This window comes from Scleropages formosus, chromosome 16 (assembly GCF_900964775.1).
Source record: "Scleropages formosus chromosome 16, fSclFor1.1, whole genome shotgun sequence".
Lineage (NCBI taxonomy): Eukaryota > Metazoa > Chordata > Actinopteri > Osteoglossiformes > Osteoglossidae > Scleropages > Scleropages formosus.
In genome coordinates, this window is record NC_041821.1 from 5,258,630 (window position 1) to 5,330,247 (window position 71,618).

General features: G+C 45.9%; 3 protein-coding genes across 5 annotated transcripts in view; 1 reads left to right on the forward strand and 2 right to left on the reverse strand.

Annotated features, from left to right (window-relative positions):
- Positions 1 to 620: 620 nt before the first annotated feature.
- Positions 621 to 33,837, reverse strand: tbck (TBC1 domain containing kinase). 2 transcript variants are annotated; one of them, XM_029259050.1, is made up of 26 exons: positions 33,684 to 33,837; positions 32,948 to 33,163; positions 31,256 to 31,328; positions 29,860 to 29,974; positions 29,698 to 29,771; positions 29,086 to 29,227; positions 28,840 to 28,900; positions 28,654 to 28,715; positions 28,217 to 28,278; positions 27,971 to 28,119; positions 27,733 to 27,871; positions 27,149 to 27,248; positions 26,581 to 26,630; positions 26,023 to 26,152; positions 25,836 to 25,934; positions 25,673 to 25,735; positions 25,459 to 25,585; positions 25,130 to 25,180; positions 24,708 to 24,791; positions 23,273 to 23,358; positions 20,568 to 20,604; positions 19,218 to 19,379; positions 14,488 to 14,663; positions 9,560 to 9,735; positions 6,751 to 6,910; positions 621 to 981 (listed from the first exon to the last, which is right to left on the reverse strand). In XM_029259050.1, the coding sequence occupies exons 2-26, from the start codon at positions 33,138 to 33,140 to the stop codon at positions 871 to 873; spliced, it is 2,682 nt and encodes an 893-aa protein (XP_029114883.1). In that variant the 5' UTR covers positions 33,141 to 33,163; positions 33,684 to 33,837; the 3' UTR covers positions 621 to 870. The 2 variants fall into 2 exon arrangements, with proteins under 2 accessions (XP_029114883.1, XP_029114884.1); XM_029259051.1 differs by lacking the exons at positions 31,256 to 31,328; positions 32,948 to 33,163; positions 33,684 to 33,837 and adding an exon at positions 30,415 to 30,434.
- A 506-nt stretch (positions 33,838 to 34,343) lies between these two features.
- On the forward strand, positions 34,344 to 42,938 carry aimp1a (aminoacyl tRNA synthetase complex interacting multifunctional protein 1a). Of its 2 annotated transcripts, XM_029258803.1 has the most exons (9): positions 34,372 to 34,420; positions 36,635 to 36,841; positions 37,434 to 37,567; positions 38,273 to 38,386; positions 38,645 to 38,818; positions 39,983 to 40,191; positions 40,837 to 41,005; positions 42,365 to 42,504; positions 42,615 to 42,938. In XM_029258803.1, exons 3-9 carry the CDS (start codon positions 37,459 to 37,461, stop codon positions 42,639 to 42,641), a joined length of 942 nt encoding a protein of 313 aa, XP_029114636.1. In that variant the 5' UTR covers positions 34,372 to 34,420; positions 36,635 to 36,841; positions 37,434 to 37,458; the 3' UTR covers positions 42,642 to 42,938. The 2 variants fall into 2 exon arrangements, with proteins under 2 accessions (XP_029114635.1, XP_029114636.1); XM_029258802.1 differs by lacking the exon at positions 36,635 to 36,841 and having other exon boundaries at positions 34,344 to 34,420.
- A 27,384-nt stretch (positions 42,939 to 70,322) lies between these two features.
- LOC108924372 (dickkopf-related protein 2-like) overlaps positions 70,323 to 71,618 on the reverse strand; it is a 14,792-nt gene continuing 13,496 nt past the window's right edge. The window contains exon 4 of the mRNA XM_029258791.1: positions 70,323 to 70,595. Within this exon, the coding sequence (XP_029114624.1) occupies positions 70,345 to 70,595 (251 nt within the window). The 3' untranslated portion in view covers positions 70,323 to 70,344. The remainder of the gene's footprint in view (positions 70,596 to 71,618) is intronic.

Genomic DNA, 71,618 nt, shown 5'->3' on the forward strand with positions numbered 1-71,618 from the left:
TTCATGTTATGAACAGCTTTCATAGAAACACTGAGGAACTGAAGATTTATTTGGAAGACACACACACACACACACACACACACACACACACACACACACACACACACACACACACACACACACACACACACACACTGGCTGAAGCCACTTGTCCCAAGCAGGGTCACAGCCTAACCCAGCAGCACAGGGTGTAGGCTGGAGGGGGAGGGGACACACTCAGGGTGGGATGCCAGCCCGTCACGAGGCACCCCAAGCGGGACTTGAACCCCGGACCTGCCAGAGAGCAGATTGCAGTCAAACCCGCTGTGCCGCCACGCCCCCCCTATTTATTTGGAAGATCATTAACAAAATACCTGATCAAGGGACAAACAGATTTAACAACACAAGAATAACCAAGAAAAATAATCTTAGCAGTTTTATTTACGTAATGAGAAAGTTATCTGCAACACAACTTTTTTTTTTTTTTTTTTTTTAAATATCTACAGAACTGGCCTTTGTCCTAAACAGGGAAGGACAAAAAAAAATTAACACTTAAAATTGCCACAATACTAAATCTCTGAGCATTTTCCACATGAATTATGTCATAAAATGTCAGTGAAAATTATTTTACTTGAAACTAATATAGACTTGTGGACTATGAAAGAGAAGGGATTTAGTAAATGTTCCTAAAGTTGTCAACCACTGATTGATAAATCAACAGTCGGAAGTTATGAAATTGTACAAAAAACTGAAGTTACTTAAATCAAGTCAATGTAAAAATAAAACAAAGATGCTTCACTTTTTTCCCCTGATAACTGATCTTCAGAAACAACAGCTATTTGTCTGAAATGCCTGTTCTTGGAAAAACATGAGCGGAAGATGATTGACAGCTTATATTTGCGGGGATGGCACAGTCAGCAAGCCGGTGAACTTCATCTTGTTGATGCCTCCATCCAGGATGCAGACGCGCGGGTAGTTGACCTTCACCAGGTGGGCTGCGAACTGCGGGAGATTGGAAACCAAACGCAGCAAAGATCCTGTTAACAGGGCGCACTTTCGGATCTACGGAAAAACCGCTCGATGCAGTTGTCATGATGCTTCCAGCTCCAAAATTATAACAACGATGGTAACAAACTGCTCTAAGTGTGTGTGCCCTGAAATGGACTGGCGTCCCGCCCAGGGTGTACTCTGCCTCACGCCCTGTGCTTCTGGGACAGACTCAGGACCTCGGTGACACTGCATTGGACTAGCAGTCTTAGATAATGAACAGATGGATGGCTTTAAGTTGGCGTTTGCTGGTGGTTGTGGGTCATCTGCCTCTATGGAGGCTGGGGAATGCCTTACGAGTTCCAGTTCTTGCCGGAAGACACTAGAGCAGGGCTCTGCCGGGATCTGAACCGGCAGCCTTCAGGTTACAAGGCCACCCTTAATCGCTGCTCTTCAGATGGAAGGAGATGAACGATCAGCGGAGAGGACGGATGACACCGCCCACCCTTTCTCCTTTCCCTGGAATGTGTCCAGTTTAGGAACGTAGCTTCACCCTCCTCTTCACAACGCCCAGCAGACCACAGTCCCTCACTGACACAGCGCTCCCAAGTTTCAGCAAACTGCATTCTGGGTAAAGAAAGGCTTTTTCGATACACTTTTTCTAAATATATTATACAGAGTTAAGCCCAAGAGTGCAGCTCTGCTGATGAGCGTTCACACCCGGGTTCAAGGAAAGGTAACACCGACAGAACGAGTACGTTACGATTCCTGCCGTCACCACAGCCCCAGGCGGTCATTAACTTTTAAAATGCATTAATTTTAGTCATCTTTACAATTTTTGTACCGAATCCCTTTGAAATGGTCAGGCCCAACTGTAGTCACTTCATATGAATAATTCATAACAGCAATGACATTTTAAAGTCCCAGCACATTTAAATAAAATATGAGGAAATAGAACCAAGTGGTATAGTTCCCTCTCTCGTATCAACAATGAGAATTACACCTTTCTAAATTTCCGTTTTCACCTGAATCTTCACCTCTTCTGTGTTTCTAAATGTCGCATGATGAAAAACCGTTAGGGAAACCTGCTCGTTGTCCCTGAGTGGTTACAAATTTAGCCAATGAAGCTTCCAATTTGATGAGGAGACCACTTTGTTGGGTCACGTATCGGTTTGTCCAGGTTTAACAGCCATTTGTGAAATCGGTTTGAAATTTCAATTTCTGAAATTGGTTAATAAAATGGACCTTGGAGGAAGGTACCTTCTTTAAGGTGCTTTAGTACAGGTAGTCCTTGACTTGCAACTCATGTGACTAATGATGGCTGTCCCATCAAGCTTATCATCTTTTTTTTTTTTTTTTTTTATAGACCTGATGTTTGATTGTAATTTCTAACAACGACCGGTCCGTTGGATTGCTGCACTGCTGCAAGGCACCATATTTCGTATTGTCTGGGTCTCAGACACTGGTAAGGTGTCTAGCAGCAACTGATTCTTATTCGTTTATTTATTCCACTTAAATAAATGTACATGTAAATAAATAATTTACCAGATGCTCTTCTCCAAAGTGACTTCCAATGAACTCTATGTAGTGTAATCAGCCCACACACCTTATTTACCAAGATGACTTGCACTGCTAGATACACTACTTACATTGGGTCACTCATCCATATATCAGTGGAACACTCTCCCTGTCACTCACATACTAGGGGGGAACCTGAACAGCATGTCTTTGGACTGTGGGGGAAAACCAGAGCACCCACAGGAACCCCACACAGACATGGGGAGAACATGCAAACTCCACATAGACTGAGCGGTGAACTGACGCCACGTCCTCTCACACCACTAAGGCACTGTGACACAGCAGCGCTACTCGCTGTGCCACCCATTTATTTATTTTTATTATTTATTCTGTTCCAAGGTACTTTTTACTCAAAAATGTCAAGCAAGCAAAATGTGAGTATACTGGTGGTGCAGAAAAGAAAAAGCAAAATAATTAGAAATGAAAATAACAGTGCAGCTTTAAAATAAATTCTATATATTTTTATAATAATAATTCTATATTAGTTTTCTATGAAATTAATGATGTATGAAATTAGTGAAAACTAGCAAAAAAAATAAAAGCCCAATTATACAACGTATCATTCATATGTTCTTTTGTATCTTTATGGTACATCACACAGTATAAAACGGTTTGCAACTTATGACGTGGTCAACTTACAATGACGTAGTTGGAATGGAACCCCATCCTGTACCTAGGACCACCTGTACACTAAAGGTGAGTAAAGGTGTAAAAAGGTAACTTGTAGGTAAATGTAGACAAACTGGAACGCCCAACTTGCAGTAGTGGGCCTCAACCCCAGAACCAGGACCTGTTGGGTCCATAATAATACAGGACTGCTCCACCTGAAAGACTCTCCAGAGACTGCAAGTACAAATCCAGATAGCAAGTCTTAAAAGGAGGGGGGGGGGGGGGACCTGAAGCTACAGTAAGACTTCAGTAATTGTTGCTGTGTTAGTTCCAAGCTCATTCAAGGTTCATTCCCATCCTGTCCAACATCCAGCGGCTGACATCTGCTGCTGATGATGAACCCTAAGGGGACTACAAAACACACACCGAGGAGTTTATGGTGGATCTCAACCCAGGTTTGAGAGAGAAATATGACCACTGCCAAACATACTCACTGTGAGTCACAGAGTGCTGGGCTGTAATCATCTAACAAGCTCCCCTTCTCACACATTTGAGATGAGTTCCAGCAAAGAGCCTGTGTAAACATTCATCAGCAACAAGCTGGTTTGTCTAACCATAAGTCTGCTCTCAGAGCATCTCATGCCACGGAGGGCATCATGTCCTGCTATGCTGTGAGGGGATAATTTATCACCCGTGGACCCAACGTAGTAGAAACGACACTGCATAAATCCAACCTGATCTGAGAGCTCCCCACATCCCGACGCTTGAAAAATACATGGGGATCAAACAGAATCTCATGCACCGCAGCAGGAATTGCTGTGTAAATATTTCATTAAAATATTTACACAGTAACGCTCTTGCAACCTCAGATCTACACGGGGAAAAAAAGGGATCTCTCTGCCGAGCCTCGACTCAGATTACTGCCTGAGCAATCATGCGAATGAAAGGTGGTCAGGATGGGAATCTGAACAGCTCCACAGCTTTGAGAAATACCTCCAGTGGGAGAGCTTATGCAGTAAAGAAGTAGACAAAGAATAGTCTGGTTCCCTAGCGCAGTGGTGGTGCTGCTGGTGGTGGGACTGGGGCAAATGGGCTGGACCAAGTTAGATACTAACAGGCAACACCTTTCTGTAGGGAGGTGCTCTGTGAGAAGGAGAATCCATCAGGTGAGCTCCCAAACCCTGGCTTCACTCTACCTACCACCCAGAGACTCTAATTTGTGGAGGACCCATCTTCCCCTAGAGGTTCTCTCTTAGTTCTGCACTTTGGTCCAATTCCATTCTGCTACTGCTACTTCCTCATCATCTCAATATAGGTACTTTTCTGGCATTTCTAGTGATATCCATCTCTATCTAGCCATCCATCAGTAACTGTTTCTCCAGTGCAAGGTCATAATGATCCAGAATCTATGACTCAACATATGACCTGGATGGAACTCCATGCAATTACAATTTACTACACACTCAACACAGAGTTCACATGAAACTCATCTCTGGAATGAGTGAGGAAACCAGAGTACCTGGAGGAAACCCACAGGAACAGGGGGAGAACACATGAACTCCACACAGACTGCAGCGGATTTAAATCCACATCCAGAAGCAGAACCCAGGAACAGTCAGGCACCAGCACTACCTGCTACACCACCAGGCCACTCTACATATTAATGCATAAGCAACAGCAGCAAAGATAAATAAATTAAAAAGATAACATGTCATCAGTTGCATAAATACAAGTGGTGAATATTAGCAACTGAAGCAGTCAAATCCCAAGAGTGGTTTTCAACAGTGTGAAAACCATGAGGACAAGCAGGAGACAATGGGTCTCAAACAGGTGCCATCCTGGTCGATGAGGGCGATTGGCATAGAAAGGACCCTTTAGGTCACATGGCTCCCTGAAGAGGAGAAACTCGCTCTCGCCAACCCAAGGTGGGCGACTGTAATGGACAGACAGCTTTGGGCAGCAAGCAAGCTGCCTGGGAGCGTTACCATAGCGATCCATCTCCGCGACAACCTTGACGGCCCCTCATCACTCATGCGTTGAGCGGACCGCCAGGTAGCCTGGACAGCCTGCCGAAGGCACCTGGACGCTGTCTGATTGCCGAATATATTACAAGCCTGCGGGAGCAAGACAAGCTGTGGGGAGCATGTAGAACCCCAAGCCATTGCGTTCATTGAACACCGTTGCTCCGCGGTGGACCCGTCTCCTAAGAGGAGAGACAACTTCCAGAAGGAAGCGACACATGCCACAGGATTTGGCTGGACTGACAGGAGAGCAGCTGCCTTTCAAGACACGGCCTATCGATCCAACCTTAGCAGAGATTCATTTTTTGCTCTGCTGTTCCCGTGGTGGTGAAGATGCAGCCCAGCAGGGGAGGGGAAGCTCAGCTAAACGATACTTGGGAGACATTATTTTTATTATATGTTTATTCCTTATGAAACTGCTGTTTGACACAGCTTCAGAACCAAACTGATTATGACTGGGAACATCCATAAACACAAATTTACACCAAAAGACTTTTACAGCAGAGCTCAGTTATTATTCTTCAGTTCGCTGGGATATAATTTTCTCGGTATCCTTTCACATTTTATTTCAAACGCTGCCAAGTACATAACTAAGAAGGTCGACCGTCCGACAGCATCAGAGTGCTTTTTGCTAATTTTCTGAAAAATGCAAATAGGTGTCACAATGTGTCGGCTTTGTTGAAGAAAATAAGAATTATATTAAATTATAAATGCAGTTAAATGTTTTTAAAACCACTGACTATTAAATGGGGGGAAGTTCAAGTGCAAAGAACACTGAGCACAGGAAAACTGTACACACACACACACACACACACACACACACACACACACACACACACACACAGTTTCCCTCCAAAAGAGTGCAGCGGTCGTGTGCAGATTTTCATCTCTCCCGACACCTTCGGCTCCTCGATGCTTCAACAACCATTTTACCATTTCTGGAGAAGTTGAGCAATTGAGCACAATTTCTGCAGTACAGCGAAAGTTTCCCGGCCACATGAGACCAGGCGAGGCAACGAACGGCTTGGGTATTCCCCCCCCCCGAGACTGTCGCGCAACTCTCTGAATCTGAGCGCTCTGTCGTTTAATCTCACGTCTTCCTCTGACTTTGAGTCTCACGTCGGAGCTCTTGAACAGCGAAGCCAGGAACCGCCAGCAGCCCCGCAACCTGAAGGAATCTCCCTTTTCTGGAGCACCATGTGATGAAATGCACAGCAATCCAATTCCCAAAGCTGCTCAATGCGGGGGGTCTGGAGACAGTCCTAGGAAGGACAAGGTATGAAGTGGGGCTCGAACCCCGACTCATCTAAACCCTGGATGTATGACTGCAACCCCCTGAGCTGCAGAGATGTCCGACTGTACAATGATCAAAGTTTAATGTTTTAACGGACCAGAGCAGACTAGTGACCAACACATTCAAATGGACAAAGGCACGAGCTGTGCAGGACAGCTTCAACACCAATAATACAGAATCGCAAAACGGTAAAAAACATAGAACAGCAGCTTTCTGTGTCCTGCAGCATCACTGTATATGCACATGGCTCAGCCTGGCGGAAGGTGGGTGCCGTGGTCTTACCGTGGCGGCCCTCATCACGGCGTGGCTCACGATCACGATGACACGGCCACGAAAACTCTGCAGCGTGCTGGTGGCTGGACACTGGACCAGTTCGCCGTCCGGCCCGAAGGCTGTGCTGTACGGGATGTTGATGCTGCCGGGGATGTGGCCGCGACTGAAGCTGGGGACTCTGGGTCAAGGCCAACAAGGAAGGACTCCACTCCCCAGAAGGCAGCATTCGGGACCCGTTGGGATGTCACATCACACGACAACATGCTTATGCGATTCACGCACCTGAGAAACCCAAGTGACCGATGGCAACCTGGTCCCCTTGTTTGCGTGTCGTTCCTGTGTCCAAATTAAAACAAAGTTCACAGTTTTACTTCACTTCCTTGCGCATTCGCTTCTGGTTCTTGGCTGCGTTTCACCCCTGTCCCCTTGACAATATTTAAAGTTCATTTTGGCGGCCACTGCTAGCACAGACGGTCAGCAACAATCAGCCACATGCTTTATGCTTTCATTAGCCCGAGCCAATACCCTCGTAAAAATGTTTGCGCTCCAAGCTTCAACAAGCTGCAAAAAATACAACCGCATCTTAACATTTATGGGTCAAAACTAGTGCCTGCGATTACTATATTGCCCTTGACCGTAATTTTCACCCCCCCGGCTGCGCTGATTACTATTTACAAAGCAATACAGTTCTTTGTGCATTAAAACTCAGGCTATCGGTTTCTCCATAAACCCGAGGGGCCCGCTCCGTCGGCCCTGCTCCCCGGGGCCTCTCTTGTACAAGTTCATGAACTTTAAGAAGCTTCGTTCATTACTAAAAGAACCCAAGGACTAGTGTTCAGTGGGGGGGGCGGCATTAGCACCTGCAAAGCCAGGAATAACCCTGGGGTTTGACGTACGGCACACCTCAGCAGCTGCTTAACAATCCATCTCCCAATTAAACCGAACCAGGAACACGCAGCCCATGCGGCCAACTTCTTTTTTTAATGCCCCATTCCGTGTATAAATCCAGGCTTTTCTTCTGCACTTTACAGGCTCCAAGCTCCACCAGCTCTGAATTCTTCATCGCCAGGCAAACAAAGCGTAAAAAGTGCTAATGAGAAATGGCGCAGCCGTGTCCATCATGTTGCCAGTAAAAATGCCTTGAATCGTTCTCCACCCTCTGGGGACCACGGCTGAACCCTTACAGCGCTCCCTTTCTTTCAAAGCCATGTACCTCTTGCTGTCTGTTACCGACGAACCGCAGACAGCTGCAGGACCTGAACTAAACCGGCAAAATACAACCCAGAATGTGGCCAGTGTAACTGTACGAGCTCCACTAGAGAAGTAGGGTTCGAATGGTACTGGTTGGGCTCCTCTATTTTTATACTGGCTCTGGGTGAAGATAGATTTAAGATACTTCTAGAACCAGCTGTGTCTCACTTGGTTACAATCACATTACCCATATTCACCAGTCACAGCAGAACTTGCATTACGGTAAATCTAGAATAACTGAAATTGTAAATACTTCTAGAAATAGCATCTGCTAAGTGAATAAATGTAAATGTAAATAAAATGACTAAAACTAAACTAATTATTCAGATCATTAGAACAACATTAGTCAACACATTTCCAGGAGCTGTCAGCACCATCACAATTTTTAGACTTAAGTCAGAACTAGCACATGCAATGCACATGTAAGAGCAACAAGTACATTTATACCTGAAAAACAAGATCCGTCTGTCCATCCATCACTATATCAGAAGACCACTTCAGTACAGAGATTCTCACCTCAGCATCTCGTCGTCCGATTCTCTGAGAGAATCTGGTTTAAAAAAGTGATGAAATTATTGCTATAAACCAGCTCCCCTTCAGGTCTTTGACCATGATTTCTGAACTTTCAAATGCATTTCATATTGTAGTTAAAGAGTTTATTTAAACAAACTCATACCATCACTCCTCCCTAAAAATGAGACTTGCCCAAGAAGCTGCAATTCTGTTGAGGTTATTAAATTTTTGTTGGTTTCTTTTTGAAATTGTGCACCACAGTGGATTTAAGGGCTATTGAACGTGGCACTTTCAAATCAAGCAGCACATCAAAAGCGCCCGCTGGAGAGCTTACTCCGAAAAGGGCCGGCCCGCGTGACCCTCCTCCTTGCTGATGGGAATTCATTAGAAATCTCAACCCTCCACTCCAGTGGCCAATTACACAGCCCTGGTAGGTGGCTTACTTCTCGTATCATAAGGAACGGGATGAAAAAATCTGGATTGGACTAAAGCATACGCTACAACTTTGTAAACTGTGTTTTCTCAGTTTCATAAGTAGCTACTGTGGTTTTATTAATATTATTAATCAGCGTTACTTGATGGCGCAGTGGGTTGGACCGGGTCCTGCTCTCCAGTGGGTCTGGGGTTCGAGCCCCGCTTGGGGTGCCTTGCGACGGACTGGCGTCCCGTCCTGAGTGTGTCCCCTCCCCCACCAGCCTTACGCCCTGAGTTGCCGGGTTAGGCTCCGGTTCCCCGCGACCCCGTGTGGGACAAGCGGTTCAGAGAATGTGTGTGTGTGTACTTGATTATCAGTCTTCTGGCTCATTTCCATTATACACTGAGTAAAACCCAACATACCCTAACAGAATCCTGATATGATTCTGGACACACGATGTGCATTTTCGTACCCAACTTGCGCCACACGTGCAACACTAAAATCCAATCAAAAACATCAAACTGAACCATCGGCCTGGGCTCCCTGGAGACCCAGAGGATGAATTGATGAAGCAGTGCACACAGGTCACCGTGGTAGACAGGATCACTCAGAAAATACTCCTCTACAAGAAAAGGATACTCCTCGCTACTGCGGATGTCCACAGCCAGGATCTTGGGCTTGCTGGACTTGGTCTTCTTGGTAGGGGCCTTGCAGTGTCCAGACCCTGACAACTCACAGAGGTCAATGAGGTCTTCTGCGGAGATGCGAGGGGATGACTCAGCCTTCAGCTCACTTAGCTTGAGGGGTTCACGGGACTGGGGGGGGGGGGGGGGGGACAGGTGTAGAGGAGAAGGAACCATCATTCATCTCTACAGAAAGAGCACAACCAGAGAATGCTGTAGGACCAGGACTTCATTAATTCCTTGCGGTTGTACTTCACAGCAAGGATCCAGAAGGCAGCACAAAGTTGGATGGAAGACCTCCAGGCTGGAGAAACAGGACCACCACCATTATGTTCATTACCACCCCTCCCAGAAAGCTCACAGTTTGGACACCAGAGTTCTCCTCAACGCTCGATTCACAGCAGACAGAGATTAATGCCTTTTTCTGCACTTGAGAGGAGGTCTGTCCTCAACCACCATGGTTCACTTCACCACAATGGGGTCCCATGTTAGGGATTAAAATGAAGACCACCATGCAAGCTGGTATTTGAGGGCACTGCCATAACCCTAACCTCAAGGCAAAACTTAACCATCTTTCAGAATTCAGAACTAAAACGGTCAAAGTGTGGAAAAAAAATAGCGTGATTTACATTTTTTGGTTACAGTTATTATACTGAAACACAATGAAAATCTAAAAATAATCTGAAAATCTAAGAATTACCCTCTTGATCTCTGGTAGCTTTAAGGTTTGGAAACAGGCCAGAAGTTATCCTGGTCTCATTCCATACCCATGGAATCAGCACCTCCACAGCTTTTATAAGTGTCTGTCAGGGCAAACAGCCCCAGGCTGAGGCCCGCTGAACTTATGATGGATAATTCGAACCCCTGCTTTTAAATCCATCCACACGAGCAGGACTTCAGCGGCGGAGTGAGAAGCTGGTGCTCAGCGGCTCGGCGGAAATGGGTAAATACATCACGGTGCTCAACGATTGCAGCTTTACAGGCCTCGTCATGCATGGCTGGGGACACGGGGACGGAACCAGTACAGTTCACCTGGAGGAGACAGACGAAATTTGCCTTTCTTTATGCCTTTAAGCCTAAGAATTATTATTCATCTGCTCTAGTTCGCTTCTACGGAGGAGAAACCCACTTTAGATTCAAGTATCAACTGCAGTATCGTAGACTTGTTCTGGGTAAATAAGCTCTCAGCACGCAAATAAAATAAGAAATGTCTTGGATTTAACAGTGTTTTGGAAGGGTCGGATTTGAAAAATGTGAAATACCGGGGTAGCACTGGTGCCTCACAGCGCTTGGACTGCGGGTTCAAATGTATATTTGAATCTGGCTCAATCTGTGCACAGTTTCCGCATTCTCCATATATTTGGGAGAAATTCCTCTGGGCGCTCCGGTTTCCCCCCCCACACTCCAAAGACATGTGTTTCAAATGAACTGGTGACACCGATTTGCCCTTTGACTGTGTGAGTGAAGCTGGTATCCTGTCCGGTGCATGTCCTGTCTCACACCCAATCTTTCTGGATAGGCTCTGGCTCACTGCAACCCTGCACTGGACAAGTGGTTATTGACGACAGATGGATGTATTGCTGGATATTCGAAAAATGACCACAAATGTCTGTAAAGGAGGATGATTCTGGTTGTGATACCAAAGGATGTCCTGGGATGAACTTGTGGTCCACCAATCTGTACTTTATGATGAACCAGAGTCCACTGCCACCCACAGGACTGCTGGGGTCAGGCCTGGACCTTCACTGACGGGTTACCCAAAATTCAAAGGTCAGCCACCTAAAGCCAAAAACAGGCTCCAGCATGCAGGTCATATGAGCATCGCAAGGGCAATGATGACTAAAGGAAACACCCCTTAGGGTTAATAAATTCCACCTAAAGGAGCACTGTACGTTCCGGGTTATTAAACGGCACGAGGTCCGAAACCCCCTTCTAGCAAAAGTCCTCTTCTGAGACAATGTTCTCCTTCCAGCGGTAATTAGAATTAGGCAAATTATTCTAATTCCTATTCTAAATCTATTAGAGCCGCTCTGTGCCATGTACTTGTTACATAATGAGGAGTTTGAAGGTAAGCTATAAACAGCAAGAGGGGAATTATTATTCCGAACAAGAGCCTGGATTAACAGAGATAAGGGAAGCTAATTTAATCAACGACTGCGGGGGAAGTCGAGAAGAAGCATGAACGACTCCAACAGCTGGAACTATATCATCGCCCAAATTAACATGCTAATTAACGTTGTGCTTTACAACCGTAAATGCTTACCGTTACCATATGGATTGCCAGAGTGACCTTGAAACAGTACGGTCAGGACTGAACGGCTTAGTGCGACCATAAACACTCGGCGACGTCGTAAATCTCCCCGAAAGCGGGAACGGCAACAACAAAGCTCACCAAATCCCTCAGAATGTCAGAGGAAAACCCCGCGGAGAATTCATAAATAATAAAAACTCCAATTTGTGCCCCGAACGCCTCATTTACTGTAACAAGCTCTTGAGCCGCACCAGGTTAACTCCTACAGGGCTGGATTTAAGCAGACAAACTAAGCCCGTTGTTGAACTGATTTACCCTGTCAACAGGTCTTCCCCCTCGAAAAACACCCTTTCAGTGGGACTCTGAGCATAATCTGTCCTTACAATAATGGCCCATGATGTCTGACCCCGAGTGTGCGTGGAGTTCGGCCTCGATGCTACAAACTGTACGGTTTTCTTTTGGAGGGGGAAAAAAATCCCAGTTGTGTGTTTCAGACGTACCAAACCCCAAAGAAATATGTGTCAGGTGTGTATGTAAGTAACCCTTCAGCAACTAACTGAATTCAGCACATAACTGGCTGCGGGTCAGGGATTCAAACTGGGGACCTTTGACTGCAAATCATGGTGTGACCTGGACTTGGACTGTCCCTCTACATCGCTTTGTCAAAAAGCATCTGCTACACGAGTAAACATAAATACCACCAAACACACACACGCACCTCTGCGGTTTGTCTTCAATCTACTAGTTAACCTACCTTGTCATCAACCTTAAAGACTGACAGCAGTGATCATACTAACCATACATCAATAACATTTGTTTATGAATATGATTTGACCTTGCAGTACTACTAATCAAGGTACTTAGAAGGTACTTTTAAAGAACTGATGCAGTAAAAAAGGAACCCTGCTGTGGAGAAATCATTGTAAGCAGCTTGGTACGCAACCACAATGGTGTACGTCACCTTGAAAATGGGTACAAGCCAAATAAAAATGAATAAGACCACTGACGAAAGTTAAGCAGCTGAAAGCTATTGTGAAAACCTATTGATTTGATCTATTATCTGCAATAAAATGACTGAATGTCCACACTGATTACAGCGACTCCCTCTCCTTCTCCCTGCTTACCATCTTTCAGCTGTGATCATGCCTCCAGTCTCCAGCTGTACATTTTGCACGATGGCACAGCGGGTAGAGATGGTGTCTCACGGCTCCTGGACTGCAGGTTCAGATTGGGCTCAGTCTGGATGTTCAGTTTGAATGTTCTCTCCGTGAGAAGACAACGACTATGGTAAACCACTTCCGTACCTTCCCTTACCTCGTAAACCACGAGAGTCGGCAGGCCTTACCATCACACTTATTGCTGGAATGTTCTTCGAGCGGCTGGAGCAGTACTGACAGGGATGAACTGCTTCTACACTTCTTGTGTTTATTTTATACTGTACAATTAACGCAACAACTATCCTGCAGTTTTTGCCGTCTGTTCCAGGACCCGAACGCCCGAGCGCTAACCGTTTGGCAGCGAGACCAGGCGTGTGATGAATGCGCGGCGCCCCACACAAAGCGTGTCATTATGGAGGGCAGGAATGTTCTCCTCGCCCGGGCGGAATTTCAGAGATAGCGCGGCACCAGAGGCAGAGATGACAGAGAGTTTCTGGGGGAGTAACATTAGCTTCCTGGCATGAGCCCAGCGAGACGGAGTGTCTGCCACCACGTGCACCCCCTATCCCCCCCGCAGATAACGCCAAAACAAAAGGCGCAAGGAGAAGCTTGTGGTCGGTACCAAACCAAGAAGCACGCGCCGTGATCTGCAGGGCGCCAGGAGACAGACATGTCAACGGTGCTTCGCGCGAATCCCCCCCCCCCCCGTTAATTTTCAGGAGCCTCTGGGCTCCGGTTCCTGCCGAGTTTCCATTCGGTGTCAACGTTGAAGCAGAGTGCACTGCGTCTGCGACGTCAGGTAGCTGGGCCCATTAAAACGCTCTCCCGAGCTTCTCTTTGATCTCGCATGTTTGCCCATGTCGGTGCATTTCATTTCCAATATTTCATTTATTCAGATGACTCCAGGTGTCATTAGGCACCATTTTGCTTTACAAAGCAATCATTCACCCCGCTTAGCTCAGCTCCCACCACCCTGATTAGTTTCCATTTTCCACCGGCTGAAAGGTGGCCGTTTGCCGAGATTTCCAGTCAGACGCCATCTTTTGCGCTAATCAGCCAGAGAGCCCGCGAGTGGTGCACCCCATCAGCTCCTGACTCGGAGCGGGTGTCCAATGACGGCTGGCTAAGCCGCCGCTCTGATTACAGCCATGATTGCGCGTTCCGAGCGATTGCGGCAAAGTGCCGAGAGGCACCCGCTCACTTCCTGCCCTCTGCTCCAAAGCATATCCTCTCCATCCAAGCCTGGCAGAATAAATGCATATACAGCAAAAGTAAACATCTGTATAAAAGAAAACTATAGGCAGGGAAATTAAAGAAATCTTCCTGCAACAGTGACCCAACAGGACAGGCTTTGGCAGGCCATTACCTCCTCAATGTTCATTTACCACAGTAATGAGGACACCGTACTGATGCTGGCTGCTTGTTGCACTTTCTGCTCTCGCATTCCCAATAAGAGTGACCATCAGGATAACTCACCAGGTCAGTCTTGGGCAGGTCCTGGTAGTCGGACGAGTAGTAGGAGGGCGTCTTGCCAAAGCCATTGTTGTCTCCTGCGACCTTGGGTGGCTGAGCATGCTGCCTGTAGGTGGCGCTCTTCGGGGTCCAGCAGAACAGGTTGATGGATTCCCTCACACACCGCTCAATGTCAATCTCTGTGGAGATAAGGTTGGGAAGGGGTAAATTCCCGAGGCGGCAGAGGAATCGAGATTGATGTATAACACCAGAGCCCAGTACCACTCCCCTACACCAGCTCCAAACACTGGATAAACAAAGAGCAGCACAAGGGACGGGTCTGCTGCGTTCCTGATGTGAGATTTCATTCCCACCACAAAAGAATGAATTCCGACCGTAACTTAACCGCAAACGACACGGAGCTTTTCTAAGTGCTACACGTAAAACAGGGATTAGGAAAGGATTCGGGGGATTAGCGGAGGATTTCACCATTTAGCGACTCTTCTCCCGTTTCCCGGCTAAACGGCAAGCCATCCTAATGAGGTGCTCAGCCTGACCAACTCGCGCCCAAATACAATCAAATATCACCGCTTTCAAAGGGCCGCCGCTCGACAGACACCGTTCACGAGCCGTTTCCGAGAGGGACCCTCACTTAGGCTATGGTCAGGCCGCGGTCAGCAGATTCAGTCAATGAAAATAATGCTCTCTGATACCTTCATTGCTGAACATGAGCTTGGGAACCATTAGCGGGTGAGGAAAAAATAAATTTTTAAAAAAAAAAAAAAATGAATGGCTGGGAATTTCACGTTCCACGACTCGTTTTGGACGAATGCTTTGTCAAACTGGATTAGCGTGATCGATTACAGAGGGTGGCGGGGGGACGATGTCAAGTTCATTTGCACGGGATGGAATCTCGTTACGTTTGCCATTAAAGGCACAGTAGATGAGATCAGATGAGAAGAGCTCAGAAGTGTGTTGAAAAATGGAAACGACGTATGCCGTCGCTGTACGGTTCAGTAAAACAGTGTAAAACTGAAGAACCTACAGAAGTGCGTGCGAGAGTGAAAGAGAGCCTGCGTAAGGTAAACCATTGCTGCACTCTTACTGCTACAGCTTTGTTTAATAAACACACAAACGTATACACAACTAAGAAATCATGCATCTACAAGCGAGGAACACGGCCAGCGAAAGGAAGGAATGCGAACCCAGGTACGAGGACATCAGTCTGCCCTCTGCTGCTACCCCTGTCACACAACAGTGAGGGTTTAGGAAACAGGTGGGTGCCACAAATCACCCCATGCTTAATGTTCCCCCAACACCCCCTGAACCCGCTACAGCAGTCACGTCAGTGGCCCACGGGCCCCAGGTCAGCAGCTCGGACCGCGAGGCTAATCTCCGGCGAAGAGCTGGGGCCTTCCACCTGCTCGCCTATAATCCCTGCTCGACAGCACGGCATTACACTGGAGAAAGTGTGTACCGGGAGCATCTAGCGAAGGGTCTCCGTTATTTATGGCCTGTTATGAAAACGTCAAAGAGTGGAGACGTCTTTAACCGTAGCAGGACATGCAGGATACTGAATGAACTTTTTAAATAAACTATTGTTAATGTAAAAGCAGTACAGTGGCACAGCAGGTAGCGCTGGTGCCTCACAGCTCCTTGACAGTGGGTTAGGACATGGGCTTGAATCCGGCTCAGTCTGTGTGGAGTTTGCATGTTCTCCCTGTTTGTGTGGATTCCGAGAAATGGTGACTAACTTACCTGTATAGTATATATATATATATATATATATATATATATATATATATATATATATATATGTGTGTGTGTGTGTGTGTGTGTGTGTGTGTGTCCTGCAATGGACTGGAACCTTGTCCAGAGTGTACCCTGCCTCTCGCCCTGTGCTTCCAGGATAGGTTCTGGACCACCCTGACCCTAAAGGGAAAAGAGGTTATTGCTAATGGATGACTGGATGGATCAATATTTCAGTTTTACACCTTTTACCGGTGGAGTGCAGATCTAGCCACCAACTGTATGGTACAAGAGTAAGACCACAAAAATTCAGCTACATGCAGTTAACTGCTGTCTGCCCATTTATGCTGCCGCAGCAGGGCCGCACGGGAAGCCTCAGCGAGGAGAACAGAGACGCTCGGAAACGAAGGAAGCTCACGGTAGCTGGAGCAAAGCCCATGAGTCATGAGCGTTGGTCTTAAAAAGAATTTTTAAAAAAAAAAAAAAAAAAAAAAAAAAAAAAGTTTCTGAATCCCCGGCTCAGCGCAGGAAAAGCTGACAGGTATAAATCAGAGCGAAGGGCCGTGATTGAATGAGCCATCAGGCAGAGCCGCTGAGCCATGCATGCTGATGTCTCCCTCCCTCTCTCCCAAACTCCCTCCATTCAATCGATCCCTCTTGCTCCTTTACCTTCCCTCTCTTTGCACCCCCCCTGCCCCCCACAGACAGACTTCCACTGCTCTGGGCTGAAAAGTCATTTCATTCCAACTTTCCCTCCTCTTTTCCTCCTCCTTCTCCGTGGATGTTCACAGCCCTGGGCCTGTTTCTAACACAGCAGTACAAACCTCTCTCTCTCTCTCACACACACACACACACACACACACACACACACACACACACACACACACACACACACACACACACAAAAGTGATGTTTGGGAACTGCTCAAAGGCTGCCTGGAAGGGGCTCTGCAGCCCACTGAGTTCATGGCTCTGCACTCTCACCCCCAGCTACTCCAACACACACCTCACACTTGCCCAGTTCCAGGAAACACACTCCACAGTGCCAGCTGAATCCTCACGAAGATGTATGCATTCACAACAGTACCTAGAAGGTGCAGGAGGTGAACGCAGCACTCTTAAATTAAGGGTCATATACTGAAAAGACAGAAGATGAGCTTAACTTTGTGTAAGAATCCAGTTAATAGCTCCAGTGCTCAGAATCCCCTCATTTACATATGACACTACAGCAAAGATTACTTACCAAAAGTTATTTTTCGTAACAGATTTTTATTAGTGTACCCATATACTGCAGAAGAATATACACTGTATATATACACACACACACACAACTCAGAGATCAAATAAAAGGAAATAACAAAGCACAATATCTAACACTAAGTTAGATCAGATATACAATAATACACAGGGAAAGATATTCAACCCCTCGTGCCAAAAACCAAGGGGGCTAGACAAACCAACCATGCCACAATATACCATCCCTCCCAAAACCAACCAATTCCCTTCACAAAAAATATCATGGGCAAACACCATCCTCCTTGCCGGGAGCCACCGCGTGCACTTCGTTGGGGTTGTCAAGTGGGCACCTTCCTTCATTGATGTTTCATTGAATTGAGCCCACTACACCTCCAGAAGGCTCAAAAGGTGTATGCTGAATAAAAATTAACAATAAAAAAAAGTTGTGATGGACTGGTGTCTGGTCCGGAGTGTAACCCCCAGCCTTGCCAGGCTAGGCTCCAGGCCAGCAGAACCCTGACCAGGGCAAGCACTTAGCAAAAGAGTGAGTGAGAACAAAAAAAAAAAAGTAATTTATTTATTGAAAAAAAAAAATTACTCACATATTTTAAGTGCTGGAAAGGCATAACAGAAGACTTTTGCCTTAGCCAAGTTTATTCTCAGAAAGCTGTTTCTGGAAGGCATCTACATTTACTTGATTAGCAGACGCTTTTATCCAAAGCAACTTCCAATGAACTCTGTGTACTGTTACTATCAGCCCATATACCCTATTCACCGTGGTGACTTACACTGCTAGATACACTACTTACACTGGGTCACTCATCCATACATCAGTGGAACACACACAGTCCCTCTGGCTGTCACTCACACACTATGGGGAACCTGAACAGCATGTTTTTGGAATGTGGGAGGAAACCGGGGGGGGGGGGGGGAGAAATCGAACCCACGTCCTCTCGCACCACCCAGGCGCTGAGAGACAGCAGCGCTACTCACTGTGCCACCCCTTTAAACAGAGTATGCCAACAGAATGAAAACACTAACAATAAAAAAATACAAAAAAATGAGAGCTCAGTTGCAGAGGTCATTCTGTCAGTCCATTAAGGATGACGTCATTTCCTGTCGTATGATCTCATAATTGTATGTGTGTCATTGCTGCACAATGAAGATAAGCCAACGATGGCATCCAGCCAAACACTCTTGTGTGTGTGCTCTCCCATCTTTGCTATCGTTTAAAATAGGGGGTATTCCATTTAAAGCTAAACAGTACTAAATTTGTATGAAACTCGAGTTATATTACAAGTATCCAGTTACATACAGGGGCTGCAAGTGGAGTAACGATTGAGAACTGGGTTGCAATCCCTGCTGCTGGTGGAGTAGCTGTGATCAAGATACTTACCCTGACTGGTAAAAACTTCCCTGCTGCATAAATGAGTAAAGCAGTGTCAACCGTTTCACATACAAACTTAACATTAAAGGTCACTTTGGAGAAAAAAAAAAAAAAAAAAGCCAGCTAAATGTATAAAAAGTAACTTTTCAGAAGCAGACAAGTTTACTGGATATTGACAGCATAAACAAACTCCCACATCCACCTCCCGCTGGAAGAGATTTATTTACAACCTCTTCACTGAAGCTGTTAAAGACACTAATTTTGCCGCCACTTAAATCTACAGTTTAGCACCTAATCACCAGCAGAGCTGCAAACTGTTAAGAGACTTCTGGGATTCTGCTGAACGTGGTGTGTGTGCTGCGACTGGAGGTGGCGCCCCCACCTGGCAGGTCAGAGAAGAGCAGTATGCACTCGTTGAAGCCATTGGCCAGCAGGCGGTCGCGCAGCTGCTGCAGGATGGCCACGCCGATGCAGAATGGGAAGGATGAGTTGCCCAGCAGCAGCGTGTCCCACAGGTGGAAGATCTTGTGGAGCGGGAACACGTCTGTCGAGGACGAGGGCACAGGGTGAAGGGAGCTGTGAGGGCGTCTGTGTGTGTGTGCGCATGAATATACCTGTACAAGTCCGTGCGTGAGAGTCTTTGTGTGTGAGTGTGACAGACTCATCTCACTGCACTTAGTACATTTTAATATGTATCAGGGAGTCACTCATAACACACACAAAGCAGAGCACATTAATGCCTGGCAGGTAACACCCCTGGGTCAGCCAAGGTCACACTGGAGGTCACCAGGATTGTTAAACCCCTCTGGTGCTTTTATTTTTTATATATATGTGTGTGTGTAGACATATATACTGTATGTGTGTGTGAATATACACACACACACACACACACACACACACACACACACACACACACCATATACACATTATACATAGACACACATATACATACAATGAGCATCACACTACGTCTGCAACACTTGTCCACTGACTTTGTTTAGTGCTTGTGCTGCTGTGTAGAAGTACACAATCAAGTCACAACTACGGGATACAATTATTACCCACAACTCTTAGCGGGGAAAAAAGAAAAGGAAAATATTTTGTTTTCAACTTAAACCTGAGAGGTGATCCTTGGAAAAAGGTAGCTGATACACAAGCTTCTAATGCCTTAATGAAATTATGCAATCTAAAGCGATGCAAAGTAAATGTTTTATTGCCTAAAAAAAATAAATATATATGCCGATGCTACATTTTATAATGTAACACAAATACACGGGATCAATAAATGCAGACAGTTTCCTGGTTACTCCAGTCACCTTGTGATCTGAAGGTTCAGATGTTGGGCTGAATCCCCCCTTCTCAGCACTATTTACCTCAAATGGATAGAGTAAAAGCTGTCCAGCTGTATAAATGGGCAAATTATTGTAATGCTGCTTATATAATATAGTTTACTATTGTCAATTTTATTCAGACAAATAGGGAAATTCATAAACAACGAAAGGAAAATTACTGTAATAGGCAATAAATTAACCATATTGCCCCAGAAGTAGTTAACTGTGTTGGGACTTAAAGCGCTAATGTCCACTGGGGTAAACCAAAATAGTATGAGTATAATGTGCTTTATCTACTTCATAGCTCATGTAAGTAAATATGCAACCCAGAAGTCCCCCAGTAGCCCTTGACTACCGTTAATGCAGCCAATAAAACATGATAGAGTAATAAGCGATCTTACGTGTAAACATGGTCAGGAACCACGGAATGGCATAAAGCTGCAGGAGACAGGAAAAAAGGACACAAGAGTGAGCGAGAGCATGGATGTGCTGTGTCGCATGTTACCAGCGGCGCTAAGAACACGTCACGTCCAGCAGACAAACCCAAAACCTCTGTTTGTTTCCTTATATCTCAGTACCTTGTCCTGACATCTGCTTTTAAAAGCAGATCACATCCTGTGAACATCCCACAGCTCCTGTCATTCAACATCCCATCACCATGAAAACAAAAACAGGGTCTCATTACATCCCACTGACACCTCCTAATCTATACAATTAGCCATTGCTTTTCTGTACCAGTTAGTTCAGTGTCTCTCCAATCATCACAGTATTTGAAAAATTAAAAACAAGAAAAGAAGACAATTATTGAAGATGGTAATTAAAGACGGAGGCTTGAACAGAGACACACAGATACGCACACACGCGCACACACACGGACATCCAGGGATGTTGGTCTGACAGTCGCAACCCAAGAGAATCCATGGGCTCACGTGTCAGGACCAACAAGGATCCAACAGCCAATATGCTGGAGCTCACAGTGGACCGCGGACAGCTCTGTTACTGTGGCATCAGGGGAGCTCGCAGGCGCCTGAGAACTAGGAGAGAGACGGAGCAGTGATGGGAAATGGGCAGCTCAGACGCCTTCCATCTCTCTCCATAATATCCTCAGGAGGACAAATTCAACTATGATCGTCGGATTTATTAAAACATCGGATCGACAAGTGCGTGCATGCATCTTAGTTAGGTCTCTGATAAAAGGCATCCAAGGTCGTTGTCACCGTTGACTACAGGGGCCAAGCTAATGGGCTAGGACCAGGTATCTCTGTTCAAAACAGAGTTAATTCACATCAGATTCAATCTGGTCAGCTGATTTCATTTTGAGAGGAAGGTGAATGAGAAGAAATTACAACAGAAATAAGACCAAACCCCATCTAAAGCTCCAAAGCCTGCCGTTTAAAAAAGAAAATGCTTTTTAATCCTTAGGGTGTGATGTTCCTGGAAGTGGATGAACGGTCAGTGGAGTGAGATGTTCACCACTTTAAAGGCTCTGTAGTTTCCATGGAGTCTCTTCTCATAATGTAAATTTTGGTGTCTCATCTGAAGTTTCATATCACTGTAATCACACTGGCCAAATAAGTGCAGAATATATACAAGAAGGGCATGTGCAGATAGTGGCTGCTGGTGTGCCAGGACAAGGTATTCCACTCATACAGTAAATATTTGGGAGGAGAAGAGAAGGGAAAGAAGAGAAAAAAACTGCTTGGCCTTACATTTCTGAGTAATTACCTACATTTTGTTTATTGCTATACAGATGACCTGTGTTTACCCTCCAAGCCAACAGAAAAGTGAAAACAGAATCAGTGCGCAAGACCAAACTAATTCAACTCAGTTTTTACAGCTTGTGTCTGGTGTTGCTGAGTGTCGGCGATCAATAAGATGAGGGGTGTCATGCATGTTTATGGGATGAAATCGGTCAACAATCAGCTCTGAATAGGAGAGTTTGTAGAGACAAATGTTTCAGTAACTTTAAGCTTGTTTTGATTTTCATGTAGTTTGTAGTTAATAAAAATAGTAAACTCTTACAACTTATTTATCATAGCTATATCACAGATTTTTACAGAACCGGACCTGTAAATAGACTGAGGAACATTTGTCTCATTTAAATTTTATTCATTGTGAGTTAGTGATAAATGTGATTTTTCAATTTATGAAGAAATTGCATTACGATATGACTTTAGGTCCCAGCTGTGTTTGTAACATGAAAAACTTTTAGAAGAACTTTTAAACTAAATTTAACAGTTTTGAAAAAACTGTAACATCTAAATAACAGTATGGACAAGGAATTTGTTGGCTGGATCTCCTGACAGCTGAACTAGAAACTGTTGCTTCTTAAATGAAGAACTGAAGCTGAAAAGCAGTCACCTTGGTGAATAAGGTGTGTGGGCTGATAACACTACAGAGTACCCAGTGGAAGTCGCTTTGGAGAAACGCGTCTGCTAAATAAATAAACGTAAATGTAAATCACAGTTCTTAACCTAAAATACACTAATGCCAAACAGGTCAAACAGCAAACTGAAAAAAAAAAAAGCAGTTCAGCAACAAAATAATAAAAACAGCTGTAGGGTGCAGTTTGGGAGTCAGAAAACCTTCAGCGAAAGTCTTGGAAAGAACCGGAATGCTTTGATCTTAGAGTCGGTAGACACCACCTAATGATACCAGAGCGATGAAGACCTGGGATCCTATCCAGGGATGCTGTGGTTTCTCATTAGCGCCACCGTCAAAAGCCCGAACAATGAACACTGAAGAGGCCTTTTGCTGCAGCTTCTTTACATTCGATGGCTGACAGCTGGGCTTTGAGAGTGGTTTCATTCTCCCGTGTCCGAAAAACTGGACCTCAGCAGGCAGACACTATGCACTGTCTGCCTGCTCTCCCCTCCACCTCACACTGACCCACACAATCCCGTCAAAATAGCCCAGGGACGCAGGGCCCGAGACTGACGACCACGGCTGCTTCTGACAAAGTCGGCCGTGGCTCGAACTTTAGGGTGGAAGCGATGTTGCGGATAGGGGCCAAGGACATGGCTAAAGGCGTCCATCTGGCATGTTAGCCATCACCCCTTCTCGCTCCCTGTTTCAGGTTGATGGTGGCCTCCGGTGGAGTACTTACGTCTGGTATGAATCCGATCTCGTTGAGGTGGTTGCTGAGCTCAGGGTCATGAAAGGCGATCATCTGGGAGAAGACGGTCAGGTACTCTACACAAAGCACAGCATAAAGACAGTATTTACAACCAGATCCCATCTGTACTGAGTTATAATACTGCCTGTCCTAAGAACTCAATAAAGAAGTGAACTGAAAACATAAATTCAAAGTCATTTACAGTTTTTTGGCTGCAGAGCTCTCATTTAATGGAAAAAAAAAAATTCAACAAAAAGAGGTGCAAATGCTCAGTTTAAACCTGTCAATGAACAGAGGGACTCAACTGAAGCCTGGAAAAGAACGATCGCAGGTGCAAATATTAGCATATTAATATTAAAGTTATCCGAGGCTTTTTTCTCCAGTCACCTGAAGCGTTAGGTTTGAATACCAGATAAACAACTTCACCATTTACAGATAAAGATACTCTGAACTGATACAGTAAAAATTAAGTACCTAGGCAGCAGGCAGCAAATTATACAGAGCTGCCTCTTGCATTAAAAGGATCTGGATTTGAATCCTACCGTCTGCTGTACCACCCCGAATTACTCTACTATATAGATTTTAAAAAAAAAAAAAAGAAAAAAAAAAAGAAGGTTAAGGTACTTAATGTTTCTAAGCCACTTTGGAGAAAAACATCAGCAAAATTTACATTTATTCTTTTCGCTGAAACTTTTCTCCAAAGCGACTTAATGTTAAGCTACTTACAATTATTTACCTATTTATCCAGCTACGTAATTTTACTGCAACAACTCAGGGTAAGTACCTTGCTCAAGGGTATTACAGCCGGAGGTGAGATTTGAACCTGCGACCTTTGATTCCAAAGGCAGTTGCTGTAACCACTAAGCTACCAGCTGTCGACTCTATAAATAAATAAATGTGGAACTGGAGGGATTTAAACCCAGATTCCCGTAGCTACAAGGTGACAGCTCTAGTCATTATGCCACCTGTTGCCCCCGCTTGGCCAGACAGACAGCTCAAGAGTGGTCTACACAACAGGTGCTCCTCACTGATGAGCAGGATAACAATGTCCTTCCAATGCTCATAAAGGAAGTTTGTGTGTGTGAGCTCCCAGGCTGAGGAGACCAGGTTCCATGAGAGTCCAGAGCAGGTGGGGCTACAGCTGAGCCTCTATATCAAGGGCTGGCTGATAGCTGTCAAAACCAAACGTGATTGTTCTTGACTTTCACAAAGAACATCATGTGTTTAAAATATCAGTTTTTTTTTTTTTTTTTACATGTGAAAACTGCAGAAAGTGCAGTGGTTTATCACAAACACACATTTCAGAGGCACCAGCCTTGTATGTGGACTCCGTACGGTGTCTCTGTGTCATGTCTCCCAGCCCCCGTGAGGACCCCGTGACCCCACTGCTCGCTTGCTGCTCTGGCCCGAAAGCACGGCAGCTCACCTTGAATGACGTGCGAGTTATCCTTCAGGAAGAAGTTGTACAGGTACTTGGGGATGAAAGCAGACATGCAGGCGTAGGCCAGAGCTGCAGTGGGAGGAACACAAAGGAGCCCATCAGCACCAAATGACACACACACACACACACACACACACACACACACTTTCAGAACTGCTCGTCCCATATGGGGTCACGGGGAACCGGAGCCTACCCGGTAACACAGGGCGTAAGGCCGGAGGGGGAGAGGACACACCCAGGACGGGACGCCAGTCCGTCGCAAGGCACCCCAAGCGGGACTCGAACCGCAGACCCACTGAAGAGCAGGACCCCGTCCAACCCACTGCGCCACCGCGCCCCCCCGTATATAGCACCAAATGACGTTCACCCCAGATGCAGAATTTGGTTGGGAAGCAGTGGATCGTTACCTTCGTTGTTGAAGTTCAGGTACAGGAAGGGTGCGCAAAGAGAGTCCAATCCTGAAAGGGACGGTCAACAAAAAGAAAGCTAGTTATAACAAAATCATTCGTACTATTATTTTAACACTAATTGGCTTTGGAGAAGAGCATCAGCTAAATGAATAAGCGTAAACGAATAAACATAAATATTCTGACTCATGTGGCACTCTGAAGTCTCTTCACTGTAGAGGAATGCCTTTATCGCCATCTAGTGACCCCTGGCTCATAACACAGCCATGGCTACAAACACGGACTGGGCTCTTTGTTTAAGTGACTGTCTCTGGTATGTGGATTCGCACCCTGCCAGTAGACCAGGTCAGGATGGGACACCACCCAGGCCTTGAGCACCCGACGGAACTTCATGTGGCCCTGTGGCGACGACAGCAGCTCGTCGTACTGGTGGCATCGTGGGATGTCCACCTCAATCTGTGGGGGGGTTGGACAGGAGTCAAGCTGCGTATAGAACCCACGGCCCAAACCTAGTCTGGAGAAACCTCCCAAAAATCCACAAACCTGCCTGTCGGTAGGAATAGGAGTGTCCTTGTCGATCCCATCATATTTGGCCTGGATATCCCCCTAATAAAGACAGCAGTATGCATTACAAGGACCTGCTGGAGCGAGTCCTGCCCTTCTCCCACCAAATCGACAATCACAGTGGCGGCCACCCTGTCCTCACCTCGATCCCCAGCAATGCAGCCCATGTCAGGCCTCGCAGCAGGGGAGGGATGTCCACCCTTGCCTCCTTCCACACCTGGTTCTTCTTATAAGGGTACGCCTGGAGAAAGTGGACAACCACGAGTGTTACACAGGCCGATTTTCTACGTAAGACCAGGTGCTTTGTGGGACGGTGACCTGTGTGGTACCTGCAGGAGCCTGTCGAAGAGGACGATGCGCAGAAGCTGGTACTCCGTGTCCCTCTCGCGGATGACGAGCGGCAGAGCGACGGCGGCCGACAGCTCGGAGCTGCTGTTGGACTGCGGGAGGCTGGACTGCCTGCGATGGCAGGCACAGAGCACAGTCGGCTCACTTGGCCAACTCTCCCGCCCACAACTTGGCACAGCTCGCGTACAAGAGAGGGATTAGTGCTCATGGGAACAGAAGCAACACCCCTCGTTATTCCTTACTCATAAACCCTATCCACCTCCCAGTTACGAGGGCTAATTCGGAGAAAACTCTCCCATGCGATGCACGTAAGGTGCCACTATCACTTGGTTATGCATCATGGAACAATAAGCTGAGCAAAGAGATTCATTTACCCAAATCCCTGGTAAAATGAAGGCTGTGTTGGCTTTCAAAGATCAAACACAGAAGTTACTGAGCGCTCAAGACAAAAAGGTAAACAAAGAAATCAGCTGGGAAAAGTAAAAGTGCTGAAAGAATCCACGGGTTACTATGAACAGAGTGCAATGAGATGTTCGTACTCATCATCCAAAAGTGGGTAATACGCTTCCCCAGTAACATCCTTCAGCCTCTGGAGAAAAAGAGAGGAAAAAAAGAACGAACTGAATGTTTCTCACATTATTACATTAAATATTACTACAAACACAACAAAGATGGAAGTCTGTTTGTAAACTTAAAATCACTTTAACTGTAAATTCACAATCAATAAAAGCATAGTAAGATGCCCTTCGAGTCATTTACTGGTTAATTTCTGTAAAAACATCATATGAAGCGATAAACAGTGTGCATATATATATACACACACACACACACACACACACACACACACGGTATATTTTTTATTTCTAACATCAAAACTTAACTTAAAACCACTAAAAAAGATATTCCCACAATAACCCTAACCCGAATTAATTGTAATGGCTGACCAGTTCACTGTATAAACTTCTGTAGTGTTTGTCATATTCTGGCCACAATGTACGCACTCAATAATGCTCAATAAAGTGTAATAATGCTACACGAGAAGCCAGCATATTAAAACAGGGTTGTGAACATCAAGTTATCAATGGCAGATGACCTCCGACCCCTCACATTTTTGAGCTGGCACAGGGACAGGGTGATGGTGGTGTCATCCAGGAGGAAGCTCCTGTCCCGCCCCTGGCCGAAGCACTCGCCGTCTTCTAACAGGAAGCTGTGGAAAAGAGGGGGAAAAAAAAAAAAAAAAAAAACACACAACAACCTTTGTGTGTAGCACGCCGGGGCGGTCTGACGGGGGGGGAGCCAGGGATGCAACAGCAGAGGCTGGACTTAATCAATGCCTCCATTTCTTTCCCCGCCTCAACCAGTGAGGAGAGAGAGCAACTGAGGAGCTGATGCCGGAGACGACCCGAGACAGACAGACAGACAGAGAGCACAACCCCGATCACAATTCCCCCCTCCGAGCACCCCCCCCACGAGATACCAGTTCCCTGTGGCCCCGTTTCCCCCCTTCCCCTTTTGTCCGCTGACCCTCAGAACCTTGAATAAACCCTGCTCTCGCTAGCAACCCTGGTGACTGTGCTGGCACTTCTTTCTTACAATGTCCAATCCAAAATTCCCAGCATGCACGAGATGAGCAGGACACTTCCTGTAAGTGAGGAGCTACCCTTCCTACTGCAGAGGCCATGTGGACTTACTTGGGCAGTGTGCAGATGGGTGGTTTGGACTGGATGATCTCCTTGTTGGTGAGCTCCTTCTCTAGGTCACCCCCCGCCAGGCACCACAGGTGGTACACCTCCTCGATAGACCTCTCCGCCAGGTACTCCTCTCCTTCATCTGCGTGTACGGACCAATGGCAGCTTGAGGACGTCAACAAGTGACCGGCAGGTTATGGGGGTCACGCCCCATTAAGAGTTGAGAGTCTAGGGAGCAGACCTTGGCAGAGCTCACTGATGTCCTCTGGGAGCTCCAGGTAGGCACAGCGCAGGGAGGAGGAGAACAGGCTCACGGGTTTGCGGAAGGGCGTGTAGAGATGGGAGACTTCCTGCAGTGCAGGGTCCTTGAGCAGCTCTGACGGGGTGGGCCTGCAAAGTTGCACAGCAGCAAAGGATGGGCTTTGTGAGGAGCCTACGGAAATGTGGAAACAGGAAGAAAACGCAGCCCTGGACGCCGACAACGTACCGTCTTGATGGCTGAAACGTGAGGCATTTCCTTAATAAAGTCAGAACATTTTCGGGCAGCTCCTGTAGAGCACATCAACAAGCCCGTTAGACAAACTGATATTCAGGGGTTATTACTGTCAAACCACGAAAAAGAATCATATTTCATGAAAAAGGTAAAATGGGAAGTGGTATTTCTGACTGAGGGAAATGAGTAGGTTCAAAAACCAAAGAACTGACTCCTCTGAAAATGTACAACCTTTCAAAATCGTTCACGATTACGGTCTATTGTCGGTGACAATGTTTGTAGGGAGGAAAATGCAAAGAAGTCAAGTGCTTTGCACTTTAACATGAAAAGGTCAAGACCGAAAATGTTTTTGTCAAATCACATTATCCCGGGGATATCTGATATCTGAGCAAGACGATCAAAAGCCGCCATGCAGGAGGAGGAGGACCCACCTTGATGACGTCCAAACACCCGTGCTCCTCAGCAAGCACCGTGACGATGTCGTCCATGCAGCCTGCAAGACGCAAGGTCACATGACATACAAGCGCTGACTCGCTCCCTCTGCCGCCCACTCACAGGCAATTATTTACAAATATTTTGTGTGGATTAAGAACCTGAAAATATGAAACACATCATACCTAAAGTCAGAATGAACTTCAGTCTCTCGCTTATGTCAAAACTTTGCAGCAGTCGCCTTCCCTGTAATGTAAAAAATGTCAAAATCACTTACGATAAATCTGTCAATAAACCATTTAAAAAAAAATAATAATAATAAATGTAATAATTGCCAATGGCTGGTCCTAATGCAACAGCTGGGACCCATCTCTTGGTGACAGCACTGATTCCGTTCCAGCCCCTGAATGTGACCTTTGACACCAACTCACCACACACAGCTCAAACAGCAGGATGCCCAGGGACCACACATCCACTTTGGGTCCGGACGGCCGAGGGAGCTCCCCGTGTGAGCAGTCGCTGGGGCGAGAAGGGCCCTTGGCAATGACCTCTGGAGCCAGGTATGAGGGGTACCTGCAGAAAGAGCCCCCCCCACCCACACAGCAACTTCCAGTCAAATACTGCATTTCTCTGACACCTTTGTGAACACAAACTCCTTACAGCTCCTCTCAGCATCACGTGGTATTAAATTCCACAAAGTTATTTAGAACGGAAGTTGTTTTATGTCAAATTTCAATTAATACAAATGACACCGCAGATCAGCTCCGGTACAACAATCTCGTTCATGGATTGGAATTTCTTCTGTTATTTACAGCTTGAAATAAGTCCTTCTGATTCTTTCATGTGCCACAACTGGTTACAGTAAAAACGATAAGTCAAGTACATATGTGAGAATACAGTGTGGAAAGGTCCCTTCTCATTAAATCCTGATGTTTCTTTCAAACAGAGAGAAAACAGACCAAACTCTTTATTGACATCACTGGCAGTGTCTCCAGCCAAAGCTACTGACCCGGTCGTCATCTCTTGCGCCCCAGACCTCTTACCCGATTGGGAAGTCAACATCTGCACCGTGGTTGGTCATGTGGTACAGGCCAAATTTGGCAAGCTTTACATTGCCCTGTGAAAACGAAATAACACATTACACTCAAGGAGGTCACCAAACTGTAAAGGTAAGCGGTTTTTGGAGCTCAACAGGGGGCCGTTACCCGGCAATCCATAAGGACGTTGCGTGGTGCGAGCGCCCTGTGCATCATGCCGTGCTTGTTCATAAACTCCAGGCCCTCCAGAATCTCGTACGCCACCTGCAGCACCTTGTCTTGACTGCAGCAGAGGACAGAAAAAACACACGAGAACAGAAATGTGACCACTGGGTCGCTAGCTCAAATCCCAAAATGGGGGAACTGCTGCTACAGCTTTGAGACAAGAACCCACATTGAACAACTGTCAACCTACATACACTGAACAGTAGAGGAGAGGGGGGAAAAGGGAGAAGAGAAAAAAAAAAAAAAAAAAAAAAGGGTAATTTTTAGATCACAGAACCTGGGGCGCACACTGCAGTCCACAGTAGCTTTAATAAAATATAAAACCACATTTAATAAAATTGTAAAGTAGAATTTTTTTTTTTATTTGGGCAGCAGGTGGTGTAGTGGTTCCAGCTGTCAGCTTCCACTGGAAAACCCTGTAAGCAGGTTAACACTAAGTCGTTCAAGAAAAAGCCATGGCTAAAAAAAAAAAAAACTATGTAAATGTATTCTTTTTACAGTGTTCGGGGGGCACGGTGGCGCAGCAGGCTTGGCCGGGTCCAGCTTTCCGGTGGGTCTGGGGTTTGAGTCCTGCTTGGGGTGCCTTGCGACGGACTAGCGTCCCGTCCCGGATGTGTCCCCTCCCCCTCCAGCCTTGTGCCCTGTGTTGCTGGGTTAGGCTCCGGTTCACCGCAACCCCGCTCAAGACAATCGGCTTCAGCCTGTGTGTGTGTGTGTGTGTGTGTGTGTGTGTGTGTGTGTGTGTGTCTTTTGACAGTAAAGCGAGAAAGCAGAACAACCTGCTTGTTTCTTAGAAGGAAAGCACTTCCTTTAGAAACACAAGAGTGAAATCATCAGTCTATTTACATTACTATTTTTTATTCAGCCAATGCCAAATAAAAATTTTTATTCATTCATTTAGCCAATGCTATTCACTACTGTGACTTTTAACATGAGGTTTGCACCTTAAGCTTTTTACACTTATTTACCCATTTATAGAGTTGGATAATTTCACTGGAAGAATTCAGGGTAAATACCTTGATCAAAGTACTATAACAGGAGTGGGCATTCAAACCTGGGTCACTGGAGTGCAAGGCAACAGCTCTGACCACACTGCCGCCTGCTGCCCACTTTAAGCTGTACAATAAACGACTTCCACCAGCAGATGGTGAACAAGGATTTTAACAAAGCATTATGTTCACTGAAATATGATACTTACATACACATACAAATTATGAAAGGAAAGTAAAGCCCAATGTGGGGGAGCACGCTCAGGGAACACCTTCAGGGTCAGACAGTTTTCATTTGCAGCTTTGCCAGGTTGAGAAAGGACGTCTGCTTAGATGTGGAGATTCTTTACCTGACTGGTTTGCCTGCCCTCTGGAAATCCTCCAGGCTTCGCTCATAGTGTTCCGCCACCACAATGAGCCGCTCTGTGGGGGACAAGAGCAAACCAGTGGAGAAGCGAGGAAACCCTCAGCACCCTGCAGCTGGGATGAATACCCACAACCAGCGCAAGGAAAAGAAACAACCATTAAATCAGCCATTAAAAATTATAAGCGTACAATAAAAAGCCAAAAAAAACAGGAAATCATTAAAAACACGTAAGAAGAGAAATCAATGAGGGCACATAAAATGTTTAAATAAGCTTGAAAGGACTGAGCTTGTCGAAATAAAACAAATGTGTCCATCAGAGTCGTGCGTAAAACTTGCATCTATATTTCCTGTGGATAAACAAAGGTTCATGGTCACATTGTTTCATTCTGAGCAAATTTAAAGTTCCAAGAAGAATTCATGGAACTTTATTCAAAGAATTCAAAGTCGAATGTTAGCCTCTCAGATCAACGGCCACCAAACCTCGCCTGGTGTCTTTCACATCTTGCGCAGCAGCCGTCAGAACACATTTACATTTATCCATTTTTCCGATGCTTTTCTCCAGAGTGAACTGCAAGGTTAAAATGCTTCCGATTATTTACCTTTTTACGCAGCTGGGTAATTTTACTGGAGCAATTTAGGGTAAGCACCCTGATCAATGGTACTACAACAGGAGGTGGGATTCAAACCTGCAACCTTCAAGTCCAAAGGGAACAGCTCTACCCCACCGCCACCTGCTGCCTTTAAATAGCCCATAAAAATAAAGATTGGCCTCAAAGAGGAAAAACTTACTGTACAGATAGAGTAAAAGGATTGAAATCCAGCCATAAGACATGTTACGTCTTATATTTAGGCACAAAAATGTTGGCAAATGAGCAAAGGCATTTAAAAGAATATATAATTTTATTTACACATAGATAACCCCTCTGCATCCCTGCAAAAGAAATGTACCATGTTAAGGAGACTCAGAACTATAATTACTGCCATATTAAGACAAAGGGGTGAAGAAGTGTAGTGTTTTTAGGGCACATAAGCAGAGTTTAGATCTTATGGCATTTATGATCGTGAAGTGCCGGCCATACTACCTACGCAGAGAGTTTACCGCTGTGCTTGTTGTCGCCAGGGACTTTGACCACGCAAATCTGAAATCAGTGCTGCCAAAATTCCTTTTTGATCATCGGAGTCCCTCTACCCAACATCGACACCTCATACAAAAATGGCTGCCTCCACAAAGCCACCAGCATTGTGGACGACCTCTCTCACTCCTCTCATAGACTCTTCGCCCTGCCATCTGGCAGAAGGTACAGGAGCATCTGTGCCACCACCAGCAGACTCCGCAACAGTTTCTTCCCTGAAAGAGTCAGATTACTCAACCCCCTGCTGCCTTCTAATGCTCTCCTGGCAGTCAAACAGCAAATGCAGCATAACTCCATACACTACAAACTGCCTACAGTTCACAGCCCATGTCCTCATCCACATCCTGTGTATTTATTTACTGTCTTGTACTCTGTTCTGTGTTGCACCATGGTCTCCGGAGAAACAACATTTGGTTCCACTGTATACAAGCTATATACGAAAATGACCATAACAACAACTTGAACTTGAGGCGTCGATCAAAGGACCGGTTTGCGCCATTTACTCACAGGCGGTTGAAGAGACGGGTGCAGACGAACCTTACCGTGCTTCCCTCTGGAGATGTCCACGTACCGGCAGAGCCGTGGGTGCGAGACAGTCTTGAGGATCTGGAAGCGCCCGAGGATCTTGATGGAGTTGGGGGTGAGCGGCAGGCCGTTGCTGCCGCAGATGTCGTGCGGGAGGGCCGAAGCAAAGAAGGTGGAGGCCCCCAGCCGGGCGTCCTTCATCGGGGGCATGGCCACAGCGGTTCCCTCACGAGCTGCAAGCACAGAAAATACATCAAGTTCAGCTTTACTGAGAATGAGGTAAAAACAGCCAACAATGAATGATCTAGGCAATAAAAGAGAGTCTACTAGTCAAGAGACACCCGGGTGTTATCACACACAGTCTATGTAGTGCAACAGCGACACGGTATTGCACTTAACAAATCTCTACTAAATTAAACATGATTACATTCTACCGTAATTATTACAATTTATTATTAAATTATTTTCAAAGCCAGCTGAAGGTAAGAAGGATGCTCTTCCCATTTAACACTTGAGCAAATATAGACTTAAGCCATATACATCCTCCGACTAACACTGTAGGTTTGATAATATAATGTAAGGTATTGCGATATTAAATATTAAATAATCATGTGCAACAACTTCAATCGTCTCTTTTTAGTAGCATTGTTTGTTGTGTTAGCATCAATAATTCAATAACAACACAGCAGGAGGTTGTTTACACAGCTCGTCAAATGCAGCAGGGTTTTCAATTTTAACCCTGTCTTTACTTACGTCTAAAGATAGCCTTTTATCATCCTCAGAATGTATTTACTCTGTCGCGTATTTAGTTATTCATTCATTTGTTTGTTTGTTAATTTTAATCTCTCTCTTCCTGGTTGTTTCAAACTGCGGCCGCTTGAGCGCATCTGCAGCGTGACGTCATCTCTATGCGCCGAACCCCGTTTCTTTCCATTAAACTTTTAAAGACGTGTTTTTCAGTTTATCAGACGTCAAATATTAAAATCTTAAGAACGACCTTTATGCGTTTTGAACAGTTGAATGCTTGCTCATAGCTCGCTCTCTAAAAGCAGCAAGGCTGTTTTCATTTTTCATTGTGTTAGGCAAATTCTGGATACTGTAGGAAAAGTAAATGTGAATTATTACTTTATTAATGATTACAGCAAAATTCAAAACGGTGGGAAGTTAATCATCGATAAGTCATTGATCGTTTTAATAAGAGGAGCAAGACCAAGTTCAGTTGAAGATTACCGTATCTAAGCCTGAATTAACATACGACGTAAAGTTTTTAATTCACTCTCACGAATACGTACGGATGAACATTTTTAAACATAATATTTTGTATTAACTTAAATACTTTCTTTTCAAACATATATAGTAAGATTTTCAGTTAAAAATAAACCCGTGTATGCAGGCAATGTTGTGGCCACCGCTGCGGGGTCTTTTCTCAAAAACAGTTATTTGGGGGTGAGACGCGTGCTGCTTCTCCCTCAGCGCCGGTGCCTTTTAATGTGAGTCGATTATATAAAAGAACTAAATGTTTAAATAACTAAACACACCGATAACGCTGTAGGTTTTTTTTTATTTTTTTATAAAGTACTTTACCTTCTGTACTCACGGTTGTCGTAGTCTTCTGCTTAGGTTTTTTTGATGGGAAACTGTAGTTGTATCATCTCAATTTAGTTTACTGACTATCATATTTTAATGTGAAATGAACATTTATCCCAAAAAACTACATTAAGAACAGATCTTGCAAATATTTCTAGCGTTAACCTTGCCATATATATTGTATTTTTACAAGAGGAAATGATCTCAGTCGTAATCATCTTGTTACTGTTATGGCAATTGAATTACCATTTATGCATGATTTTTTATTAATTAAATTTAGCTAAAATAATAATTCCAGGCTGAGTTCTCAACCACTGTGTGTCAGGCTAAGTAATGTGGATTGCTGATTAACTTCTTAATTAGTATGCATGACATTTTGTAGTTTCAGTATTTTTTCTTGGCAATTGCATTTTTCTTCTATTACATTAAATGTTGTAGAATGTTAAGATGAAGAAAATATGAGATATGGGAACCTGAAAGTGGCCTTACAGTGGAAAGTGTGGTAAAAGATCACTGGGGTTCTACACAGAGGTGTCCTGCCTGTCTGCATGAAATGAACCAAAAATGTGGGTAAAAAGGGGGTCGAAACTCGCTCCTGCTGTAATCCCCTCGATCAAGGTATTTACCCTCAGCTGAAACAGTAAAATTCCCCAGCTCTATAAAGATGTCATGGGACAGCTGGAGGTGCAGTGCTTAGATCTGTAGCCTTTGGACCCAAAGGTTGCAGGTTTGATCCCCCACCTCTGAGCGAGGTACTTATCCTAAAATTGCTCCAGTAAAATTACCCAGCTGTATGAAAGAATAAATTATTGTAAGTAAACTAACATTGTAAGTCACTTTGAAGAAAAGCGTCAGCTGAATGAATAAATGCAAATGCCACATGTGGATTAAAGAATTCACGAATCAGAACCTCTCCCTGGACCACTTGGGAAAATGTCGAGCGCCTGCAAGCTCCACGCGGACTTGAGCCGGCTTCAAACCCACGTCCAACCCCGCAGCCCAAGCGCTGTGAGGCGCCAGCACTACCTGCTGTTCCGCCATATCGGCCTAGTACCAAGGACTGCAATTCGTGTTTATCCTTCTGAGACCCAGCAGAAGGTGCGCTGGGAATCGGCACTGCAGCATGTGCTGTTTGGGAGGTGCATTTAAAAACACGTCCTATTAGAGTGGACAAACAGAATCGCTGGGTGTTAGGTAGATATTTATAGTTAATTTAAACAAAAAAAAAAAACTATTTTCTGTGTTTGGGGAGTAGCACAGTAGTCTGCTGTAGTGGACACCATACACATGCAGAAGCACTTATTTATAGGCAGACTGGTTGCTTGCTTTGCAGCAGCTGCTGTCTGTCAGTTTATTCCCCTGCGGTGCTGTGGAGTCGGAGTCATTAAAAATGTGCCAGCTCTCACTAAATGTACCATGTAAATCGATCAGGCATATAAATTGACCCCAAAAACTAGAGGTGTAATATAGGATTAGGACTTTATTTGCCGGATAAGTCGACCCCCAAAATAGCGTGCAGCTTTTGGGCAGTGCTGTGGAGTCGGAAGTAATTGTTGGGTTACTGGAGTCGGAGACAAAGGTTTTTTGTACCGACTCCACAGCCCTGGTCCCCGTCTCGGTTTTCTTTTAATGCCACAACCAGCACCCCCCTCAAGAAAAACTGCATTATTATGGGGTGCTGGTGCACTTATACAGGTCAATTTCATTGTTTTCCGAATGACACTTCTGCGACGTTTCAGACATTCTACCGTGGAGTGCTTTGTATGTTTTTTCGTGGAGGTGCTGTGAAGGGCCGCTGTGTATTCGCTGAGCTCCGCGAGCCTGGACGGCGATGAATTTTCCCTAGCGGTGTGTGGTCAAGCCCTTTCCATCGGGTGCGTGTCAGTGGCAGGGACCCCTACTTGCCGACCGCAGTGGCGGCACCGGCGGCGCACCCAGGCCCGCTTTGCGCTGCCGAGTAAACGAAAACACGTTGCGCAAACACAAACAGCGGCGTGCCGTTGAAGTGGGTCCAGGGCTTCGAAAACAGCGAAGCTTTGATCCTCGACATTATCAGGCCCAGCTTTCCGCGTGTTTCCAATTTCCTCATCTGCGCGTTTGTTTTAATCCCACGCCAGCCACCGTCGTCCAGAGCCACCCGCTGCTACGTGTTGGCCGGTTCCCGGAGCCGGCCTCGGCGAGGGAGCGGCCCCAGCCGGGCGCGGCGCGTACGACTCGCCGAGGGCCGAAAACTGGTTACCAGCTGCTCCGCTTTGGAACGGCTCTGCGGTCGCGTTTCATCCTCCCGAAAATGGCATCCGTACAGGCAGCACACATCAGCGCTGGTGGGCACGGATGAAAGGGCCTCGTGTACCTCTGTCTTTTTCATACTCGGTCACACGAAGCCTGTTCTCATTATCTTAAATGATTTTTTTTTCCCCCACTCGTGTCAGCTGAGTATATGGGTTCATGCAAATTTTTTTCCTTTATTTATTTTAAACAAAAGCCCCACAATCGTTTAGGCTTTTCCTCCTAACGTGGGTGGCACAGCAGGAAGCACTGGTGCCTCACAGCTCCTGGATTTTGGGTTTGCACCTGGCGCCGAGTTTAGAACTTCTTCCTGTGTTCATGTGGCGTCCTCCAGGTGCTCTGGTTTCCTCCCACGGTCCAAAGACATTTTTCAGGTCAATCGGTGACTCTAAATTGACCCTAGTGTGTGTGTGTGTGTGTGTGTGTGTGTGTGTCCGCACACACGCATGAGATTGCATTGCAATGGACTGGCATCCCATCCACTTGTGTCACGCCCAGGATGGGCTCTGAACCACCACTACCCCACACTCTGCACATGGTGAGTTAACGTTGGCCGTGTAGCAGTTACCAGATGTACCACGCTGGTGGAAATTCATGCTTCCTGTTTCTTCGCTCTCGCTGTTTCAGGTTCCTTGCTCGCTCCCTCTTCAGGATGTCCGGTAACGCCCAGTGCTTCGCCCACATGGAACAGAGGGCCGCCGAGGCCGACCGCCTCATAGAGCACCTCAAACAGCAGGTCCAGCTCCTCAAGGAGAAAGCCAGTAAGACAGAAAGACAGGCCAGCGAGCAAGAGACTGGTCCACACTCACATAGCCAGACCTCTTGACAGCACCGGTCAAAGGTTTGAGTCCTAGTCGAGTTAGTTCGCTTCCCGTAGGATTTCTAACCGCCACGTCTGCCCAGCGCTTCAGCAGTACCCAGATGTAGGTCATCTGTGGGTGACTTTGCTTTCACTCTTCTGTTCGGTTCATCCCATAGGAGTATTCCCATGGTGCCCGTGCATAGTGCACATGTTCCATAGGTACTTTACATGGTACCCTCACCTTGTTATTACTCCCTGGCTACATTGTCACTATTAGACACATCTCTGTTTTCTAGGAAACAACTCGAGTTTGAGTCAAAGGGGAAGAATTGTACTTGGTCTGATGTTTTATTCCTGGTGCGAACAGAGTTCTGGTTAAACTTCAGTAAGCAAAAACCACCATTTTGGTTTTTGAGCTGAGCAGGTAATTTGTGTTAGTAGAAGGCAGAGTGGTGGATTTGCCCTGGTAAAGTTGAGTCACCTCCACTCACCAGAGGATTTGATTTTGTGGACCTTTGGAGGGCGCCGTGATCTGAGCAGGATGACACATTGAGATGAGAGAGGATGTGTTGTGAAGCATGCAGAAGTGGGAGAGTCACGCGGTCCCGGCCGCGGTCCTCGGCGTGGCTGTGTCGGTGGGGTGACGGATCCTTGTCCTCGTCAGTGGTTCACGCCACCCAGAGGGAGGAGAAGAAGCTCCTGGTGGAGAATGCCAAGCTGAAGCAGGACATCGAGGAGCTGAAGCAACAGCTCCTGGAGAAGGAGAGGCAAAGAGGAGGTGAGCCCCACCGCTCCGCCGCGTGCGTTTGTGATGTCGGAAAATATTGCGGTTTCATTCCGGCCGAGCGTTGAATGGATGGGACTCTGTGGGAATAACTATAGGAGAAAAACATGGCCTTCTACATACCTTCTAGGAAGGTAAATGCTCGTCAAACATGAACGAATATTCATTTTCCGACTCAATTCTAAAAGCACAGAATTCTGTGGCCCTAGTGTTGACCGCTGACCCTGACCTTCTTTCTGTGTCGCTCACCAGCGATCCAGGTGGCCATGCCTTCAGAGGAACCCCCAGCACAAGCCGTCAAATCCACACCAAGAGGGACGGCCCCCGCAGAGTCGACCGTCTCAGCAGCGCCCAAGGCTGCCGACGCCCCCCAAAAGGACACGCCCCCCAAGGAGAACGAGGCCAAGAAGAAAAAAGAGAAAAATGGTAAAGTTTTTTTTTTTTTTGTTTTTTTTTTTTTTTAAAAATGATCACCATAGGTCAGGAACTCGTGGCCTTCTGCCGTCTCGTCCCCGGGAGTTTCAACCCCCCCTCCCAACTATGTGGACAAAGCGAGTGGTGTTTTGAACATCTCACAGTTGTCGTATTTCATTCTCGGTGCCTGGGGGGGCATTCTCCTTCAGCAGTGCTCTGAAATAAAACAAAATTACTCTTCTTTGGTTTTACAGTTGAATAAATTTGCGTCGTCTCATGAAATGGACAGAGCCTCACAACGGGGATCCGAGAGACTTTTCCAGGCGCGCTTGGCGCCCCGATTCATTTGCATATTTGCCCTCGGCTTCACTGCGACCCCTGGTGCTTTTGGTGTCACCTAAAGCAGGCCGTGCCTGAAAGCGATGGATATGTGGGCGACCCCCGCAGAGGGGAGACGCAACACTGCCAGAGCGTGATGGCGTTCTTCTGGGAAGCGCTGCTGACAGATTGTCTGTTTTAGTGGCTGTGAGAGGGTCTCTCGGCTCACGAGCGCCCTGCTGTCTTTCACATACCTGGCTCCGCTCGGTTTTTTTCCTCCCTGTTATAAAACATCTTCTCCATTCCAGCAATTTGTGGCACTCAGTCTGTTATTCATACTTCATCCATTATTAATAGCTGCTTGTCCAATGCAGGGTCACAGTGGACTGAAGCCTATCCCACAAGCATAGGGTGTGAAGCGGGGTACAGCCTGACTGGGACACCAGTCCATCACTGTGCAATCTCACACTCATTCACTCACGTACACACACACTGAGAGCAATTTATAGTCACCAGCTCACTTGAAGGATATGCGTTCGGCCTGTGGGAGGAAACCAGAGCACCCAGAGGTGCGAACATGGGGAAGATGCAAAATTTACACAGACTCAGCCAGATTCAAACCCGGAGCCCCAGAGCTGTGAGGCATCGGTGCCACCCTTCTGTGTGATCATGTTGCTCATATGCAGTGACACTTTTACATGTATTTAACCATGTTGTACCTAGAGCCTCTGGAATCCACACTAAATTACGTTTAAAGCGCCTCCCCCCCGTGACATGTGACGTACGTCTTTGTATGAGGTGGGTTGCTAAAGCGCAGCTGGAGTTTTAACTGCAGGGATGTACTTTTCTCTCTTCCAGCTGAGAAGAAGGAGAAGAAACAGGCCACGGCACCACCGGAACCCGAGGCCGCGGTGGACGTGTCCCGCCTCGACTTGCGCATCGGGAGAATCATCAGTGCCGAGAAGCACCCAGACGCAGACTCCCTGTACGTGGAGCAGGTGGATGTGGGCGAGGCCACACCCAGGACTGTGGTCAGCGGGCTGGTGAAGCACGTGCCCCTGGAGCAGGTACTGCACCACAGGGTTGGGGGGGGGGGGGGGTTAGTGAGTATCGGATCCTTGAGAACATGTGAAAAGGTAAGAGATTCACAGCAGAAGGTTTTCATCTGGGTGGGGGGGGTGGTCTTTCACTCCAAGACAAATTTGCTTTGTTCTCCACACCATGTAAATTCTGGAGTGTGTAATGTTTATTGATACAGTGAAATTACTCCTATTAGTGTAGTACCTAAATATTGTCTCTTTGGGGGAAAGCATCGGTTAAAAAAAAAAAAAAAGGGATAAAATAAAAAGGACTAGAACCAGAAACATTCAGGTGCCACATCCTTAAGCACTGCTGCCCTTTGGAATGTCACTAACCAAATAATGGAGATGAAAGGGAGCTGCTTTACTGCAAAACGCTGGGTGTTCTGCTTTCAGGCGTCTCTCACTGCATGTAAATATTAGCTTTGATGAGAGCAGGGCTGATTGAACCCGTCGTTAGTTGTGGTCGTGGCCGTCTTTGGCATCTCGCTAGACGTGGACCGCTCTCTTATTCATACAACTCTTTGTGCTCATTCCCTGTGCGCTGCGGCCTTCGCTTCCACACATCCTTAGCAACTGATCGCAACTCGTACCGTAAACATATCTTTTTGTGTGTGCGCGCGCGCCATTCAGATGCAGAACCGAATGGCGGTTCTCCTGTGCAACCTGAAGCCGGCCAAGATGAGAGGCGTGGTGTCCCAGGCCATGGTGATGTGCGCCAGCACGCCGGACAAAGTGGAGATCCTGGACCCTCCTCCTGGCGCGGCACCTGGAGACAGGGTCACCGTCCAAGGCTTCCCCGGTAACCACACGCCATTGGTCAGCTCCTGCAGGGTGCGGTGCAGTGGGCAGGGCTCTTTCCCAAAGCCCCGCTTCCGCTCTGTGCCTCCAAACATGCTGTGTGTGGGGTGTGCAGATAGTACTTTTCCAACATTTTAAATAGTAATAGTAATATTTTCAAAACTTTAACAGTATTATTTATTCATTGATCTGACACTTTTCTGCAAGCCAACTTACAGTGTTAAATCTACATGAGTATTAAGCTGCTTAGAATTTATACAGCTGGGTAATTATACAGGGTCAATTCAGGGTAAGTGTCCTGATCCAAGGGTGCTTTAGCAGGACAGGGATTTGAATCCTAGTCCTTTGAGTGGAAGGCAGAAACTCTAACCGCCACGCCCCCTGCTGTACACAACATGTCTGGACATTAGTCTTTTTGCTGATGTTGTTCCTCACATTTCCTTTCTCTTCTTCCCCTCCTCCCCCTTTTGGCCAAATCACTGCGTCATTCCAGCTGGTTTCGAAACTCAGGAGGCCAAACCGCACGTCTTTGAAACAGTTCGGTGGTGTTAATATAAATGTGACTGTGATTATGTTCTCGTCTTTGAAGATACGAAAAACAGCCAAATTAGCAGAACGGAGTCTTCAGGAGCGTTTGCGGTTGTGTGAGAGCAGCAGTTTAACGGGTGGGTCCCCAGGACCCGGTCCTTCCAGGGGACCTTTCAGCCTGTGTCGCTGTGGGTGCTCCTTCACCATTTTCATCTCCATGTCCCTCGAACCCTCTAGTTTTATGAGGTGCACCCCCCCCCCCCCAAACCCAAATAGTATTTTTACAACCTGACTTTGGAAGGAGCCTCTTCAACGTGGTAGAGGGGGAGGGTCGGGAGGAAGAAAGCTCTCATTTCCACATGTCAGCGGTGCAGTGCCGTCATTAAAACCCCGGCAGTGACAGCGAATTCTCCGAACAGGATGTTTACAGCGATCGGCAACAGATGCATTGCGTGTTTGCTTTTTGTGTCTTTTTTGGGTCGTACAGAAATAATCTCTGTGGAATATGTCCGTTTGGTTTCCCTGCAAGCGCCCGCACCGCTTTGTTTACTTTTACGTTAATTCTTTTTACTGCCTCGTGTGGCCGTTAAGGTCCCACTACCAGTGGAATTTGAATGTGGTTCGGATCCTAACCAAATGTAAACGGTAAAAAAGTGTTAATATTGTAAGTAACAGGGTGTCCGTATGTACTGTGAAAGTTGCTGGTGCCTTTCTTTTTCTGGAAATTTCCCTGCTCCCTTTTGGTTGCACTTGGTGAAAAGAGCAGTTCTTTAACTGTTGGGTCCCCATGCAGCCCCAGTGTTACACGGTGTGTTTTGCTCCCTCTCCACAGGTGAGCCAGACAAGGAGCTGAACCCCAAGAAGAAGGTTTGGGAGCAGGTGCAGCCTGACCTTCGAACTAATGACCAGCGCGTGGCCACCTACAAGGGCGTTGCCTTTGAGGTTGCCGGCAAAGGGGTGTGCAAGGCCCAGGTGGGAGAAGCTCTTTTGCCTTTAACTGTAGCACCTCTCTTTGCTGTTTTCAAGAAGTATAGGGATGTTGTGTCCTCTCCATCATGTTCATGTCTTCTGCCTACCTATAGACGATGACCAACAGTGGAATCAAGTAGACCAGCTGTATGTCCAATAGGAAGCACAGAAGACACAGAAGAAATATTGAAGGCACAATGATTCGAGGATGATGATGATGATGATGAACTGTAGCTGATGTTTAATAAATTTTTGCAGATCTGAAATCTGAGACCTTTGAAAACAGCTCACAGTTTTGTTCAAGAGTTTTGTGGGATAGCAGTGCATAATTGGTGTATAGCTTAATCCCATAGAAACATTTGATTAATTATTTGCACACCAGAGAATATAAAAAACATGCTTGAACATCCACATTTAATTAAAATGAGCTCAACGAACCTGATATAACAAAAAATTTGTCATTTATGTTCATGCATGAAGCTGTAGCTTCATACTGGTTCTTGCATCTGGACACAGTTGACATGATCATGTCTGTTGGCTCTCAAACTTTAGAGACACCACCAAGCTTTTTTTTTTTTATTTTTTTTTTTTTTAAACTGACCATGCAGAACTGCAGTTGGATTCAGCACAATGGAGCAACATTAGCAATTCTCAATTCTTTGAACCTAAATCCGAGATCGTTTTTACTATGGCAGACACTTGTGGTGTTGTTTCTGGAAAGGCCGACCGTGCCCTTGATGTGGTCCCCATGAGCAGCATGCGTCTCCAGTAACCAAGCAGGATGCTCGCCCGTTTTGTGATTGTTGGGTTTTGAAGGAACACATGCTGATTAAAAAAATCAATGCCTATGGCACTTGTCGTGGTCCGTTGGATATGATTTCCCGCCGTCATCTGGTGTCACTTGATTTTTACAACGCAGAGCATGAGGGATCTGTGTGGTCTCCTGCCATAAAAATACACATGCACTGAGTTGTGGATCCTCCGCTTTTCACGGCTGATTTATCTGTGTGACTCATCTCTGGTATTTTTAAGTTGAAATTTCCCTTTTTAAGAGTTTCATTGAGCTGATGGGAAAGATCTCTGATGTATCTCTGCCTGGAGAACATGAGGATAGCAACCAGCATTGTCTAGCCGGTGGAGTGAGTGCGTAGAGTTCAGCGGGGTCTAAGCCGAAGAACTACAGCAGGTTCCAGCAATATAAAAGCTGAGGAATGATAATAGTGTAGTAATGTGACCTCAGTAATAAGCGCTTATGCTGTACTTTGGAGGCAAGTCCATTAGTGCCTTCCCTGAACGACACGACTATATCTAGAACAGAACTTGAGTATAGAGTCCACCAGCGTCTAGCTGAAACAACTAGATTATACAGTCCAACAGCATCTACAAGCAAGAACAAAACAATAGAGTCCAACTGTACACCTTGAAAAACTTCACTATTTCACCATTTCGTCCATAAGTGTCTAATCTGAAGAACTTAACCGTTGAGCCAACTAAGTTGAAGAACATGACAGAAGAATCCAGTACGGTCTAACTAGTGTCTAAGAGTATGACTATACAGTCCAACAGTGTCTAACTTGAAAGGTGTGACAGTAGAGTCCAACTGTGTCTGCCCCAAAGAACATGATGAGAGTCCAGTGCAGTCTAAATAGAAGAACTCCACTATGGAGTCCACCAGTTTTTCACCTGAGGAACGTGACAAATGTCCAGTAATGTCAAACCTGAAGAACATTACAATATACTCAAAGTATCAAACCTGAAGAACTTGACAATAGAGTCCAATAGTGTTGAACAAGTCTCTAAAGTATGACTACGGAGTCCAGCAGTCTCTACCCTGAAAAATGTCACAGTGGAATCCAACTGTGTCTAACCTGAAGAACATGACAACAGTTCAAGACTGTCTAAATGAACTTGACAATGAAGTCCAACAGTGTTGAACAAGTGTCCAACAGTAGAGTCTATCAGTGTTTAACTTGAAGAATGTGACAGTAGAGTCCCACAGGGTTGGACCTGTAGGACATAACAAGAGTCCAGTTTCGTCTAACCTGAAGAATATGACAAGAGTCCAACGCTGTTTGTCTCTACGACGTAACAACAGAGTTCTTTTGTTTTTCAGTTGAATATTGTGACCATAATGTAATCATTGTCGTTTTCTCTGAGGTCAAGACCCCGAGACCAGGTGTTTAAGTAGGCCATTCCTTTCTGGTAACTCTTCCCCGATCCCTGAGGTCCCAGAAGCGGCGATTTGGATCTTTGAAATATTTTTAATCACAGCTGCAGGATATCGTTTAACCTAAGCAATCTTTCACCTCCATAGTGAGAAGCTGTATTTTGTTCTTGTGCGCTCCTTGTTGGGCTTCCCTCCCCATAAATCAATCCCGTTTTTCCCCTGCTCAACATTTTAAAAATGTTTTCCACGTTTAGTTTAGCCAGCTGGTGTCCCGGTGCCAGGGCGATCAAATTTTCAAACGCTAATTAATGGCGTCACGCAGTCATGGGTACGGCATGCGACTGTTACGGCGACATGAAGCTGCGTGCGGGAATCATTTTACGCTCAGATGATTAGTTCATTTTCGGGTGGAATTTCTTTTGTTGTCGGAGGAACTCAACAAACATCTGGGAGGTGATTCAATACCTCGATGGAGGAGCCCAGCCGGAGGGAAGGAGCAGCGCTCGATGCTGGGAGAAACCGCTCGTGCTAATTAGCGTTAGCACAGCAAGGGCCCACGTCAGCCGCCATGACAGCAAGGCAGTCTGGGAAAAGGTGAAAAGGTCGAATTCTTTTAATTTGACTTTGTCTGTGGGAACCCCTACGTTTGTAGCCTACTCTTCTCTCCTTGTCTCTTTTGGCATTGCTAGGAACATTAATTTAGACTCTGGAAAGAGAGTGGCACCAAAGATGCTAAGAGCCGCATTCCTGCGCGTTCCTGCTGGAAACACCGAACGGGCTGCGGGTTTCAGCTCCTCCTCGTGACATTTCCCAAACGGTCGGACGCGTTCCCGGCCGCCAAACAGACTTACAGCCGGGAGGGTTTTCTTGGAAGCTCGGAGTACGAGTCGCACCTCGGAGAGCTCTGAAAGTCATTCCGCGAGAAGTTCAGCTCTAGGTTCGCAGAAGTCGATCTCCAGGCCAGTTCTTTCCAGCGGAGAAGCTGGCAGGGGCCTCTTTAGCCCTTGGCACCCTAGGAGAAGAAGAAAACCAGAAGCTGCGCTTTGGATTTCAATTACCGATATTAACGTCGGCAAGGCTGTTTCATAAGAGCAAAATACCTCGGTGTATAACTCCCCTCGGTGGTCATCATAGTCGTGGAATATCATTTGCTTTGGACGGGACTGTTAAAAGGTTCATTTAGGATGGATCTGCTCGATTAATCCTTATAGGTAATAATATTATCTTGCTGTAAATCATTCACACAGAAAGACTAAATGAGTTGCCTGTAATAGAGAAGCCCCCCATTGGGCTGTAGATGCTCTTATCCATCTTGGAAACATAATGATGATGATGATGACTGATCTGTAATACTTCAGTGCTTCATTACTTCAAAGCTTAGTCTCCTACTCCTTCTGCCCGGAGACAATCAGTAAAATAAATGTGATTTTTAGGCCTTTCCAATGGAACGGTAGGGTATGAACGTGCAGCGAAAGGTTCCGGGGTTTCGAATTCCATTCCAGTTGTCAGACCCTTGATCGAGGCTCTTACCTCAAACCGATACGGTAAGATTACCGCGCCGTATAAATGGGTAGATGATTTTGTGCAGCTTACTTTACAAACCTGACGTTTCACGTTGCCGTAGATAAACGGGTTGGCTAAGTCGATTGATCCACGACCAGGAAAAGACGAACTGACGCAAAATGCCTTCTTCGAAATAAAAAATGCAGGAGAAGAACTGATTTAACAGGCACCTTGTTAACCTATCACTGTCATTAGCCTCTATTCATGTGTATTAGTTATCACTTCATCAATTAGGTTTTTAATTTGTTTATTTAAGGCTACAGCAACTTAAAATGTTGCTACTTACAACCCTTTACTCACTTATACCAGCAGGGTAATTTTTACTGCGTTCATTCAGGGTAAAAACTTTGAGCAAGGGTACTACAGCAGGAGGTGGGATGTCCTAGATGACAAAGAGTAAGTTTTAGTGTAAATAACCGTGAGAGATGTATTGCAGGTCATACATGTGAAAGTTAATAATCAAAGCAGAATCTTTCTCATAGAAATGTGGAGGAACCCATGTCTGCCAAAACGCTGGTGTGTAGATATTAACGAGGGGCTTCTCCTCCTTAGCAGTTGCGGCGTGTTAGTCCTCCGTGTGTGTTCAATGTGCAAAGGGAAGCCATTAAAAGGTTCGCTCACTCGCACATTTCTGCCAAACGGAGGAAACGCACTGTCCGTAAAGCGGCCCAAGGGGTCTTTTAAAAAGCACGAGTCACTGTTTCACACAGCATCACTGTACGCCTCGAGTCGGACCAGCATCGGCAGATTTTTGAGAAGAAGAACCACTGAACAATATACACACACACACACACACACACACACACACACACACACACACATTGTCAGAACCGCTTGTCCCATACACGGTCACGGGGACCCGGAGCCCACCCGGTAACACAGGGCGTAAGGCCGGAGGGGGAGGGGACACACCCAGGACAGGACGCCAGTCCGTCACAAGGCACCCCGAGCGGGACTCGAACCCCAGACCCACCGGAGAGCAGGACTGTGGTCCAACCCACTGCGCCACTGCGCCACCACACCCCCTGTTCTGAACAATATATTTACATTTATTTATTTAGCAGACATTGTTTTCAGTATCAATAAGTGCTGGGCCAGTGAAGGGTCGTGGTGATGTGAAGCCTATCCCAGAAGCATAGGGCATGAGGCAGGGTACACACTGGACACCAGTTTATCACAGGGTAATCACACACTCATTTACACTCTCTCACACACACACAAAAGGGGCAAATGAGAGCCACCAGTTCACGTGAAACACATCTTTGGACAGTGGGAGGAAACCAGAGCACCTAGAGGAAACCTGCAGAAACACAGGAAGAGCATCCAAACTCCACAAAGCCCGAGCCGGATTCGAACCTACGAAGGCCGCGGCGCCCGTTCCGCGCTCCCTTCCCCGTGTTCGGCGAACAGAGCCGTCAGCACAGATGCCTGTGATGTGGGTTTGGCTGAAGCGGCAGCCTTGTGAGCTCAGGCGCTGTGGCAGCGCGACCCCGTCTCCAAGTGCAGCCCTGCATGAAATTTGTCATGACAGACCAAACAATTGGTGAAACAGCGGGAATCCAGAAAACAAAGGCTTTTTTTTCCCAGCCTCCACTCCACTCACATCTGAATATTCCCCTAATTAGTTTCTGCCCCCTACGCGGATGTTACGTCTGGGTAAACAAGCCCTGGTCCCAATTACCCCTGCGTGTCTGAGCACCTCTGTCCTCCAGGACCCAGAAGCTGCTTTTAGATGGAAAGTTATTTTTTTTGCAAGGACATTCAGGTGGCTGGCGGGATGTTGGGTGGCACAGTGAGTAGAGCTGCTGTCTCACGGTGTCCGGGCGGTGCGAGGTGATGTGGGTTTGATTCCCCCTCAGTCTGTGTGGAGCTTGCATGTTTTCCCTGTGTCTGTATGGGTTTCTGCCAGGTGCTCTGGTTTCCTCCCACAGTCCAAAGACGTGCTGTTCGGGTTCCCCATAGTGTGCGAGTGACAGAGAGTGCGTTCCACTGACGGATACCTGGTACCCTGGTGAATAAGGTGTGTGGGCTCATAATGCTACATAGAGTTCATTGGAAGTTGCTTTGGAGAAAAGCGTCTGATAAATAAATGAACGTAAATGTTGAACCGAAAAGCTGAGGTCAATGCGCTCCTGAAGGTCCCTCTTTAGAGAAAAGCATCTCCCGATGAGCAAACGTGATTCTGAACCCGGAAATCCCTGGCCGCCGCTCCGATCCCCCCGTGAACTTTCCGTTTCCTTCAGAACGCGCGTGGGAACCATCCGTGCGGCCTCATCTTCGGCGGCAGGGGTTCAACCTCGCAGCGGGAGGGTGAGGAGAAGAGCAGGCAGGTGACCACTGGGGGGCGTAGTGTGGCCGTGAAGGCCTTCCACACGGCGCCCAAGGGCTTCGTCGACGTTTCCTGAAAAAACCGTAAGCGATCATCGCGAATACAAGAGGAGCACGAGCGAAGGGAGACGCTCGATACCCTATACGTAAATTTTATTGCCTCCTTCTGCCTGGAGATCTCCCGCTTTCCTATTTCTTTTGGCCACCTGCGGGATCGGGGAGCATTTTCCATAAGCTCTGCCGCGTTGTTAATGTCGCCCGGATTTATTTGCAGCAGGCGTTCTGCTGGGGCGCAGAAACATGGAGGATACTTTTATGAAAAAAGTGATTATGAGTCTCTCATGTGGAATTAGCATGTTTCGTTTCAAGCAATCAGCGTAATTAAATAAACGTGCTTCCCGCTGCCAGCAGGCCGTTCCAGCATTTTAAGTGACAGTGGAATGTATTGGAGGCTGTCAAAAAGATGAACAAAGAGAGAAAAAAAAAAAACCTCGGGGAACTGCAGCGGGAATAAGGATGTGGTTACGATGCCTAATTACCGGATCCGGCTCTTGTCCGCAAGTCAGAAGAAAGGAAGGAAAGAGAAATTGTTTTCATGTAAGCCGAGCGCGGCCCCTAACTCTCCCCAAGCCCGTCGCTTCGGCCGCAGACCCGGACGTGTCGCTTCCATCGCGACGTCCTCGTATTTTCACAGCCTCGGAGCCAAAGCGATATTTAACTGAATATTCACCCGCGTCATTAATAAGACTAATACGTAGAAAAGTTACTACAAGTACAGCAAACGAATTATTGTGTCTTTTGTTACTCAGAATGCACGTCTGTGTATCGGGCAGCAGGTGGCGTAGTGGTTAAAGCTGTTACCTTAGGCTCGAAGATCCTGAGTACTTACCCTGAAGTGATCCAGTAAAAATAACCCAGCTGTGTAAATGAGTAAATCAAAGTAAGTAGCTTAGTGTACAAACCTAACGTTGTAAATTGTCATGGGTATAAGATGAATATATTTAATATACGGTATATAGAAAAATATATTTGTGTATTAAGGCGCATGTGTGATTGACTTAGCGGCAGCTGGAAGACTTAGAATCTTGAAATCTTGGTCACTTTGGCTCCAAAGGTTGCTGGTTCAAATCTCTGCCTTCAGCTGTAGTACCCTTGAGCAAGGTACTTACCCTAAGTTATCCTGGTAAAATTACCCAGCTATTTAAATGGGTTATAAATAGTTGCAAACAGTGTAACATTGTAAGTTGCTTTGAACTAAAGCATCAGCTAAATGTAGTAATAATAATGTATTAAGATAAATAAATTAATAATATGCTTCACCCACAGGTTATGAAGATTCGTCACTTTGCGGAGGGCCTTTCCGATGCGGAGCCTGTGGAAGTGGGGAATTGCGGTAAACATGTGAGCGCTGTAAACGTGACAAACCCTGATTTGTTGGCGGTAACGAAGCATCGCTCAACCATAAATGAACCACGACTTTAGGGTCGCTTCGAACGCCGCGCGACATCGTCATTTCGGGATGATGGGACGTAAATGAACGATGGGGGGAAACGTCCCGGCCTCCGAAAGCGAAGTGTGAAATCGCTCGCCTCCACTTCCTTGGCAGCTCTCAGGTTCTGTGGTTTTACTTCCACAAGCCGCCGAAGTGGTTCAATCCCCCCCCCCACCCCTCAACCCCGGTGGAATTACCCCCATGGGGCACGTTTGTGGTGAAGGATAGAATTATACACCCACTTCATCTACATGGACCAATTTGCAACGCAGCACAAGGAGGGAGGACCGTCTCCTGGTACGTTTCTGCTCACGTCGGCGCCTTTCAGGATTTTCCTTTCGTTTGATTCATTTTATTTAACATGGATACGACATTAAAGTTACACTTAAACTGAGGTTAAACTTCAACTAGGTATTAACACATTTCTGGCCCCGATTAGAGGCCGGGCCATCAATTAGTAAATTTCCGTTAATAAACTGCGGTACAGGACACGACATACCTAGGACTTCTGGAAATATCTGTTTCAAATTTAAACAGTCACTATGATCTCTAAATCATTTCTTTGGATCCCTGCATAGAGGGGGGCGCGGTGGTGCAGCGGGTTTGACCGGGTCCTGCTCTCTGGTGGGTCTGGGGTTCGAGTCCCGCTTGGGGTGCCTTGTGACGGACTGGCGTCCCGTCCAGGGTGTGTCCCCTCCTGGGTGTGTCCCCTCCAGCCTTACGCCCTGTCTTGCTGGGTTAGACTCCAGTTTGCCATGACCCTGCTTGGGACAAGTGGTTTCAGACTGTGTGTGTGAGTGTGTATCTCTGCAATTGTGGATCAGAAATTATGATCCAGGTTATAATAGCGATGCCTCCCGGACAGAAAGACATCTTGTACTATACTTACATAGAAAATACCTATATATACAAATATAATACGTATATGTGTTGCCGGGTAGGCTCCGGTTCCCCGTGACCCCGTATGGGACAAGCGGTTCTGACAATGTGTGTGTGTGTGTATCATACAATACTGCATTCAGAAAGGGCATAAATAAATTAATATACACCCACATACTGTCAGAAACCACTTGTCCTAAGCAAGGTTGCGGCAAACTAGAGGCTAACCCGACAACGCAGGGCACCGGGCCGGGGTGGGGGGACACCCAGGACAGGATGTCGGCCCACTGCAAGGCACCCCAAGCAGGACTCGAACCTCAGACCCACCACATAGCAGGACCCGGTCAAACTCACTGCACCCCCATCGTATATACATACATATGATGAAAACAGACTGCACTTAATGTTTCTGCTGCTGTATTTATACTCAGACCAGCAAGATGTTGATTGGAGCTGGTGATGTGATCCTCTCTGGTCCTGGGTTTGAATCCCATCTCCTGTTGTAATATCTTGATGAAGGTAATTACCCTGAATTGATACAGTAGAGGGGGCGCGGTGGTGCAGTGGGTTGGACCGGGTCCTGCTCTCCGGTGGGTCTGGGGTTCGAGTCCTGCTTGGGGTGCCTTGCGACGGACTGGCGTCCCGTCCTGGGTGTGTCCCCTCCCCCTCCGGCCTTACGCCCTGTGTTGCCGGGTAGGCTCCGGTTCCCCGTGACCCCGTATGGGACAAGCGGTTCTGAAAATGTGTGTGTGTGTGTGATACAGTAGAAACAACCTATCTGTATAAATGGGTAAAAGATTGTAAATTAACAAGTCACATTGGAGAAGAAACTGCGCTGAATGAACGAACGAACGAATGAATGAATGAATGAAGCTTTATTTATTCCAAAGAGGAATTCTGTTTAACTGAAGCAGCACACAGTATACAACAAATGTACAGTATGTGTACATATATAGATGTATACTAAAAACACACAGATGATCGGTAGATTATTCGGTAAATGAATAAATAAGGTTTGTACATAAAAAAGTGTCAACTGCATTTACACAAGAATAATAGTAAGAAAAAAATCACAGCAATTATTATGATATTTCCATTGAGGCAAACACTGACAACAGAATATCAGGGACTTGTTGTGAGGGCCAGTGCGTGTCAGTGTCAGTGTCAGTGTTACAGTGAAGGCAGCTGAAGGAAGATGACTGTGAAAGGCCTAAAGATCCCAGGCCCGTCCCCCAACTCGAACCCAAGCCTTCTTACTCCCCTGGGACTGATGGCTTCCCAGAATGAAACTGGACAAGATTGTCAAACAGCTGGCGAGAATGGAAATGCCTGCTTGCTCCTTGTAAACAAAAACGCTGCCAAGCAAATGGTGGGACTTGCGGTCAAGGAGCGGTTACACGTGATAAGAACTGGGCACAGTTTATTCAAGGCCCACTTGTTCCTGCCGAACGACAAACACGATCGCAGCGCCTGATTTATCGGAGACGCGGGGAACTGCTCTAACAAACGCGAGCCGCCGTTGTGTGCCTCGCTGGAGGCAAATCCCATGAGATCATGGCGAAAGCGGTCACCCCTCCCCCACTGCAGTGGCCTGCATTCTTCTTCCCGTTAAATGTCACGAACGGTTGATGTGTACATAAGCGATCGCATCTTATCTCAGAAAACATCACGGGGGGGGAAGGTGAAAGAAGTAAGCCGCGCGCTCGTCCCTCCAAACTAGGATGACGACGGCATGTAAATCACTTCCCTTCACTCTTGTGTCGCTTATCTAGATCGACCGCTTTTATCGGATCCGGTCGCGGGGGCCTACGGCCGCGTGTGCAATCGCTGAGCTTCCTGTTGTGTTCACACATCGGCCGTTTGCTCCGTTTCTCGGTGCTTCGGGGCCAGGCGTGGTCAAGGTTTGACAGCAAGGTTGCTGTTGACATGGGTGATCTATTGACTTGTAGGGGTCAAGTCAGGTTGGTGACGCACATGCCACTGAGCCCCATCGCTGAGCTGTTCAAAGTGCCGAAGGGCACGATTTTGCAGACATTCTCTCAATATCGCTCCGGTCCCCTTGAATCAATATACCTAAATATTTCAAGAAATGTAAATCTATCTCCGTTTCCTCTATTATTATGGCAAAAATTTTATTTCATCATATTTATATTGAATATATCTCTTTCAAAGGACAATCAATAACTTTACGTTTGCCCCACATTTTAAGGAAATAGACATTATTCACGAGATTAAGTGTCTGCGTGGAGTTTGCGTGTTCTACCCCATGTTCGTGTGGGTTTCCCCTGGGTGCTCTGGTTTCCTCCCACAGTCCAAAAGCTGTGAACTTGAAATTGCTACTGTTGTGTGAATAAGTGTGTGTGTGGTTGTGTGACTGTCCAAAACATTCCCTGCTCTAGACCCTGCACTTCCAGGATAAACTCCTGACCATCAGGACCCTACGTTGCCCAAGCAGCTATTGATAACAAGATGGGAACATGAATTAAAGTTGATTTTGCAGATAAGTTGTACACACACATCATCTGAAACCTCTTGTCTTGTACAGGGTTGCGAGGAGCCGGAGCCTAACCCAGTAACACAGGGCGCAAGGCCGGAGGGGGAGGGAGCACACCCAGGACGGGACGCCAGTCCGTCGCAAGGCACCCCAAGCGGGACTCGAACCCCAGACCCACCGGAGACCAGGACCCGGTCCAACCCACTGCAGTGCTTTTATAGATTGTCAAGAATTCCCTAAAATACCCCTCTGAGTGTGTACATACAGTGTGACAAATTGGGCAGGGGCTCATTGTGGGGCACTGGGTACATGAGGATGGGTGTGTGAATGTGGCCTCAAGAATAAAGGATAAAAGGCTGTTTTTTACACCCCAGGCTCTGTCCCACTAGAACGTTCTCGTGCGACACAGGAGAGCATCCTTTCAAACACAAGGCCCCAGAAACACGACGCGGAACCCGGAGCCGTCGACTGACCTCCGACCTTCAGGCCTCGGCAGAAGACGTGGTGTCTCCTACCAGGTCCACGTGGCGCTGAGGTCACTGCTGGGGTGCGGAGATGGACATCGGTGTCTCAGCGCAGGTCAGGTGGCTCCACCCAAATGCGCAAGGTCCCCCAACCCTTATAAACACACGGCGCATTATCGTTACGTGCGTCTTATCTGCTAGACGCATCAAAACAATATCCTAACAGGTTTTGTTCTTTCGCCAAAAGAAGGAAATGAACTGAGAAATAACATCCTGGATATGAGAAAAAATTTCTCTTCCGAGACAGGGCCCCTTAGTCCTCGAGCCGCCGCGTTACCGACGAACTTACACACATGCAAAGAGGCACCGCGAAGAGGACGCCTGCAGGGTGTCTCCTATGCAAATGCCCTCGAGTGCGGAGTGTGCGGTCTCCTTCAGAGTGCGTTACCGCAAAGGTCAGTAGCCCGTCAGCGTCCGATGAAGCCAAGCGTGACATCAGCCCCGCGCGCACAACAGGTGGGGTTGGGGTCGGAGCTGCTGCTGCCTTTGGATCCAAAGCTCGCAGGTTTGAATCCCACCTCCAGCAGTTGTACCCTTGAGAGAAGTACCTACCCTAAATTACTCTGGTAAAATTACCCATCTATTTAAATGGGCAAGTAGCTTAACATTATAAGTCATGGCGTTCGATAAACGCAAATTTTTGAATCCCACTCCTGCTATAGTAACACAGATCAAAGTACTTACCTTGAACCGACACAGTAGAAAGTACCCAGATGTGTAAATGGATGGGTAAATGACTATTATAAATAGTGTGAGCGACAGAGAGAGTGTGTTCCGCTGATGTATGGATGAGTGAGCCAGTGTAAGTAGTGTATCTAGCAGTGTAAATCACCGCGGTGAAAAAGGTGTGTGGACTCATAACACTACATAGGGTTCAGTGGAAGTCGCTTTGGAGAAAAGTGTCTGATAGATAAATAAATGTAAATGTAAAGAGCTTTAAGTGGGTTAGTGTAGAAACCGTACATTGTAACCCATTTTGGGTCAAAGTGTCAGATGTATAAGAACACGTTCTGTACGAGTGGAAGAACTGACTGGATCTTCTCAGTCCTGCGGACTCCTTGCTGTCCACACGGGCCGAGACGCTGCAGGTTCGATTGACGACGGCAGTTTGAGAAGACGAAGACGCCACCAACTAGGAGCTCTCCGTTACTCCAAAACCACCCACAGCGGTTTGGGAACCAGAATTTAAATTCTCTCTCGTTGTGGTTGGTTTCCTGGTCCCACATACTTAAGAGCCTCTTATGTTCCTTGGCTTCAAGGTACTCAGTTCGGGTTTTATGTGTAAGTCCAGAGTCATTGTCCTTGAAGTAATATTTCGGTCGCCTGTTGTGTCCATTGAAGTTTTTTTTTCAATACGTATATTGAGTTCAGACCCCCTCCCAGCCCCCCCCCCCCGCCACACACACACACACACACACACACCCCCATCACACAGAACAATAACCACCCTGGAGGTCTGCGATGCTTCACTGCTCACCACCTCGTCACCCATTTATTGTGGCCACTTTAATGTGTCTTTCTGTCATGAGAAAAAAAGCAAACATTTTCCTTTCATTTTTTTCCGAGTTACGAGAATTTGGCGGAGTCCTTCGGCGCAGCTTTCGGCGGCGTTTCCGCAGCGGTTTAGTTCCCCGGATTCGGGGCCTCGATCACGTCTAAGGCAATGACGTTGAGACAGCCGGCTGCGCCGCGTGCCGCTCGGTCCCGTATCCCGGCGTGGCCGACACCACCCTCCCTCTTCAAATTTCCCGTTCTCCGTGCCCGCGTTCAACAGGTCAGTTTACAGCTGTTATTCCCGTTTCCATGGATACTCGACATTGTACGGTAAAACTGCTGAACCAGTCTTTTTTTTTACTTTCAATCTCCAAAAAAAAACAAAAAGTACAGTAACTTCGGCTAGAGCTACCGTTAATTATTCATGACAGAGCACAGTTAGTCTTGATATGAAGTGTCGCTTTACACGCCAAGGAATACATCATTCTGCCCACAACAAGGCCTTGGCGTCGGCCCCGGTGGATCTCAGTAAACATACTGTGTTATTTCAAGGACCGACGCTTCTGGGAGGCGATAATGTATTTATGGCTCTATTGCCCACATTCCCAGGCACCCCTCCCCTCCCCCACCAGCCCTCGGCGGGGTTCTCCGCAGGCAACGCTTACGTTTCAACGCTCGAGTGAAAGAGCATGGCCAGGTTTACGGCAAACCTGACGGTTTCCGCCATGCCAGGTGGAGGAGAAAGTCAGAACTGCTGCTTTGCAAGGTGGTTTCTTGTGCATGGAAAGGAACCACAGCGCGGTGGCACAGCGCCTGGGTGGTGCGAGAGGACGTGGGTTTGATCCCCCCCTTGGTTTTTGTGAAGTTTGCATGTTCTCCCCCTGTCTGTGTGGGTTTCCTCCGGGTGCTCTGGTTTCCTCCCACAGTCCAAAGGCATGCTGTTCAGGTTCCCCCATAGTGTGTGAGTGACAGAGAGAGTGTGTTCTACTGGTGTATGGATGAGTGACCCAGCGTAAGTAGTGTATCTAGCAGTGTAAGTCACCACGGTGAATAAAGTGTGGGCTGATAACACTACATAGAGTTCATTGGAAGTCGCTTTGGAGAAAAGCGTGTGCTAAGTAAATAAATGTAAAGCAAGTTCTGCACCACCAAGACGCTGGGTCCACACACAGGGTTTGGTGAAAAGTGTCTGCAAAAACGTGCACCATAATCTTGTTTGCGCAGACAGTGCGGATACTTTTTGACTCACCCTCACACGCTGTTCATGTACCTCTAACATTTGTTGCCATGTTATGATTTTTTTCAGGGAATCGCAGGGTTAAACAGCAAATGAGATCAGTAAAACTTTCGCACATTTGGCCTGAGCAGCTCTCAAACTGGGACACACAACTTAACAACCCTCTGTTACATTTACAGAAATTTCATTTTTTGGAGAGCAGAAAGAATCCATCGCCTCCCTCCAAAGGGCTCTGGGTATAATTTGTACGCGTTTAACGGGACTCCTGGCTCACACGTGCAAAGAGAGGTACGATGAGTGGCCGAAGAAGGCCATTCTTCACTTGATTGAAATTATTCTCCTGCAGAACCAGAAATATTTTAAATATTTCATTAATCATGCACACCAGGGTCCACTACTGATGATGCTCCCTGTCTGAGTGAAACATAATGATTTACGGCTCTAGACATAGATGAGGACGGAAGAGAGGGACGGGTAAGGGTGTCATGCATGACTTCCGCTGCGTGAGCCGGAGGAGCCACGTTTCCTGCCTTGATGAGACTGCAGATACCTTTTGTCACTTGTGGAGAAAGAAACAAAGAGAGATGGAAGAGAAGAAGGAAAAAATGATTTAGCTCATTGTGAGCAACAATAGCGTCTGCTCATCAGCGAAGACATGATGTCATGTGGGTGGCTCTCAATGTGGGAAGCGCGTCTGTGTGCGAGAATCTAGATGAGTGGAACCTGCAGGCAAGGAGTCGGGTTCTGTGGGGCGTCTCATGCGTGTCCAGACATTGACGTCATATGTATCCGGTCACTGCTATCATGCCTGTCCAGTTATTGGTATCACACCTGTCCAATCATTGGTATGATATGTCTAGTGTTTTCAGTCAGACTCGTCAACTTATTTGTATCATACATCTCCAGTCATTGGAATCATACATCAGTTGTTTGTTACTCAGAAGTACTGACCCTTATTTCCTTGCTTTTCATAATTACTTTAAAATATTTGTCATTTCAGACAAAGGGATGTATGCTTCTGGCGCTCACCGTTGATCGATATTGTGTATTGACATCACAATTGATTTATATGTCTAATGTAGTACATGAAGTTTGATGGGGCAAGGTCACTGGCTTTTGAAACTCACAGGACTTGGTTGACCTCTTTGTCAAAGTCTACCACCAACAATGTGACAGCACATACTGCTACTCTTTAGTGGGTCACTGACTTGTAGAGGCCATTAACAGTTGGTCTTCAGTCCAAAAAGACACTTCTCGTTTTCAGTATTGCCTTTCATGCTCGGCACTACCTGACCTTCAGTGTGTAAAGAATGTCATGGGCTAGAGGGGTTGTATCATGTATACAGCACTGCCAGCAGACTTGGGGGGGTTAATGTGAACAGCCAAATCTTGTTCGGAATTGTAAGTAATCAATCTGGACCAATATTCAGAAAAGGAATTACACAAAAATATAGATGTCTTGATCTGGTTCGGTCTCAGTGTTGCTGAACAGCTACTACTGATTACCCAGGATGGATATCCTCTGGGTCACAGACTGACAGGTAGGCAGTAGGATGAATGGAAACCCACCTGCTCCCGCCAGCACCCATGTTGGATTATGGACTGCTTTGCAGGAGAAGTCATTGATCTGATTGATTTGGACTTCTCATGCGATGGATAGCTTTACTGCCAGTAGCTGCATTTGGGTGGATGGATGGATGGATAAAAATTCAACAGTAAAGAAGCAGAGGGTTTCGGAAAGCCCGCTGCAGCAAAGTCGTGCTACAAGTCAGAATCAAGGGGCATTTCCTCGAAAGACATTTTTACAGCGCTGAACCAGCAAAGAAAACCAATAATCTGATCTGGGACACCTGGTTTCCACAGGGACAGAACTTATGAAATCACCCTTTGAACCAGCCATCCTCTGCCTGTCCTTCTGTACGTTCCCCTATAAAAGCACACCGAGATCTTCAATTCTGCCTAGTAAATCAGGAGATTCATCGATCAAAGAGGAGTCATGAATCTTAGATGACACACTCCGCATTCCTCTTTAAACACAATCACCTGCCCTACAGCTCAGATGCCAAGCTCTCAATATCCCATGTTCAGGCCTGCCGGTTTCATCGGGTCCAGTGGTGTGGGGCCCAGACCAGGACTGACCACCAGTATGACGCTGTGGTTTCAAACAGACTACTTCTGCTTCTGGAAGTCATGCTTGACTCTATGCTTTCTCTGCAATGAGCAGCCAGTGGAGTTTGGCATTTGGGGAATTTTAAATTCAGATAGATTGAGGTTTTAGTCTCTGACATTTTACAACATAACTTTCATTTGTAAATGACATGAATGACAAAAAATTCAAGAGGATTCAGTCTAGCGATCGCAAACTCTGTTTGGTTTGATGGCAGAGTTTCAATGCAGTGACAAAACAGTAAATATACTAACAGAATGAGTGCTGCACTAAGAGTAGAAATTAAAAGAAAAACTGTTGTGTGCTCCAGGGGGTGAACTAAGGATTTGTGCCTGAGCTGAACTTCACTGCCCAAAAATTAAAGAGCAAAATGAAAACCTTGGTTACCCGAGTCATACGCTGTCACACTGGTGTCAGAAGTGGGATGACGATGAATGATTTGGTGATAATGGGACCGCTGAAACACTGCAGGATGTCATGAAGGACCATTCAGTGCTAGAGGAACTACAGCAACCTGCTAACCAGTTCTTACAGCATGACCCCAGCAGTAGTGAAGCAAAGCAAGCCCACCTCACTCTGAATGCACTGATGGGACACCTCTCAAACCACGGGCAGCTCCCAGTCTTCTGCTGCACTGAAGCACCCCCTACCATGACCTTGTCCCTCTGCAGCTGTCTTCAGAGTCCTAGTTGGCCGAGCGATGGAACTAGCAGAGTCGAGGAGACAGCGAGGGATAGATGAGACCCTTGAGCCCTGCTGAATTTTGGGGGCTGAAGACTGGAGGAGTCGCCAATGCCCAATCACTGCCCCATCATGAAGTGTTGTGAGTCTAAGTCTTCTCCCATGGATGTAAGAGTGTCTGGCACAGTGCGTCCAGAGGAACCAAGGGTATTTGGAGTCTTCGGGTATTTGGTCAAGGGTATTTGGACTTGGAGTGCACCAGACGGCTTGGTTACCCTCCTTCCCTGCCTCTGTTGTGGAGGAACCCTTACTTGGCCCTCTCTTTGAAGACTTATCCCTGAAGGACTCCAGCGCCTGATCTGCCTGGAAGCACTTGTTGGGACTGGGACTGATACAGACTTCAGGGTGGTCAAGGACAGGCAATGAAGCATTGGGGTGATGGGAACCCTTCCCTTCATTCCTTGCCATGTAATGTGTATGGCTTTTAATTGAGTTTGATGAGCGTATGATGTGTTTTGATGGTTGGGTCACTGGGTTGAGCTCTTGCATGTGTGTGTGGGTATGTGTGTGTGTGTGTGTGTGTGTGTGTGTTTGTGGTGTTTTGTTGCCCGCCGCCACTATGTGTTCTGTCACACCTCATATCCACTGTGAAATTAGGTGTTTTGGGGGTTTGTGCCTATACTGCACTTTACGCCGCACAAATAAAAAGCGCAGAAATGCATAGCTCGGTTCCCCGACTCATGCGTTGTCACAATATTTTTATTATGCTGAGTTTTGCGGCACACAGCTCGTTGTGCACAGCACCTTAATCACAAAAAACATCAAAACAAAGTGATTCCACTGTGGCCACAGTAAAGAAAAATTAGTTTGTATATCAAACACTCCATCACCGGGACAGCCGTCTCACAGCCAACTAATAAATATTTATCCAACATTTGCATTCCGATTTAATGTCTTATCATTTCTTTTAGTTAAATCAATATCCCATAAATGGTTAGTAATACAAACAAGGGAGTTGGCCCACAGAACAAAGCTCTCTTTGTGTTTTGATTGACAAATGATAATCAAGCGTCTTTCTGGCGTCGGGTACAAAGGAGACGTTGGACAGATTTGTGCGATTGAGAATTAGCCGAGTCGCCCCTTGTGTTGTCTGACGTGTCACGGATGTTAATGCGGGCCTTTTCATGTACGCTCTTTCTCTGTGTAAACATTTTCGTAGCCTTAATTCCTGAAAGAATTTACAGTATTTTTATTTTATGCCGCTTCGCTTCTCCAGAAACAGCCAAAACACACAGATGGTTCCCATTTCCAAGTGACCAGGCGGCGGGGAGAAGCGCAATCATGCAGTTTGCACACACGGGAAAATGTTGTTAAGGATTCCAGACCCAGCAGATAAATTATCGAAAGAGATAAAATGCATTCCAGTATGTGTTAAAGTGGCAGAAGTGTAACTTTACGCAAATTACCTTACGATTTTCGGTGTTCAACACCGTATCAACTCGTCAGGTGCTTCGCTTGCTGAAAGATCCACTTGATATGTGTCACGAATAAACAAAAACTTTTATTCATTGGTTCAATTTAAGTGTAATGTCAACACTTTTTGCATTTAAATTAAAATGCAAAATGGCACGTTGGAAAGTGACCGTGTTCTTCACAGAGCTCCAGTTTTTCGATGTTCAGGTGATGTTCAGCATCCTGTAGCACAGCTGATCACACTGTCTGTTTAAGTTACTGATGTATCATTCAAAAAATGGATTATTCTGCAGTTTTTCAGAGTACATCAAATTATATGAGCTCTTTTCAAAAAGACCTGCCATGTCTGGATCTTGGTGTAGTAATAATTCTAATTATGTTATTAATAATTCTAGTTATTATAGTTGTTATTACATCTGGCTGTCATTAAAGCCATGATTCACAGCTGTACACTATAATTTACTGTTATTACAGTTTAAAAAATATTTTCTCAGTTGTTTTTCCTCCAGTATAATATATATTGGTCTCCAGAAAAACATAAATAATATAGTATATATTTCAATCAGAAAATACTACGGTATAGATTCTTAGCGAAATGGCCTGAGTGTGAGCTCATTCCATCAGTCCACGTTAATTTTTCTAAAAGTTTTTTTTTTTAATATAACTCACACCCCCAACGTGTGCAGCGAGAATTAAAACACTGACATTCAAAATAATCACAACATCCAAGTTTATTATAAAAAGTAAATAACAACTAAGCAAGTTTCATTCAATAATTGCAATTATGTTGCACTGTTTTCTTTTTTTCCCGTGTGCAATTTATAAATTCATATCTCTTGCTTATTTAATTTATTTAAGGCTTTTGCTGAATTTTTCTTGATTTCATGCCCATATAAATGCCCATTATGGTAGCCATTAGTTGACCCTCTTCTTTGTTTGTATCTGTTTTTCTTGCCCTTGTCTGTGTTAAAGCTCTCTGTGTCACTGCATGAGAAGAGTGCTCTATAAAAAATAAAATAATAATAATACACACACACACACATTTTCAGAACCGCTTGTCCCATACGGGGTCGCGGGGGAACCGGAGCCTACCTGGCAACACAGGGCGCAAGGCCGGAAGGGGAGGGGACACACCCAGGACAGGACGCCAGTCCGTCGCAAGGCACCCCAAGCAGGACTTGAACCCCAGACCCACCAGAGAGCAGGACTGTGGTCTAACCCACTGCGCCACCGCACCCCCATAATAATAATAATAATGATAATAATAAATAAATGAACAGAAAAAATAAATGTAACTGTAAAGACAGACTACGTATACATGGTATTTAGGCTGCATAAGGTTTTCTTGATCATCGAAAAACAATAACACCTCTCTGACAAGATGCTGATGTGCAAGTGATGAAGGAAATACCATGTATATACATATATATATATATATATATATATATATATATATATATATATATATATATATATATATATATATACACAGGGGGCGTGGTGGCGCAGTGGGTTGGACCACAGTCCTGCTCTCCGGTGGGTCTGAGGTTCGAGTCCCCCTTGGGGTGCCTTGCGACGGACTGGCGTTCCGTCCTGGGTGTGTCCCCTCCCCCTCCGGCCTTACGCCCTGTGTTGCCGGGTAGGCTCTGGTTCCCCGTGACCCTGTATGGGACAAGCAGTTATGAAAATGTGTGTGTGTGTATATATATATACGGTATTTCCTTCATATACATTTTTATACTGTGTATATATATATATATATTTTAATACATGCAACCAGAAATGTGTAGTTTGCATTCTGGATCAGGCCTCGGAGTGTTTAGCTGATGAGAACATTGTGAGGGGCGTTTCATTATCCAGGATACGGATGTTTTCATTGGCCGTCAAGCAGAAAGAGTCGTAACCGATACTGCCGCACGTAAAAGGATGGGGGACGTGTCCATATGATGGCGAAACGGTTTAATTCAATTAAGTTGCTGCCGCAGGGTCCAGCTTCCTGCTGCCGTCTCCATTGGAAGGTGTAATATACCTGGTTTGCCAAGTATCATAACACCCAAAAACATCTGTTGTTTCTTTGCTTAGCATGGTTACACACCGAACCTTGACGCCATTATTCATCTATGTATACTTTCACAAATTAAACAACGAAAAGAATTGCTGTATACATTTAAGCCTTCATTCGGCAATGGGCTTTTTCTGGGGTTTGCTCTGAACACTTGTGTCCGCTAATAATCTTTGTACAGTACAATATTCAAAATGGACAAATGAAATTAAAAAAAAAAAAAATCAGTTTTGCATGCTAATATAGTAATATTTTTCCAAAGACTCACCAACAGTCAATCATATAAATGTTAACGAACAAGATCGGTTTTACTTTTCTAGCACAAGAATACATGCTATATATTATGAGAATATATTTATAGAATGTGGATGAAATTATGTCCATGAAATACAGACAATTCAGCACTGGGCTTAGGAGTAGTTTACACGCTGACTTATTAACATGTGCTTTTCCTCAAGCTATTGTGAATATTTCTGGATTATTGGACATCTGGGAAGCAGATTGGTAGACATGTTCAGCTGTGGACTTTCCAAGAATTGTAAAGAGGTTTAAACTAGCAGGACATCATGCGTTGGATTTTTAGAAATTGTTGGATAATAAAAAACTATAACAAACCATCCGCCACAATGAATAATACTATGTAGAGCAGAATTAAAACCATGCACTGCAGTCAACATGTTCCTCAATGATCACAAAGAGGTTGTGAAATGTAGAAATGTTTCACATTTAACGTGTTGTGTGCAAAGAAGAGACAAATCCGGAGAGATCTTGGAAGACCTTTGGTGGCGTTCGAACCCAAATTCAAAGCAGATCAAACGGGCGACTTCGCTGGACTTCGGCTCTATGTTGAACTTTCCAGCGTTCCAGGAAGCCCTCTAGAATTTCATTTTAATCACCGGGATCCATGATAATGATTGCGAGCGGAACAATATTATCTAACAAACAAACAGTACAAAAGGAATGAAATAAATGCTTTTCGACATAAAAAGCGGATACGTTTAAACATCGCAAGACAAAAGCAATAAGGCTTGGTCAGACTCACGTAGAGGAATTCACTAGTTTAAAATGCAATTACATGCTTGAGGGGGTTTCTAAACTATGAAAACTGACTAAAGTTCTGGCTTCAGTGTGATCCTAAAAGGAGCCCTGATGTGACCAGGAAAGTTCTGGAAGACGCTGTTGCCCACGTCCTTATGCTAAGTCCTCCAGGGATCCGGAGTGGAAGTTCTCAGATCACAGAAGATCAAGAATGAACATTTTACAGTATCCAAAAGAAGAAATCTGTGATGTTCATAAAAATATCGTATTTGGCCGAATGAACAGGTGTCGAATCCTCAAGCATGACAGTAAACTATGTCGGGAACTGGATGGTGAACTGGTGTCTCTGGTGGTTTCTTCAAGAAATGACCAATTACTTCATTGTTTGGGTCCTCTCTGCTGTGGTAACACATTGGAATTCAAATTTTTCCAATGTATTTAAAAATGAACGCTTAGCCAGAAAGTCCATAGGTGGTCTGCAGGTCTGTCCCGGTGTTTATGGCTCTTACTGCACTGCTTGATATGGAAGCAGCTTCCTCATACGGCCAATTTACTGCACTTACAGTAAAGGATGTAATAGTCTCTAAAGCTTTTTTCATGTAGAATTCCCCTCATAGCGACGCCTCGTTGTTAAATTAGCCTGAAAATGTCAACGTGACCGCTGTTGAAAAGTTTAAAGGGTTACCGAGTATTAAAAGTAGTTAATGAGTTCCCAAAGGTGCACTGTAGCTTTTTATTCCGCAAAAGTTTGGCTTAATGGCTTTAAAGAATTCATCGCAGCTGCTGTGGTTGCCTCTGCATTATGACAGATTCTTCACAAAACACAAGAAACATCAATTTCCACACCAGTCTAGATGTTGGCTGTTCATTTATTCGCTGTTCTGCATTCGAAACCGAATTCAACGTTTTACACATCGTGCAAAGCATGGATAAGAAATTGCTTTCAGTGACATAAGAATTATTATCATTCAGACTGGCTGTGTTATAAGTGATAACAGATGGGTCTTATTGTGGAAATGCCATTGACCACAAATTTTAAAAAAATTGGGGAACGGTTCCCATTTGGCACGATATGAGTGGAAAATATGAACGGCAATGGTAGAGGAAGCAGGCCAACCTCTGAGCTCTGGTACCGAGCAGGACTCAGCACATGGAATTCATTTCATGACAGGAATAATTAGTACTACCTAGTTATTTTTATGTACTGCAAAAAAAGTTTCCATAGCCTGTGGTATCTTAAAATCTTCAACTCAGTTGGTTTAATGTTTTTCTTCCCTCAGATTCCAGACTCAGGTGGGTGATAACACCCTACCCTACCCTACCTCTCCAAATGCCAAATACCTCCACTCAAGGCAACAGAGCTGAATCCAACCCACCCAAACCCAATCTAATTCAAGCCAGTTAAATCCGTCCAACCCCAACTCAACGTAGCTCAACCCAACTCAACCCAAATTCACCTCAACCAAGCTCATCCAATCCCAACTCAACTCAAGCTAACATAATTCAGCCTAGCACAACCCAACTCATCACCTCAACCAAGCCCATCCAATCCAAACTCAACTCAACCTAACACAACTCATCCTAGTGCAACCCAACTGGACCAAAAGAAACCCCACCAAGCCCACGCAGACCCAATCCGACTCAGCCTAACCCAAATCAGCACAACTCAACCCAACCAAGCCCAGTTGAACCCAACCCAACTCAACCTCACTCAGCTCAACTAAACCCAAACTCAACTCAGCCAAGCCAGTCCAAACAGTCCAACTCATCGTAACCCAAATCAGCCCAACTCAACCAAAACCAGCTCATCCCTGCCAACCCAGCCCAAAGAAAGTCCAATGCAGTCCATCTCAGAATAACTCAACCCCAAAAAAGCCCTGCTGAACCCACCCCGCAATGACAAGCTAATTTATTCTTTATTAAAATTTCCAGAAATCACAGCAAATCCAAGGAACTGTTGAAACTAACACAGTAGTGCTGTGTTTTACCTTTTGCTGTGACCTGGAACTGGCACAACTCTTAAGACAGCTCATTTTGTCTGTTGGGCTCACAATAGCTAAAGATAAACGAGAAGCTGCCCAGTTCTGATTTATACTCTTTCTAATTAACTGAACCCACATTTTTTCTTTCAGTTTTAAATATACACATTCACCCATTTTTAATAATGTGCTGAAAATGTTCATTTAGCTGCAGCTGGTACATTTTTTGTCTGACAAAAAAATAATCTATGTAATTTTAAAATATAATTTAAGTACCAGTATAGAAAAATATGCATATATCAGTGCTTAAGGAATGAGAAAAAAATGCAACTAATTAAAACCTTAAAAAAACTTCTTAAATTCATGGATGACTCATGAATTTGATGGTAACTTTCAGAATGAATGCAAACCATTTGATGTCGGAAAAGGGTGGGGAAATGCTTGCAGGCTGAATCCAACACGGGCACAAAGGCTATCCAGCGTGATACACTCGTAAAGATTGAATTTAGTCATAGTGCGCTGGTCTCGAGGTAATGAACTCATATCCTGGAAGATATGAGTTTACGGATATCCAGCAGTCAGTGAAATGTTGCAATTAATTGGCCCGATTGCAGTCGTGTAGCTCGTGGGCTCCTGGGCTGATATGGTTGCTTGGGAACCCATTAGCGGAAAATGCAGCGATTAGAAAACATCCTTTGCAGGGGGACTGCGAACGGGTATCTCGTTTCAATACAATAAAGAAGGAGAGGGGAAAAAAAAACACTTGCTGGAAACTCACTTTGACTCACCTTTCAAAAGATAATTAAACGAATCTGTGTCCAATTAGCCCTGCGGTTTCTGCCTTCCTACGCCTGCTTCCTGGGCGGGTGTGATGTGCAGTGAAAAACCCCCGTGTTTTGGGGTCTCACAGGACACCTTGCTGGGGCTGAGAAAATCCCCCTTTTTTGGCCCGACTGGCGCTTTTCTAAACCTTTTCCGCCAAACGCGCGTGTGGTACGATAGTGGGGGTGCCATCAAGGAGAAGTCGGCCTATGGCGACCGCACGTATGGTTTCCAAGGAAAGGGAGGAACGGAAATGGTTGGCCACCACCTTCTTCCATGCATGTCTGGGAGTGTGAACTTGGGCAGAAACATGCAACCTCTGCACGCTCTGAGTTGGACTTGAACCCCATGTCCACAGAGCAGCTCGGGAGCCGCGAGGCACTCGTTTGCCGTTGTCTCACCACGTCCCGGTGAAGTGGGTAAAATCCATCCATTATGTAATAACTTCTGGAATCACACTCATATTTTTGGGTTTAAAACATATGCACACCTGAGAATTTCGCACACCTTCACCAGATAAGATAAGCAACTGATATTTATTGTCTTATTGGACATCAATATCATCCATCCACTGTCAATAACCCCTTGTCCAGCATAGGGTCACGGTGGTCCAGAGCCTGTCCTGGAAGCATAATGGGCAGCATGGTGGCACAGTGAGTAGCGCTGCTGTCTCACAGCGCTTGGGTGGTGTGAGAGTATGTGGGTTTGATCCCCACTCAGTCTGTGTGGAGTTTGCATGTTCTCCCTGTGTCTGTGTGGGTTGCCCCTGGGTGCTCTGGTTTCCTCCCACAGTCCAAAGACATGCTGTTCAGGTTCCCCCATAGTGTGTGATTGACAGAGAGTTTGTGTGTTCCACTGATGTACGGATGAGTGACCCATTGTAAGTAGTGTATCTAGCAGTGTAAGTCACTGCGGTGAATAATGTGTGTGAGCTGATAACACTACAGAGAGTTCATTGGAAGTTGCTTTGGACAAAAGTATCTGCTAAATAAATAGAAATGTGTGTTAGACAGAGTTGCCTCCAACAGATGACTGTCTCATACACACTATGGGCAAATCAACAATTCTCCTGAAATACATATCTTTGGACTGTGGGAGGAAACCAGAGCAACTGTAGGAACCCCATATAAATGCAGGAAGGACACGTAAATTCCAAACCGAGCGGGCTGGATTCAAACTCACAGTCCAGCAGCCTCCGAGACTCCAGTGCTACCTGCTGTGCCATTGTGCCATTCGTCTCATACAGTTATGTGAAAGAAATTCCAAAATTTAGTGATATGAAAAAAATAATAATAGTGCATAGGCAAGAGATGAGGCCACAAATGTATTATAACTCTATATGGGTTTGCATGAGAATACAGAATATTTTAGTTTAGGTGTGCAGGTCTGGAAAAGAGATCCTCGTTGTCCTAAAAACTCCCTTTAATTTTTTTCATCACCATAAATGCAAAACTTTTTTTCAAAGATCCCACTTAATCCCGTGACCACTCATGTCTGGGAGAAAAAAATTAAATGCAAAAGGTCCACAGTGACTCGGAGAGTAATTTGATAATGATTTAACACTAATATTTCCTGCATGGTAGCCCATAATCTCAGAGAGGTGCAGTGTGTTTCCACTATTTCCAGATGTGACGTTGGTGCAGATGCATGTTTTCACTTAGCGTGTGTGTGTGTGTGTGTGCGGGCGCCCACTTATTCCACACAGGTTTGCACGGGCTCTATTTGTTCTTTGATATTCAACCTTTTCTGTCCCCAAAGCTCTGCCTTTTAAACGAAGAGAAAATCTAAACGTGAAGAATATTCAATTCCGAAACGGTGTTTATTTACAACGAACGAGCTCATGGCTCTCGTTAACGGATTACAGGCTTTAACTCCTGTATACAAAATAACCGTTCTGAAAAATAATCCGTTGCACGATTCGGATGGCGTTCGTCGCATCGAGGGATATTTCGAAAAGCAGCCGAGAAAATTTATGAGGAAACGGAACAGCGATGACATTTTACGAAGAGGCCCTGGGACCCAGTAAACCCTGTAAACTGAAGTGTAATCGATCACCTTGCCAGTAATACTGTCAAGTATATATTTTTTCCAGAATTCATAAAAAAGTGAACAATCTTACTGCGACGCTCATTTTATTTTGTTAAGGAATTTCCATACAGGTGCAACATTATGAAGAGCTGCGTGTAAGAATAAGGATCAATCGACAGCAACGATGAATATTATCGATAATGATGATCGCTTATTGCTACATCTCCACCATAACCGCGTGTGGTCACTTCCCTTCGAGGCCCATTCGGCGAAAAACCCCGAAAGACACAAAAAATGCACAGCTTTGTTGTAAAATAAAAACTCTTTACTTTGCACAATTATAAACATACATTTTTTTTTTTTTTTTAAATTGCAACATCGCCTATTTCCTACTGAAGCCACAGTGAGTTTGAGCGGCGCCCTCAAGGTGACTTAAATCAATATCATTTCATTTTTATTCACAATTAAAATAGATTTATATTCTCTGCGGTAGTACAGGGATTTACATGTCACAGGTACAAGGAGAGAAAACGCATTTACACCCCCGTGTCGCCAACGCGAGGGCGCTTCCTCGATCTGAGACCCTTTAACCGCAGATGCTCCTCGACTTACGATTTTTCGACTTTACCACGGTGAGCTGGCGACAGGCATTCAGCAGAAACCGTGCATCGAATTTCGATTTTTTTTTTCCCGGGCGAGCGACACGCGGCACGATACTCTCTCGTGGTCCTGGAGGAACGTTGTTCCGTTCCACTGCACGCCGCACCAGCTGCGCGTGGTTGGAATGACGAAAGAGCCGCTTCGACTCTGATGAAGGCAGCGAGTCCGTAATGGCGATCGCACGCGAACTTGGACTTCCGCGGTCGACGATCTCGACCGTCTTACAGGATAAGAAGCGATGATGTTCGGTAGGTTAGGCGTATTAAATGCATTTTCGACTCACGATATTTTCGACTCATCGGTTCATCGGGACGTAGCCCCGTCGTAAGTCGGGGACCATCTGCGTTAATAATCGATGATGGTTATTCCCTCCACAAAGTGGCAGAAACAAGCAGTCTTGTTGTGACTGAAACATGTGGGACTTCAAATGAGACGCACGTGGAAGACATATTTGAAATTTGCACAGTTTTTAAGGCACGGCTGAACTGTGTCCCGTTGCCAGACGGTGGAAAGAGTCGGTATATGGCTTCGATAAGGTAAACGATAAGGTAACTCCGCCGGAGGTCTCAAGGCCACACGTTGGCTTCAGAGATATTGCCGAAGGGAGTCTATCGGGACAGCACTGGCCCCCCCCCCCCCCACCTCCCACAACCCCACCCTCCCATCACAGCTTGTCTATCTGAAGATTATTATTATTATCATTATTATTATATATTTTTTTTTTGTACACGAATGTGGCGGTGCGGGGGGGGGGGTCACGCCTTCTGGCACACGTGGAGGCGGGACTTGGAGGCGGACGTGGCGTCCCTCCACACCTTGCAGGACAGGTCGCGGGCGCAGTCGCAGCGCTGGAAGAGCTCCAGGCTGTGGGAGCCCTTCCGCCGCTGGCGCGTGCACACCTCCCCCCGCCGCAGCACCGGCTTGCAGATCTTGGTCCAGAAGTGGCGGGCGCAGCAGTGGCCCTCGGCGCAGTCGGACGAACGCAGGCAGGGGTCTCCCTCGTGACCTGGAAGCAGGCGGGGAGGGATAAAACACTTTAGCTCGGTGACGGTTTCCGAGGAGCAAAAATCTCAACAGCAATCAAGGGCCGGCGCTCCCAGATACGAACAGACCAACAGCAAGTATTAATAATGAAATTATAACAAGGGGATGGCGTGGTGACACAGCGAGTAGCGCTGCTGTCTTGCTGTCTCACGGCACCTGGGTGGTGCGAGAGCACGTGGGTTCGAGTGCTGCTCAGCCTGTGTGGAGTTTGCATGTTTTCCCCATCTGTGTGGGTTTCCTCCGGGTGCTCTGGTTTCCTCCCACACTCCAAGACATGCTGTTCGGGTTTACCCATAATGTGTGAATGACAGAGAGAGTGTGTGTGTGTTCCACTGATGTATGAATGAGTGAGCCAGCGTAAGTAGTGTATCTAGCAGTGTAAGTCACCGCGGTGAATAAGGTGTGTGGGCTGATAACACTACATAGAGTTCATTGGAAGTCGCTTTGGAGAAAAGTGTCTGATAAACATAAGTGCAATAATTAGTAATTCAGATGCAGACCTGCCTTGGGATAAACAGATATGGACAGTCAATAGTAAGCAGATACAGAATAAGCCGAAGTTTATTATTTAGCTGATGCGTCTCTTGAAAGCAGTTTTGATTTACTCACTTATAGAGCTGGGTAATTTTTACTGTATTGATTGAAGGTAAGCACTTTGATCAAGGGCACTGCAGCTGCTGCCAAAATAATAATAATAAAAATAATAATAACTAGTGGAGGAAGCAAACGCCTTTTTCATTTCACTCATTTATCCCCAGAGAGGAGGATAAGTCCGGGTCATTTTTACTGTTACGCCAGACTGCACCGTGAGATGTAATATTACATATCGACATTGTGCACAAAAACAGCCCTGAAAGAGAAGCCAAGTTTTGCCGAACAAAAGGTCGAGGCCAGAAACACACACATCGCGCGGTTTTACGTTATGAGCGGATGCTGTTTGTCGTCCCTGGGTGCGTGCGTCTGCTTCGCACGGGTTCCTCTGCAC

Coding starts and splice junctions, on each gene's coding strand:
- tbck (XM_029259050.1), bottom strand. CDS start 33,140: ATGCCCCCGATGAAGGACGCCCGGCTGGGGGCCTCCACCTTCTTTGCT. Junction 31,329..32,947: donor CATCTCCAGAGGGAAGCACG/GTAAGGTTCGTC, acceptor TGTCCCCCACAG/AGCGGCTCATTGTGGTGGCG. Junction 6,911..9,559: donor GACATCCGCAGTAGCGAGGA/GTATCCTTTTCT, acceptor CAGAGTCCCCAG/CTTCAGTCGCGGCCACATCC.
- aimp1a (XM_029258802.1), top strand. Junction 41,006..42,364: donor CACCGTCCAAGGCTTCCCCG/GTAACCACACGC, acceptor CCCTCTCCACAG/GTGAGCCAGACAAGGAGCTG. Junction 42,505..42,614: donor AAGGGGTGTGCAAGGCCCAG/GTGGGAGAAGCT, acceptor GCCTACCTATAG/ACGATGACCAACAGTGGAAT.